Source organism: Emys orbicularis, chromosome 21 (genome assembly GCF_028017835.1).
Source record: "Emys orbicularis isolate rEmyOrb1 chromosome 21, rEmyOrb1.hap1, whole genome shotgun sequence".
NCBI classification, from domain to species: domain Eukaryota; kingdom Metazoa; phylum Chordata; order Testudines; family Emydidae; genus Emys; species Emys orbicularis.
The window spans coordinates 4,872,317-4,924,505 of NC_088703.1; the positions used below are offsets into that span (position 1 = coordinate 4,872,317).

The window sequence follows — 52,189 nt, forward strand, 5'->3', positions numbered from 1 at the left end:
GGTTCTCCAGCCTTCTGGGACCTTAAAGTACTGATGGCTAAAGTTCTACAAGGCTCTCCTTTCTTGCCAAACTCACGCCTGTCAAGCAGCCGCAAATAGCTAGAGCCTTTCTCTGTTCCCTGGTCTGTTGTCTTCTCTGAGCTACCTTGTTCCTCTGATGACAAATGTTGACGACAAATGTTGACCTCTTCTCTGCTCAGGTTCCCCTGGGAGATGAGGTGGAAGGGATGAACATCCTGGGTTTGGTGGTTTTTGCCATCGTCTTTGGGATCGCTCTGCGGAAGCTTGGGCCCGAGGGGGAGAACCTGATAAAGTTCTTCAACTCCTTCAATGAAGCCACCATGGTGCTGGTCGCCTGGATCATGTGGTATGAAAGGGCAGCTAGTTGCACCCATTGGGGGAGAAGGGGGTTGATTCGGTGAGGGGTGGGCAGTGACTGGTAACTTGGCGATAAGACTGTCTCCTGTAGTGCGTCGCCCTGGGTAGATAGCCAGAGCTGTGGGGGGTGGGTGCAAAGGCCTGTGGGGATAATTATGGGGCTAGATGAGCTGGTGATTTGGAATCTACCAAGCTGCTCAGATAGAGTTGTGTGGTGATTCTGTGCTGTAATGGAGACCATTCCACTTGGCTCGGTGCTAATTCTTTAACATGGAAACGATTCCACTTGGCTCAGTGCTAATTCATTAACATCCTCACTCTGGAAGAGCTGGGCTCCCTCACCAGTACGTACAGTTAGTGCCTTGCTCTCAGGCCCTCCGAGACCTGGATGTGAGCCTGACTACAGAAAGGGAGAGGTCAAGTGATTCATCCAGGGTGGCAGAGTCATCTGCAGAGCCACAAATAGAACCTGGCCCTGCTCTGCTGATCTTGGGTCAGACGCATGCCGGGGGCGTAATATTATACCGCAGATGCTCTTGGACGCGGTTGTTGGCACTTTCTTTCCTGGTGTGCCAATATGCCAGGTGCAGCGGTGACTACGCATTGGTGCTTACACCCAGTTCTGCCTCCTTTTAGCGGCTGGACATTCCTGTTCTTCCTCTGCTGTTGGGAGATGGGTAAATGACTTGCTGTATTGGAAACGCCATGGTGTAGTGTGAGATGGGAGTGGAAAGATCATGGGAGTTTTTTCCCTAGCTGAATGCATTAGTGGATTGTGGGGTTCTTTGCTTCTGGAAGGGTCTGGTGCGCGCATCTCTGGACCGGAAAGGGCAATAAATAGAATCCTCTCTCTGGGCTTGAGGAGTGGACAGCAAGGATCAGCAAAAGTCCTCCTGGCTATGGCTGGACTGCTTATCCACCTCTTCTGGGATCCTGCTCCGCTGAGTCCTCTTGTTGTATTTGGACTTTCAGAAAGCCTTTGACAAGGTCCCTCAACAAAGGTTCTTGAGCAATGTAAGCTGTCATGGGATAAGAGGGAAGGGCCTCTCGTGGATCAGTAAGTGGTTAAAAGACAGAAAACAAAGGGTAGGAATAAATGGTCAGTTGTCACAGTGGAGGAAGGGTAAATACCGGAGTCCCCCAGGGGTTGGTACTGGGACCAACCTTCATAAATGATCTGGAAAAAGGGATGATCAGTGAGGTGGCGAAATTTGCAGATGATACAAAATTCCTCAAGACACTTACGTCCATAGCAGACTGCAAAGAGGTACAAAAGGATCTCACAAAACTGGGTGACTGGGCATCAAAATGGCAGATGAACTTTAGTGTTGATAAATGCAAAGTAAAGCGCGTTGGAAAACATAATCCCAACTATACATACAAAATGATAGGGGTCTAAATTAGCTGTCACCACTCAAGAAAGAGATCTTGGAGTCATTGTGGATAGTTCTCTGAAAACATCTGCTCAATATGCAGCTACAGTCAAAATGTTGGGAAAGGGATAGATAATCAGACAGAAAATATCATAATGCCACTATATAAATCCACACCTTGACTGTTGCATGCAGTTCTGGTCGCCCCATCTCAAAAAAGATATATTAGACTTAGAAAAGGTACAGAGATGGGCAACAAAAATGATTGGGGGAGTGGAACAGCTTCCATACGAGGAGAGATTAAAAAGCTTGACTGAGGCTGAGAAATGACTAAGGGGAGAAATGATAGAGGTCTGAAAAATCATGAATGGTGTGGAGAAAGTGGATAAGGATGTATTATTTACCTCTTCACGTGACACAAGAACCAGGCAGTCACCCAATAATATTAATAGGCAGCAGGTTTAAAACAAACAAAAGGAAGTACCTCTTCACCCAATGCATAGTCAACCTGTGGAACTCCTTGCCAGGGGATGCTGTGAAGGCCAAAAGTATAACTGGGTTCAAAAAAGAATGAGAGAAGTTCCTGGAGGATAGGTCCATCGATGCCTACTAGCCAATATGGTCACGGGCACAGCCCTGTGTTCTGGGTGTCCCTAAACCTCTGACTGCCAGAAGCTGAGACTGGATAATGGGATGGATCACTTGATAATTGCACTGTTCTGTTCATTCCCTCCGAAGCATTTGGTGTTGGCCACTGTCAGAAGACAGGATACTAGGCTATGTGGACTCTTGGTCTGACCCAGTATGGCCATTCTGATGTAACCTCCTCTCCACTCCCGAGCAGCATGTGCTGGGCAGACTTGTTTCAGGAGATGTGGATTCCTCCTGACCTATGAGAGGTAGCATGAACTAAGAAAGGGATTCAGCCCAGATTTCGGTGGAAGGTAGGAGCTTGAATATCTTTGAGGATCTGAGCCTGGGAGCCAGGACTCCTGGGTTCTCATCCTGGCTTGGCCACTGCACGCAGATCTGGGGCAAGACACTTAACCTGGCTTTTCCCATCTACAAAATGAGGATAATTGCCAACCTGGCTGGGGGGGAGGGGTCTCCCTGTCTTCACTGGTCTCTCCTGCCCTTAGGTATGCTCCCCTTGGTATCATGTTCCTGGTGGCTGGCAAGATTGTGGAGATGGAGGACGTGGTGGTCCTCTTCACCAGCCTGGGCAAGTACATCTGCTGCGGTGTCTTAGGGCACTTCATCCACGGCTTCATCCTCCTCCCAGTTATCTACTTCATCTTCACACGCAAGAACCCCTACAGGTTCCTCTGGGGCATCTTCACAGCGCTGGCCACTGCCTTCGGCACCTCCTCCAGGTATTGTAATGCTAGCTGTGGGCACAGGAGCTATGGGGCTTGAGTAAACCTCTCGTAGGGAGGCTTCCAGCAGATCAGGGAGGCCCTGGCTCTGTACTTGGTCCTGCTAGTGAAGGCAGGGGGCTGGACTCGATGACTTTTCAAGGTCCCTTCCAGTTCTAGGAGATAGGATATCTCCATTAATTTATTTAATTTATATTTTTTATTTATTTAAGTGAGGTGCATTCATTCTCCAGTGAAGCACCTGGCTTTGGCTGCTGCACAGCAGAACATCTAGACCAAGGAGGTAACAAACTTGGTGGGGGCTGTTTCCCATTTGTAGTGTAGCCTATGGGTGCCCTTCTCCCACAGGGAAGGGTGCCTATGGATCTATTAGGAAGTTCTGCATTGGCTGCCCACCCTTATGTACACACCCGGCTCAAGGCCTAGCTGGGCTGGTGCATGAGTACTCAGCGTACGCGCTCTGATCTCTCCACAGCTCTGCCACGCTGCCGCTGATGATGAAGTGCGTTGAGGAGAACAACGGCGTCTCCAAGCACATCAGCCGCTTCATCCTGCCCATCGGGGCCACGGTCAACATGGACGGGGCCGCCCTCTTCCAGTGCGTGGCGGCCGTCTTCATCGCCCAGCTGAACAACATCCCGCTCAACTTCATCCAGGTCATCACCATCCTGTGAGCGGAGCAGCCCGCACCCTGCTCTGGCGCTAAAACACTGAGCCACAGAATCTGCCCCACCCCACTCCGAGAGCTGGGCTGGTTATTAGCCCTGGCTTACACAGGGGCGAGTGGGGTCCTGAGGCACAGGGAGGTGATGGGACTTGCCAAGCGGTGGCGGGGCTTGGACTAGAACCCAGGAGTCCTATCTCCATACGAGACCATGCTTCTGTCCAGAGGCGAGAGTCCTTGACTCCCAGGTTCTTCATCTAACTGCTAGGCCCCGTTGTCTGGCCCCACCCAGCTGTTCCTCTTCCTCTTGCGGCTTTCTGCAGGAAACTGGGAATCTCCCTGCCTGCCTCACATAGGAAAAATGGAGTCATGAGCTTGCTGCCAAGACCAGGGGAGATCCTGCTGTGAGCCAGCGTCACATGAAAGTTGCTTCTGTTTTATAACTGAGCACAGTGAATGAGTAGCTGAGCCCTGGCACTAACCAGTGCGAGTTACAAGGGTTAGCAGCCAAGAGGCTGAATGTCCTGCCTCTGCAGAACTCCCAGGTCTTGGAAATCCAGGGGTTTGAGGGGCCCAGCTCCGCCGCCTCTCCCCCTCCCCTCCCCCCAGCACCCCGTGCTCTTAAAAGGCGGCCTTCACGCCTGGGTTGTGTCTGCGTTTCCCCAGTGCAGACACTGCTGGGGCGATGTTTGGGATACGGTCGCTGTCTGAGCTAAGGCACAGACGAGCTGTTGTCGTAGGAGCTTTCACTTCACCCAGCTGCTCTGCCCCAGCCCCGAACCCCCCTCCAAGCGTGGGCACTGAGTCAGACTGGGATATGCCGTTGCCTCTGAGTGCGGGGCGCTCAGCTATGCTGATCCAACCGGTACACATCACACAAGGTGACCCAGAGGGTCAGTGATCAGAGTGTCCCGTGATTGTCCCGTGGCTCATTAGAGCCGGATGCTTCCTCCTTAGTCGAGAGATGCTGCCCACGCTCCTCCCCAGCAGTGGGTGGAAGGGGAAGAGCTCACTCTTTGCTGGCTGGCGTGGGGCCTGTCACTGGCTGGTTGTGCTGCTGGGAGGTCCCTTCTCTGAGCGGTGTTGACACACATCCGTTGGCCACGTACTCCTTAACTCAAGGATCACGTGGTTAGGGCACTACCCAAGGACTTGGGATACCTGGGTTCAAGTCTCAGCTCCACCACAGACTGTGTGACCTTGCCTCAGTTTCCCCATCTGCACAATGGGAATAAGAGCCCTGCCCCACCGGGTGGGGGGGTTGTGAGGATAAGTGAGTTCCATTGTGAAGTGCTTTGAGATCCACCAGTGAAAAGTGCTATGTAAGAGCACCCCTGCTGCACTGGTGACGTGTCTGATCTCTCTCTCTCTCTCTGTCCTGCAGGATCACAGCTACAGCCTCCAGCGTGGGGACAGCGGGGATCCCTGCCGGTGGCATCCTCACCTTCGCCATCATCCTGGAAGCCGTTGGGCTGCCGACCAACGACATCTCCCTCATCCTGGCTGTGGACTGGCTTGTGTAAGGGCAGGACAGGGGGGCAAAGACACTGACATGGGCTGTACGGGGTAGAACAGACAGATCCGTCTGATGGGCTCGGCGGGTGCAGCTGCCTGGAATGGGCCGTCTGGCTGGGTCCGTGGGAATCCGCTTCCCGGGGGCCCCCTACATTTCTGCAGCCTCAGCAGAGCACGTTAAACCAGCTGAGAGCAGTCTCGCACGGGGAGAGCCCTGGGCAAAGTGACACAAGGCTGCACTCCCCATAGGCTGTCTCCGCTTGGACGGGGCTGTTCCTTTGGCTGGCCTGCAGCTCAGCTTCTGCAAGGCTGCGGTTGCTGCATTCGCCTGCCGCGCAGCCGCCCCTGCTTCCAAAGGGGAAGGGACGGTACCACGTAGACAAGCCCCGCGGCACAGTGCAGTGCCGCTTTGCCAGTGGGCAGCTGAAGCAAGGGGGTGCGTGGGTTAGTCTCCCACGAGTAGCTCGGTGCTACTTCCCCATGTCTGAACACTCTGGGCCTAGCAGCTAAAAAGCCTGATTGAGTGGGACCAGCTCGGAGCAAATCCCTGGCTCTGAATGGGACGTGCCCTGGGGCACAAGGGTGTATCCTGCGGGGTGCAGCTTTCCTCCTGCTCTAGAAATCCTCTGGCGGCATCTGCCACAGTTGTGCCAAGTCAGCATCCAGCCCAACCAGAGGTCAAGAGCTGCGTGACGGGCTCTGGGTTGCTGGGCAGGGGCTTTGTGGCAGCGCTGGGCTGCCGTCTCCCGGTGGCACTGAAGCCCCTGCCCCTGGTTCAGAGCTGGGGAGCAGTGTCTGACTCCCTGCTGTCGCCTGTCTGCTCACCCACCAATCCTCCTATGTTTGTTCAGGGACCGCACCTGCACCGTCCTCAACGTGGAAGGAGACGCCTTTGGAGCCGGCCTCCTGCAGGTGTACACAGAGAGGACAATGGGGAAGGCTGAAGCCGAGGAGCTGGTGGAGATCAAGACTGAGGACTTGGGCCCCAGCAAGGTTCCGGGCGAGGAGGAAGGCTCCCCACTGATCAAGAGAGACGGGCCCGTCCCGCTGGCTGCCGTTGGCTCCTGCGAGAAGGAGTCTGTGATGTAATCAGTGCCTGGAGCGTGGTCCTGGTCGGAGACTTTTCCTTTTTTAGGGTTCCTTTTTAAAGATGTGTCAATCAGGGCAGAAACGGCCACTTCTGGTTTTCTTAAACCTTGAACCTCCTGGGCCGAGGCAATCTCTGTGAGGGGGCTGATTAGCTCGAGACAATTCTGACAGCTCTCTAGAGTGACCCCCTGACACCCACCAATCTGACTCGTGTTGAGGGAGCTGGAATCTAGGCTGGGCTCCCAGCCCCACCTCTTATTCCTTTTCTATGTCAATCCCATTCTCCTGACGCTGGCTGCAGCCTGTGCTGGCTCAGGGGCCTCTTGAATCACTCCTTGCCTCTGACCTTCTGAGGTCTGCCCTCCCACCCCTGCCCTCTTCCTGTTAATTTTCTGGACCAAGCAAGCACCAGAACTGACCTCCTTGCGCTTTAAATGTGCTTAAGCATCTGGCGTTTCTTGAACTACTGGTAACGCCACTTTCCGTTGTGCACTCAGCTGCTCGAGTGGAGGCCGGCTGGCTCGTGGGCCCCTCCTGACCTCTGACCTCTCCTTGCCTGAAAGACTTGATACTCTAGCTCAGCTAGAGCTCCGGCTGGGGGTCCCTGGAAGAGACCCCCCCGCATTCTCTCCATGTGGCTACAACTCGGTTGTGAAACAGCTTGTGCCTTTGTCTGTGTGGCTGTGGTCCAGTCCTGTCTGTCACGCCGGTCCCGGAGGAGCCGGCGCTGACGTTGGTGTGGAGTCATGCGTCTGTGTCCCACGGTCTCTTGGTGTCCCGAGAAACTGGTTGCTCCAGCCAGGCTGACGTAATTTATTTTGCTATTTAAACGATACGAGTGAGTTGGTCTCTCCAGACAAGAGGGGAGGGAGCCCTTAGACAGCACCAATGGACTGGAGGCTGCACGTGGCATCTACCATGAAAAGGGGATGGGACAGATCCTGGACTGATGGGGAAGCCTGTACGTCAACACCCCAGCTAGGCATTGCCTTGATTATTTGGCTTGCCCTGCCTCTTGGGCTGGACACCCCAGCCAAGGGTTACAGCTCAGTGCTGATGTGTCAACCCTCTGGCTCTTCAGCATAACCTCGGACAGGCTGCGGTTCCTCTGGCCTCATTCACTCCTTAGCCTTGTAGACCCAAATCCTGCAGGGCTGTTCCGATGCCAGCTGGAACCTGTGCCACGACCAGCCGGGGGGGGCTCTGATCTGGGGCTGTTCTTGGGGGCGAATGGCTTGTTCTGTTCCGTTCCCCAGCAAGCCGTTCTGGGAGCTGTCAGGCCCTGGTAGCGCTTAAGCTATTGACCTCAGCCACAGCCTCAGTCCGGTGGGTTGGTCCGTTTGAATCTCTGCTGTATTTTCCCCAGAGACTTTGGGGTGAGGAATCACGAGGGGGGGATGGGTTTGCTCTTGGCATCAAGGTCCGACCCCGTTTTAAACAGATGGGGGGCAGGCTGGGAGAAGATACCAGGCCCCTCGGTAGATCTGACAGGGGAGGGTGTTTGCAATACTGGCTGGATCTTGGATGTGATTGCCCGCTCTGCTGGCTCCATGTGCTGTTACTGACCCAGTGTCTCTGGCTGATTCCCCCCTAGGCCAGGGGATGAGCGTTTCTGTTACTCAAGCTGGCTCTTTAACGCTGGTTTTACTTGGGCTTTTGGAGGCCCTTCGTTTGCCCTCTCAGGACTCAGGCTGAGTTGAGGGTTCAGTAGGGGGTGTTGGGAGAACCGAGCCGCTCGCTGGTGAGAACAAGCCCTGGCTGATCCCCGTGTGAACTCCCTTTGCTGGGGGGGGAGGGGGGGGGTATTTTTAATGCTGCTCTCGCTGCTGGGGACATTGGCACGAAACATGCGCTTCAGGGCATTTAGTGTTCCTCTGGCAGCCGTCTCCATGGCAACCAACCAGTGGCAGGCAGGATCATTACTCCAGGTGAGGGAAGAAACCGGAGCCGCGGGTGAGCCGGCTCTAGAGGCACAAGCTGTACTGCCGGTAGCGCGGCTGTCTTTGGGCTGTAGCATGGGCCTCTTGACCTCTGCCATAGCTTCATGGTGACTTTCAGCCAGTCTCCTTCCCTCAGGGGAGGCAGATAACCTGGGTTTTAGCCCAGCCACCTACAAAACCCTCTGGCCCAGTTTGCTCTAAGGTTGGGCCAGCTAGCACAGCTGGGGGTATCTGCTGCTAGTCCTCCAAGGCCTGCCCATAATTCCCCCCCGAAGGATAGACCCATTCTGCCGTTGCCTTGGAAATAATTCTAGGGCATCCCAGCTCCAAGAACCAGCGGCTATGCCCCCAGATCCAGGGTCAGATCCAGCCCGCAGTAACACAGGTAGGGCTTTGCAGGGGCATGCTCCCACCTGGGCTGGCCTGCGCCAGCTGCCTCTCACAGCGTGACCTGGGCAGAGACTCCAGCCCCTTTGTTCCAGAAGGGGGTGAGAAAAGGCCCAATATGGGGGATAACTGAATCCTGGGGGTGGTGATTTGAGGGGCATCCCCCACTGGGGTCTGAGCCTTGCTTAGGCCCCATAGCTGCTACGATGATATAGCACTCCTCAGGCTTGGGTCCCGCCCCGGTCAGTACTGACCCTGGATTTCAGTGGATCTTTGCCATCCCAGTCCCGGGGAGATGGAAGCACAATTTGAAGCAAGAGTAACTGTAGTGGCAGCTCCGTGATTCTCAGGCAGACTCTGCTGGGGGGACTGCAGGTCTCCTCATCACCTGTTGGGCTTGAAAGCTATCCCTGGAGACAAGAATTTCCATCTCCAGACGGTACCTGCGTGTAGGAGCAGCGGAGTGTGGTTTACACTGGCCACAGATCCGTGCCTGTGGGTGCAGGAAGGTTGGGTACAGGTCTATCTGAATCTGCTTCAGCCTTTTGGAAGCATGAACAAATCCCTAGACCGGTCTTTGGGCTGAGATCTCCCCACTGTCCCTGAGACGGATGGGGACGGGGATGCAGGGGCAAGTCCAAAGTACACAATGCCAAAGGAATTGCTGGTAGGAGCCCTGCAGGGGCAGTGCTGCTCTCAAGGGCGCTCGGTGTGGGTGGTGGCAGTCTGTCCTCAATGCTGCAATGACTGTAACTCTAAAATGTGTCTATAGTCTTGACTGTGTAAACAATAAAACAAGACTGTCCACGGGTGTGTTTGTGCTTTGTATGCTGTGACCCTCCTAGCGTGGCCTCAGAACAGGCGGGCTCTGCTGCTGTGGCTGGTCTGCGGGGCCCCAATAGGGCCTGTGCCAGGGCCCCCTTACTTTAGGCTGGCAGTGGAGGTGAGGGGGAGCAGTGAGCTAACCCTCAGATGATGGGCATCATAGGCAGTATGTGGGGGAGGGGAGGTCAATAAAGACAGAGTAAAGAACCAGGTCCTAGCACGCGGAAAAAGCAGGGAACGCTGGTTCATGCAGTCCCTGGGCTATTGGATATGGGACCAGCTGCCGATTGTGCCACGGCTGGGCTTCGCTTCCCATCTGCGGTGAGTCAGGTTGGCCCAGCCATACGGTTCCCGCCTGCTTTCCTGCCCGAGGCTGCCTCCCCTGGAGCCAGCCCCTGAGCCTTTGCTCTCCCCCCATCCTAGGGAAATTCAATGCTGCACGATCACCCAGTGCGAGCAAGTCTCCGAAAGCCGGCACCCGCCTTGGCTTGCAGCCTCCGGGGAATCTGCCTCCACTCACTTGCATGGGCTTTGGCACAGCAGAGCATGAGAATCATTAAACTGCTGGCTGCACACTGGATGACTGCAGGTGAAAGTTGGCGAGCAGGTGACAGCAGGAGGGACGGCGCTGCCCTTGTGTACTGCTTAGAGATGAATAAAGATTGTTTTCTTTCTCTTTTTTCCACACTACTGCTTCCAATTGACTGTTGTCCTTTAAATACCGGCCCGATCCAGTCTTGTTCTGTTAGGGTTGGAAGAGGAGCGCCTCTAGCCCAGGGGTCGGCAATCTTTCAGAAGGGGTGTGCCGAGTCTTCATTTATTCACTCTAATTTAACGTTTCATGTGCCAGTAATACATTTTAATGTTTTTAGAAGGTCTCTTTCTAGAAGTCTATAACAGAACTAAACTATTGTATGTAAAGTAAATAAGGTTTTTAAAATGTTTAAGAAGCATCATTTAAAATTAAATTAAAATGCAGAGCCCCCCGGACCGGTGGCCAGGACCCGGGCAGTGAGAGTGCCACTGAAAATCAGCTTGCGTGCCACAGGTTGCCTACCCCTGCTCTAGGATGACTGCTGTGAACTAGGCCTTTTCCAACATGGTGTCCCTTCCCAGTGTCTGTCTTACACCTCCTGGTTCTCCAGTTGTCCACAGCATCATCTATGGTAGCCAAGACAGGACCTGACTTTCTACTGGTAACCTCCCAAGCTACCCTACATAGCCCAAGCTGTTCTTCCACTGTGGGCCAAATTTAAAGGATTGATCTATACTCCCTTTATTGTTGTTAATCATGTTTATTATAGGGGATGGCATTGTGCCAGGGGCTGTACAAGTGGTAGCAGTCGGCCCTTCCATGTGGACAATTGAATAAGACCGGACAGAGCCAGGCTGGGGCAAGGGTGGAGCGTGAACAATGTGATGGCATCAAAGGGCAGGTTCGTGCCATGATTTTATTTGGGTGGGTTTAGGAAGGGAGGGGGGAGCAGAGAGGAAGAGGGTGGGAGGAAAGTCCAGTCCGCTGCAGTCCCCTGCTGCTCCCGGCTGGAGTCTCTAGCTAGTTCCTTTCTGCAGTTTTTCCCCAAAGCCTCATGGCAGGGGCTCTGAGAAGCACCAGTTCCCCAGAGAGAAGGGGTAGGTCTCCCCTGTATGGTTCTGGGTCTATGGGCGGTGACCCAGCTACACTGGGCCAGTCGAAAGGGGGTTTGCAGAACAGCAGAAGGTTGTATGGGGCTCTGCATCGGCTTAACGTGTAGGCGACTTAATTTGCCCATTGTCTTGCCCCACTGCTTCCTCCCCACACAGAGAGCTTGAGCCGGGCTTCCCTGTAACCCTGCCCCTGCTCAGGCCAGGGGGGCAGCCCCCAATGCTCAGACTGGATACGGATGTCCCATCTGCGTCCAGCAATGGCATGTGAAGAGGATGGTCGGTGCTGCCCTCTGCTGGCAAGAACTGGGCTACACTGCATGGGTTGGGCGGTAAACAAGCCAGGCCCAGGTCTCCTGCGGAAGGGCTACACAGCTTGATTCTCGATGGTAATAGCTAGTCCTGGGATGAGGCTGCATTCACTGGAACCGAGCTCGTCCCTCGACTCCTGCTTTGGCCCCTCAGTGCAACTCTTCATCTTCCTCCTAATCAACCCTGCCTGTCTGTGCGGGAGGCATTCCCGCTTCTCCTTTTCTGTGGTGGATTGGCTTACTTCCTCTGCAACAGGCAGAGGGTCCAGCTTCCCTTCCCCCCAGCTGCCCTACAGCTAGTGGACATATTTTTACTGTCGCTGGGACCTTCTGCCCTATTCTCCCTCCAGCATCTCCCTGATGGCTATATGGATTTGTTTTTACCACTCTCACACTGTTTGGGAGACAATATTCTTGTGACAGGATCCCTGGGGTGCAGCCTGGCACTGTGGGACCACTGTGCCACCTTAACTCTCCAGCCTGGGCTGTCTCTCACAATGTTTTGCTAGTGACAAGCAGCAAACCCCTCCGGGCGCTGTGATCACTCCGCACAACCGCCTGTGGAGCCCCCCACCCGGATAGATGGCATGAATGCTCCCAGAGCCACTCACGAATCACAAAGAGAAAGGCACCAGCCAATCCCCCCAGCTTCCAGCTTTGTGCCTCAGGAATAGACTGTCTTGCACTGCTCAAGACAAACAGTGCAAGTTTATTTATTAGTTCGCCACTTGCCCACTTCATCAATGGAAAGGGGATATACACTGCATCTGGGAGTGCAACAAAACCAAGGGCTCATAGGCGAGAACTGATGATAGGGTGAAGGAAACATGCTAAAATGCAGGGGATCTGTGCAGATGTGGGCACTTGCAGGCACCTGACTCCCCTCAATTTCCTGCGAGTTAGGGACCTAAATACCTTTGAGGAGCTGGGCCTAGCCATTTCTTCAAAAGCCACCAGTCCATGCCATGAGCCTCCATTTATTTATTATCAGAGGGGTAGCCGTGTTAGTCTGGATCTGTAAATCTATAAGGTGCCACAGGGCTCTTTGTCGCATTTATTTATTCTCATTCTAGATTTCTAACTAGGGCTCCATCATTACAACCTTTACAGCAAGGAATGGCGCGAGAGAACTGCCCTGGCGTATCTCGGGGATGTTTTCCGACAGATCCCAGGGGCAGCTGTCAGTTGGGGAGAGTTTTAAACACAGCATTGCTGAGTCTGGGGGGTATCGTGGAGCTCCAAAGCGATATCGGATCGCAAAGATCAAACCAGTTCCCATTTGGGCCCAGATCCTCAACAGTTCAGATTCCCCAGGCCAGAAGGGACTATTGGGATCACCTCGCCTGACCTGCTGGATAGCACAGGCCAGAGAACTGCCCCAAAATAATTCCTAGAGTGGCGCTTTTAGAAAAAACATCCCGTCTGGATTTAAAAACTGTAGGTGACGGAAAATCCACCATGTCCCTTGATAAGCGTAATTACTCACTGTTAAAAATGTACGCTCTTTCCAGTCTGAATCCGTCTAGCTTCAGCTTCCAGCCCTTGAGTTGTGGTAGGCGTTTCCCTGCTAGATTGAAGGGCCCGTCATTAACTATTTGTTTCCCATGTAGGCTGAGATCAAGCCTCCCCCTAACCTTCTCTTTATGTAGCCTGTAGGTGTTTGCTAGGTAAGGCAGGAGTACAAGTTAAAGCAATAACGCAGTGAGACGGGCCTCCAAGACAATAGCTTAGCTAAACTAAGCAAGGCATATGGCCCCCAAAACGTTAGCATGAACAGCTAACCTTAGGAGGGACCCTGGCTCAGAAGATCTCGCAGGACAGAACACTATGGTGACTAAACTGCTCTCAGGTAGTCACGAGATGCTAGTTTCTATCAGCTTGGGGGGATATTTTAAGTTAGGAACATCAGCAGATGGCTGACCACAAGGGTGCCGTGGTAACTAATTGACATATATGCTAATAAGCGTGAGGTAAACAGGCTAGTAGTCTATGGGAGAAGGGGCCCCCAATCACATTAGGAAATACAAACGAGGAAAAGGGGAGAAGCCCCTCCTGAACATTAGGCATAGTGGCGTCTGTGTAACACCATTTAAAAGTTGTATCCTGGCCTGAGTGCCTTGGGAGATGGAACTCCTGGGAGGTGCCAGGGTTACGACCACTGGTGATGGTGACGAGGAGGATAATAACTAACACTTCAGGTTGTTCAGCAAGGGATGGTGTGAGTATATAGATGCTCAAATGCACTTTTCTGTATTATCTCGATCTACCTTGCTGGCTTGGCATGTTGCAATTTTACCAGTCGTGTTAATAAAACGAGTGCGAGTATTGCAACCAAGCACACCCGGGTTCCCAACTGACCTTTCATTTTAATAATATTGGGCCTGAGCTGGAGACAAGAACCTACCAAACCTCAGAGTGTTAATGGGGAATTCTTAAGTAATTAATATAATTAATAAACAATCAATAGGTCAGGCAACAGTTAAGCTAAATAGTTTGGGCTCTTGGAGTCTGTCACTGTAAGGCAGGTTTTCTAATCTCTTAATCGTTCTCGTGGTTCTTCTCTGAACCCTCTCCAGTTTATCAACACCCTTCCTGAATTGTGGGTACCAGAACCGGACACAGGATCCATCAGCGGTCACACCTGTGCCAAATACAGAGGGGAAATAAATAACCTCTCCGCTCCTACTCAAGATTCCCCTGTTGATGCATCCAAGGATTGCATTAGCCCTATTGGCCAAAGCATTGCTCTGGGAGCTCATGTTCAACTGATTGTCTGCCCCCCTGCCCAAAATCTTTTTCAGAGTCACTGTTTCCCAGGCTAGAGTCCCCCATCCTGGGAGTACGGCCTGCATTCTTTGTTCCCAGATGTACACATTTACATTTAGCCATATCAAAATGCCTACTGTCTGCTTGCACCCAGCTTACCAAGTGATCCAGTTTGCTCTCTCTCAGTGACCTGTTCTCTTCATTGTTTACCACTCCAATTTTTGTGTCATCTGCAAACTTTATCAGCAACGTATGTTTTCTTTCAGGTCACTAATAAAAACGTTAAATAATGTAGGGCCAATGATCCCTGTGGGACCTCCCAGAAATACAACTGTGCAAGGCTGATTCCCGGCTTCCAGTTACATGTTGACACCTATCCGTGAGCCAGCTTTTAATTCATTGAAAATGTGCCAAGTTAATTTTATAGCTTTCTAGTTTTTTAATCAAAATGTCATGAGGTACGAAGGCAAACGCCTCACAAGAAGTCTGTTACATCAACACTGTTATCTTTATCAACCAAACTTGTGATCGCATCAAAAAAAGGTATCAAGTTAGGTTGACAGGGTCTATTTTCCATAAACCCATGTTGATTGGCATTAATCATATTACCTTCCCACGTCAGCCACTCTATTTTGCCTGGGATTGATATCAGACTGACAGGTCTATAATTATCTGGGTCATCCCATTTACCTCTTTAAAATATTGGTACAATATTAGCTTTCTTCCAGTCTTCTGGAACTTCCCCAGTGCTCCAAGACTTAGTGAAAGATATTATCATTGAACAGTATTTAGATTCCTAACTTCTACTGAAATTAATGAGTTAGGTGCTTAAATATTTTGAGGATCTGGATTCAAGGAGGTCGAGATATGGTGGCTTAAACTCTGACATTGTTCACAGCCCCATATGCGATCAAAACAAAGGCTGAACCAGATGGCAGGAGATGCCAAGAAAATCAAATGGGGAAATCACCTTGAGTGTTAATGATTATTTAAAATAACCCCCTTGGTGGACTTTGTCCTGAACTCTGCAAACCAAGGGACTAGGTCTACAGTCCTTCCTGAGGCAGAACTTCCATTGACTTCAAGGCCGTGTGGGTATGAGGAATGGGGCCAGAGTCAAATTAATCTGCTCCCCTCACTACATTTCTAACTGTGATCCTTTAGGGCAAAGACTCCTGTGGTTCCTTTTCAGGAGCAGAAGATATTGTTATAGGTAGAGGATCTAGATGTTTCGACTGCATTTCTACTGCATCGTCTGCGCTAATCAGTGTTGCCGACTCTTGTGTCTTGTAGCATTTAGATACAGTAACTCCTCACTTAAAGTCGTCCTGGTTAACGTTGTTTCGTTGTTATGTTGCTGCTCAATTAGGGAACAGGCTTGTTTAAAGTTGCGCAAAGCTCCCTTATAACATCATTTGGCAGCTGCCTGCTTTGTCCACTGCTTGCAGGATTCTCTGGAAGAGCAGCCCCCCCTTGTGGGGATTAGAACCAGGGGAAGCTGGCAGCCCCCCCCCCATCAGCTCCCCTAAATTCCCTGTAAGGTATGTGACTCAGGTGCTGCTCCTGCCCTGCCCTCTGCCTTGGAGCTGCTCCCGGGAGCTTCCTGCTTGCTGGGGGGAGAGCGTGGGGGGGGGGGGGCGGAAGAGGGGTGCTGACATCAGGATGTCCCCCTGCTCCTGCCCCCCTCCCGCTCCGTACCCCCTCTCCACAAAACGGAGGAAGGGGACAGGGCTCAGGGACAGAAAGGAGGGAGCTTGCTGGAAGCTGTTGCTTCCTGTCCGATCTGCTTAAAAGGGCAACGTGCTTGTAGTGGAGTCAGCATACTTAAAGGGGCAATGCACGTCTATCGCTCTCACTCATGCACGCACCTGTGCAGCCGTGCATGCGCTGTCAGGAAGAGGGAGTGGTGCGCTCCAGCTGGATAGCGTGGGCTCAACATGTTCAGTTTTTGCAGGGAAGTGTTTGCAGCTACTGCCCTGCATCTATTGTGTTTCCTCCCTCCTCTGCCTCAGTCCATGCTGCCCTGTAGTGCGTGAGGCTACATTAACAACAGCGGATTAACCCTTGAGGGCTCAGCCAAGTGCTAGTTCATCATTTAGCAGCAAGGCATTCCCTGGGAAATAGCCCACCCTCTTACTCCACCACCTCAACCAAGTTTCACCATCATTCATTGCTGTGTACAATATTCAACTGTTTGTTTAAAATTGATACTGTAGGTGTATAGAATGTCTTTTGTCTGGTGAAAAAAATGTCCCTGGGACCTAACCCCCCCCCATTTACATTAATTCTTATGGGGAAACTGGATTCGCTTAACATCGTTTCGCATAAAGTCGCATTTTTCAGGAACAGAACTACAACAATAAGTGAGGAGTTACTGTACTGAAGCCACAGCTCCAGGAACTGTGACTGGGTGAAAATCTCAGGTTTCACTGAAAAATAAAAAAGTGTCTATCCCTCATGCTTGCACAGAAAAGCTTGAAAACCTGATCCAAGGGCCCCCTAAAGGCTTAATAACCAGAAAACAGAGTAAAGGAACCCAACGTTTACTAGTCTTTAAAATCTCACGAGTCTGCCGCCAATCTCATGATTTTTAAGCACGTGGGGCTGGCGATACTGGCTGCTGGACCAGATTTTCCGTAAGTGTATTCAAATTATATTACGAACTTTGCCTTTCAGCTGAAGATCCCCAGCTTTACACACACAAAGCAAGCCTCACGCTTCCCCCCGGGAGAGGGAGGGAAGTATCATTAGCTCCATTCTACAGATGAGAGGAAGGACGCTGTCCTACGCGTCACACAGGGAGTTAGAGGATAGAACGCGGGTCTCCTGGCTCACATTTGGATGGTTCCCTCGACCAAGGGGCAACTGCCTGGGATTTTCTTGTTATTAAATTCTCGCATTTCTGTTACTCCTGATGCCTTCCATGAGTAAAGCAAAGGGTTAATAAACTCCATTTCCTTTACGTTGAGGAGGCAGTTTAGTTACGTTTCTACACTTTGTTCCGCTTGGGACAACAAAATGTGGCTGGTTATTTTCACTTCTTGTTTAGAGGCAGTTTTGGTTCCTCGTTCTCCCACACTAATCCCGCGCTGCCCTGTTTGGGTTCCCAGAGCTATAACAGGAAGGCTTAAACTAAACCGAAACATCCCCCTGAATCTTTAAATGAGAATATTTCAACTCCTGGCTGTAACGATTGTCACCTTCTCCTTAAAAAACTGAGCCGGGGCTCAGCCAGGGCATGGGCAGCTAGGCCTAATGGGTGGAGCCGAAGTCAGACGCCAGCAACCAGCACCGAGGATCAGAGCTGGAGTCAAATGCCAGGATAGGGAATGGGCTGCAGCAGGGCTGGGGTGAGGCTAGAAACCAGGTAGGAGCAAAGTCTGTCCTAGCAGCCGGCTGGGGATTTGCCTTTCACAGACAACTTCCTGGTGTTCCCTCTAGGCTTAAGTAGCGTGCCTGGACCTATCAGGGACTCTGGGAGCACTGTCAGTCAGACTCTGTGGGCAGCACGTCCTGTGGTGCTTGGGCCCACAAGGCCCACAGCCTGTGGAGTTTGGGAGACGCGCTGAGACAGCATCTCCATGAGGTCTCCCCTGGGTTGCTTTGTTAATTGTCCAGTCTTTGTGTTCAAAGTGTCTGACCTCCAAACGGCCACAAGCCCTTCGGACAATCCCCCCAGCCCCAAAGGGGAGCGTAAACTCTCCTGGCTTTAGTGGGCCGTACCAGCAGCAGTGGGCAGACAGCTCCCTTAGCAGCAGCATGGTCCATACTTTCTGTTGGCATCAGTGATATGTTCAAGAGAGAGGGATCCCTGCTCCCTGGGCCTCAGAGTCTAATGCTCTCTTGGGCCCCAATGCGGAGGCAGAAGCCAGAATCCTTGCTTATTTCCCCTTATCCAGCTTCTTCCGGGCTGGGTTTGGATACTCCGGATTCTCGATCACACCTGCGCCGAACTTTAGCTCCAAAAAGCTCCGGTAGTTGTTGGGCGCCAGAACCGTGAAGCCAGCAAACGGCAGGGGTAACAGGGGCTTGAGGAAGTGCTCCGGGAACTCCACGTCCTGCCGGTGGTCCATCCACGTGTCCTTGGTCATCAGCCCGTTCTTGGAGTAGAAGGGCCAGAGGTCAACATGCAGGTGGTTGTGCTCGCTGTACTGCACACGGTAGAAGTCGCCCTCGATGGCCTTCTCCCAAACAAAGCCCTTCTCGTCCACGATGGAGCCAGACTCTACGTTCCTGAGGAGGTCGCAGTTGGGAATATCCTCCAGGTATATCCCTAGATCCACGTCATAATCCCATGGGATGATGTCCTGATGTCGGGCAGCTCCTAGTAGCGTCCCACCTTCCAGCCAGTACCGCACCCCGGAGGTCTCCAAGATGTTGATGACGTACTTTGCCGTCTCCCTCAGGGCCTGTAGACAGCAAGGCGGGGTCCAGCGGTTCTGGTAGAGATATTCCGGCGTATCATCATGGACGGTGCCGAAGCAACGCGGCGTCTCTTTGCTGCACCCAAACCATTGCTGCTTCCCATCCTCCAGGAGAACCCGCTTGATGCCGAAGTCTCGGAAGAGCTGCAGCCGACTGGCTTTGGCGCGGTTCTCTGCCTTCCATTGGTTGTGCGAGGAGCTGAGCAGAGGCTGGTGGGCTGAGGAGAAGGAGACGTCAAGGATTCGGACCGTCCAGCCCCGCAGCGATGTCTGGATGAAGAGGGAGGTCAGCAGGGGCTTGGCCAAGGGAGTGGAAAGGTTGAAGAGATCCTTTGTGCGTAGCAGAATCACGGCATCTCCCTTCAGAGCTGTGCAGAGCCTGGTGGAAGGCGCTACGCTGTATTCGGCAGTCCACTTTCTAAGGCTGACCTTTAGGTTCAAGCACTGGAGGGGAGTGAGGGACTGCACGGGCGCTGCCACCATTTGAACTCTGCCCTGGTTGGCTTTGAACTCTTCTAACATGCGATCCAGCTGCCTTGTGGAATCAACCTTGACCCCATCAGGCACCAGGGCCACATACTCCGTCTTCACGTACATATCAGGCCTGGACACATGGGCAGGCTGGTCAGGGGCTGGCTTGAGGATCACGAGCTGGACGTTGGGAGCATCCGGTAATACAAGCGGAGGGTACGGCAAGGTATCCGCTGCCACCATGACTGGTTGCTCCGGCTTCTGTTTCAGGAAGGACTGCACCACATCAGGGACGTAGTTCTCAAAGTCCTCGAACTCCCTGATGATGACGGTCACCCCGGGCCTCTGGGGGACAGGCAGCAGCCGGGAGCTAGGCTGGACGTGGTCTCTGTGTCTGTGCAACATCCGCTGCTGCAGCCTCGAGACGTAGTACAGTATCAGCAGATTGATGACAATGGCGAGCGCTAGGACCCCCTGACAGAACGTGATGCGCATCTTGCGAGGCAGCTGGGTCTGTTCACCTGGGGAACGATGTTACGTGGCTGTGGTCTCCGCACGAGGCAGCCAGCGATATTTGATTCCCCTGGAGGCTCTGGGCTCATCCATCCCAACACAGCTTACTTGCTGGTCACTCTGGAAAGAAATGCACATGGAGTGAGTGCCAGGGATGTTTGTGGCTAGGGAAAGCCTGCGTCCACTGCTCAGGGGCTGTCTCCCCAATCCTATAATTGGAGCGGGGGATACTAGACAGATATACTAGATGGAACAAAGGGTTTAAAATAAATGGTCCGATTAAAGACAGATGCTCCCCCCAGCTGACTGCCACAAGAAACACAGTCCCTGATTCTTCAGGTTCACCGAGGGGCATCTCTAAATTAAATCTCTCCACTGTCCCTCCCTGAGACAGCATGGTCTAGTGGGTAGAGAAGGGGCCAGGAACGCAGGACTCCTGTATTCTGTTCCCATCTCCGCCACTGAACCACTGTGCATCCTTAGACAAGTGACTGCCGCTCAGTGCCCATTTCCCCAGTCAGTAGCAGAACCTGTAGGACTCCTGCCTCCCAGTCCCTCCCTCGATTCCAGTCTGAGCCTCCCTCAGTCTGTGTTTATTGGCTGGTTATCAGCACAGCTCAACCAGCGAGCAAAGCCAGCCAGTCAGTGCAGGTTGGAACTGGCTGACCGAACTGCCACTCCCAAAGGAGCTGCAGCCAGCGGAAAGGACAGATCTCAGTATTGTAGTCATGTCTGAACTTGGATTGCTCCTCAGGCACCTGGGGTTTCCGTCTTGCTGGGAAAACAGGAGCAAGGAGGCCATCCAAAAGTTCTGAATTAGTGCGCACAGCTTCTCAACCTGCATTAACTGCTAAAGTTCCCAGAACAACAGATGCGCCATGACAAGGGGGCTGCTTTATTTAATCTTGTTTGGATCAAGCTTGCTCATTTCCCCAGAGGGATCAAGGCCTCCGTTTTAAGCACTAATTTCTCTGCAAATCCACCTTCCCCTGGTGGGAAAGGGGTGGGGAACACAGAGCACGGCACCCTGCACAACAAAAGCCCAGTTATCAGGAAAAGAAAACCCAACTGCCCTCCTAACGTGGGGGCACTGTTACAGGCAGGCCTGCTGAAAGCAATCTGGGGCCCCACCTCCTCCCGTTTCACTTTATTTACACAGATGTTTGGGGGGGGGGTCCCCATGTGCTTGAGTCCCTGCTACAATTGTCCACCCTTTCCCTCCCTCTCTCGTCTGCCCTGGTAATACCACTTTGCACTGTAAGGAGCCAGTCTGTCAGTAACACACCCTGTATCCCAGGAGAACTCTGTTAATGCAACTATAGCCCCATACCCTGTACCTTTAATCACCAGGATCTCCGTCCCAGGTCGCATGAGACGACCCCAAGCCCCAGATCTGAACTTTCCCAAAGTTTGGAGGTGTCTCATTCGGGGGGGGTTCTGATCTGAGCTCAAGTCTAATCTAACCCGATGCTCTCAGCAAATGGCTTGTGGCAGCTGCTCGTCTCCGATCCCACTGTACAAGATACAGCGTCAAGCAGTTAAAGCTCTGAATGCGACCCACTGCGACAGACAGAGCCTGGGGTGGAAACATCAAAATCCCTGTTTTTGTGGCACTTTTGAGGAAGCAGTGTTCTGTGCTCCCTGTGCTGACTGAGCTGCAGCATCCAAGTAATCAACATCGTCCCCCAGAGCTGTGCACGTTCCTAGGGATAACCATGCTCAAACAAGGAAGCCAAGCAGGCAGATTTGCTTTGTTGCCTTGGGGAGTTTAAGAGCCCACAATGCGCTCACTTTCCTTTAGTTAAAGCTACTCTCCTCCCAGTAGGTCAACGAGCTCCTGGAGCAGCCACACGGTTTGAAGTGGAGCAAGCCCTGCTGTGCTTCCTCAACGCTGCTCCCACCTCAAGATGCAGGAACTTAGGAACCAAACCTAGAAAGAGGCAAATGTCACGCAGCGATTCGATCAGGGGAGCTGGAAGTCAGTGTTGGCTTAGTGGTCAGAGCAGGGTGTCCTCCTGCATCCCATTCCCACCTCTGCCACTGATTCACTGTGTGACCTTAGACGCAACACCTGAGCTGTCTGCACCTATCTCCCTAGCTATACAATGCAGGTATCTTTATCTCCCCCCTTCTTTTGGGAGATTCAGCTAGGAGAGGTCTACACTAGCAACGTTGCCAGTATAGTAATGTGGGTTGGGGGGTGATTTTTTGGATGACATTTCTATGCTGGCAAAAGCCCTTGGGTAGACGGAGTTATGCTGGTATCGCTTATTTCACTCGGGGAACTGACATAAATCTATGTCAGCAAAAGCACTTTTTTGCCAGCATAAAATGCGTCTGCACTAGATCCATGGATTAAAAGGCCAGAAGGGACCATTGTGATCATCTAGTCTGACCTCTAGCTATGCCAGCAAACCTTTTCCAGTGTAGATTTGACCTTAGCAGGAGCGGCGCCAGGGTTTTTGGCGCCCTAGGCGGGGGTCCTTCCGTGCTCCTGATCGTTGTCGGCAATTCTGCGGCGGGGGGTCCTTCCGCACTCCCGGTCTTCGGGGCACTTCGGCGGCGGGTCCTGGAGCGAGTGAAGGACCTGCCGCAGAATTGCCGCCGAAGACCCGGAGCGCGGAAGGACCCCCCGCCACCAAATTGCCGCCCCCCCAAATCCTGGTGCCCTAAGCGACCGCCTAGGTCGCCTAAATGGAAGCGCCGGCCCTGGGCCTTAGTTAAAGTGCGTAAAGCACTCGGAGCTCCTCAAGCAGAAGGTGCTGGAAAAGAGCAAACTATTATTAATTAGTACTAAACCAGACTCCTTTCTGCCTTGGACTGCAGCGGCCTAGCCACCGTGATCTAAGCTGTTAAAAACTGTACGTTACAGACTAGAATTCAAAGAGGAGGCAGCAGTGTCACTTGAAAGATGAACTGCCCTCAGAATTAAAAACATCTCTGGCTTTGTCTACACTACACAGCTTTTAGCGAAAAGTGGAGCAGTGTAAACGCTGCGGTACTTTTGCAGACAAATACTTCCACCCCCTATGAGCATGGTTCACATTGTTGACAGGACAGCCCTCCTGCTGACAACGAGCCGTTTACACTGCCACTTGCCCTGGAAAAACTTTTGTCTTTGGAGGTGGGGATGTTTAAGCACCTGCGAATGACAAAAGTTTTGTCATTCAATTGGCAGTGTAGACAAAGCCTAAGATTCCCCAAGGAGGCTGAAGTTGAGTTTTCTCAGCATGCAAAGGAAGCCTGGTCTCAGGGAAGCTTTTCCACTAGCGGGCTCCTTGCATTGTTAAGCCAGGGCTCTGTAGCTGTTTTGTTGCTTGCAATCTTGTCAGCATGGGTTTAGTTTTTTTAATCACTTGTTTATAAGCACCACAGACCTTAGTCTCCTCCCCTGCTGCTTTGCGGGATTGAAAGGGATCCTGTGTCAAGCAGCATTTAAGAAGATGGGTTTAGATAAGCTTGAAGTTGTTAAAAAGCCATTGTATTAATCTCTGCTCCATTCCCAATGTGTGTATGTGGGGGGAATCTATGTAAAATTGGAAAGGACAAAGGCACTTACCCTGTTCTAGCACCTTCAATGCATGGTTCTTAAAAGACGTTAATGAACTAAACTCCGCAATCTGCCTGGGAGAGAGGCATTGTTATCTCCACTGAAACTGCGGCACACAGATGGAAACTGATTTGCCCAGTGTGAGTCAGTAGCAGAGTTGGGAATGGTGGAACCCAGGAGTCCTGACTCCCTCCTACAGACGCCAGAACACCAGTGACACCCCTAAAAACATCCTACCCCACAATGGTCCATTAACAGACAGGGTGAGAGTGAGAGGCTAGACAGAGTCCAGATGAAATGTGGTGGGAGGCATATTTACCTGCCTTCTCTTCCAGGGACATCTGAGAAAGGGGACCCTGAAAGGAGAAATCAAATAGGTCAGATGAATTAAGACCTAGAAAGTATTTCACCAGCCCTGATATTTTTTTTAATGCTGTTTCCTTTCAGACAGAGGAATAAGGAAGTGGAACAGAAACAGAAAGTTGGGCCGGAACAGAACCTCAGACCCAACCCTTCCTACCTTCTGGAGCCAAACTTTATATGGATAATAAGAATGTTCATAGTTATGTTAGATAGGTTAAAAGGGGATATAATGTAATATATTACTTATATATATTATATGTATAATCTCATATATATAAAAAGGATATAAACCCCATTGCTTCTGGGCAGACACAAACCTTTCACTGGGGGGGGGGGGGGGAGGGAGAAATTTCTCCTCTATGGTTAGGCTATTCCTCAAGTGTCTACTAAAGGGTTTGTTTTGCCCTTTCCTCTAAAGCAGGTGGTTCTGCCCACTCTTGGAAACAAGGTACTGGAAAAGAGGGATCCAATCCTCAAAGTTTCCAGAAGAAATCAGCTGGAATTTTATTAGTATATAGCATTAAACGCTGGCCTGTGTGAAATGAGCTGGGGGGCTCAGTCCAACTCCTAGTGGGCATATGTCCACATTAAAAAAAAAATCAACAATCCCCCATCCCTATTGGCACTAATTGGCTGCCAGGTGGGAAGCCGCAGCAAAGACCAAGGAATGAGCGAGCCCCCTCTTACCTCTAAACTGTGTCCCTCCAGGGAAGGGAGAAGGCACCCAGTGTAGTGCGTTTTGAGGGAGTTGGTTCTCTAGTTGCCTTTGATGTACTTGTGGGGATGTCTCCGGGGTTGTCAATCTGGCCCCTTTCACCAGCACTAGAAGTGAAAAAGAGCATAAAATGATTGACCGGAAAATAACCTTCGTTGTAGCAAAGTACTCGATCAGGCAAAGTTTGTAGCTAAGTGTGACATCAGCGAGCACTCCAGAATGTGTGTTTCTGGCTCTGGTCTCCTGTCCCTGCTCCTTGTCAAAATATTTCTGCTGTCCCCTGCTCAGTCATACAAGAGGAGTCAAGCAAAACCATTAGACTCTATGACTGCCGTTACAAACAGCTCCCCGACAGTTATGACCACAATCTCTCCGCCTGCCTAGGTTCCACCAGGAGACAAAAGCCCCAGGCAAGAGTTCCACACATATCACAATGCACAACACCATAAAACATAGGGGGATTCAATCAACAACCACTGATCATAGGCTTTGTAGCCCTAGCTTCTGAGTCGGTGTTCTGTTCCTTCCAGCAACACTCCTGAGGCCTTGGATTTCAATGGTCTTGAACAGTCTGTCTCTATCTTAACCCAAAATGGCCACCTTTATAGGCTGTCAACAAGATGCCTGAGGTTTTCCACTCACCTACATCTTCCTCCTCCTAGTTTCTGGCTTTTGAGAACAAGAAAAAAGTTGACATCACATTATATATATTTAAATCAGGGAAATGACTGATGCCTGAATGTAAGTGAATTTGTGTAAGAGTGGGGCACAAGGATGTCTGGACAGAGTCCCATCTCTCTGCTTCCTCTACATCTGTTCCACCCCAATTTCACAGCGCTTCTGGACTTGGTTCCTTTGCCACAGCCAAAGATCTCAAGATTTCTGGAGGCAGCCCTGTGAGTCCTCCTAGGTAAGACAGGTAAAGCACACTGATAAACCTGAATACCAACCAGTGGTGGATTTGGGGTAAGGCAGGCAATTGCCCTAGATAAGGAGGTAGAGGGGGAAAGGAGATGGTGAGCACCCTGAATAGCTGAAAGGAAGGGACAGTGACTGCTCTGAATAGGGGCCGGTATGGAGCTAAGGTGACGGACCAAATGTTCCAAGAAGGGATCTGCCCTGGGGGCAGAGAGAACAGTACTTTGGGGAGGGGACTGATCTGGGCAGGAGGTGGCCTGTCAATGGGGTAGCCTGTGCAGTCCTAGGTGGAGGTGAGACTGTGCTTGCAGTGGTGAGGAGCCTGTTGGCATGGGGACCTCTACCTGTTTGCTATGGGTGGATGAGAGGCCTGTCCTGCGGGAGCCTGATCGAGACCCCCATTGAAACGGGAACCTCTCCCTGTCTGCTCGGGATAGGGGTGAGAAGAGACCCTATTCCAGGGGGAACTTGGTTGGGGTCCCCAGTGTAATGAGAATCCCCCTCAGCCTGTTCTGAGTGGGGGGTGAAGCAAGTCTGGTGGGGGGGGGGGTGAGGTCTGGTAGGGAAGCGTTGCCATGGGAACCCCTCCCTGGATGGACCTCTCCTTGGATGCTTTGGGTGTCTGGATGTGTGTGGGGGGGGAGAGCAGGTGGGGGGGGGGGTTGCCCTGGGAACTGCTCCCTCCTTGCTCTGGGTGGGATAAAGCAGGCCTTTTAGGGAGGGGGTGTTACCATGGGAATCCTTCTCCTTGCTGGGGGAACAGTAGGAAGGTGAAGCAGGCCTACCCTGGGGGGCCTGTTGCCATGGGAACCCCCCCCCCCGATCAGGGGGAATCAGGCCTACCTGGAGGGGCCTGTTGCCATGGGAACCGCCGCTGCTCAGGGGGAAGCAGCCTGAACTGGGGGCCCCGTTGCCATGGGAACCCCCCTGCTGGGGGGGAAAAGCAGCAGGCCTACCTGGAGGGGCCCGTTGCCATGAGAACCCTCCCCCTCCCGCTCAGGGGAAGTAGCAGGCCTACCTGGAGGGGCCCGTTGCCATGGGAACCCCTCCCTGCCCCCGTCCCGCGGCGCGGGCCCCATTTCCTGGCGGCTCACTATCTGGCAGGAAGTGCCCCCCCGCACGGCTCCCTATGTGGCAGCCGCCGGGATCCATGATGGAGGCTGAGCGGGTGCTGGTGCGGGCCCAGCAGGCCCCGGGCCCGGCGGGGGCAGAGCCGCCACCCCCCCCGCCGCAGGCCCCGGGCCGAGCGGCCGCGGGGGCCGGGCCCGGCGAGCTCAGCCTGCCGGGCATCCTGCACTACATCCAGCACGAGTGGGCCCGCTTCGAGGCCGAGAAGAGCCGCTGGGAGGCCGAGCGGGCCGAGCTGCAGGTGCCGGGGGCGGCGGGGGGCCGGGCCGGGGCGCTGGGGGACGCGGGCGGTTACCGGGGCCACCGCTGCCTCCGCCGCTGCCGCCATCTTGGAGGGAAATGGCCGACGGGACCCCCCGGGGGGGGGTCAGACCCCCCCAGCACCGGGACCCCCCGTGGGGGGATGGGGGAATGTCAGGGTCCCCCCAGGACCGGGAACCCCCGTGGGCGGGGGAGTGGTAACCCCCCCAGGACTGGGGACCCTTTCGTGGGGGTGGGGCGGGGGAGTGTCAGGGCCCCCCAGGACCGGGACCCCCCCGGGGGGGGGATGGGGGAATGTCAGGGTCCCCCCAGGACCGGGATCCTTCGTGGGGGGGCGGGGGGAGTGTCAGGGCCCCCCAGGATCGGGGGCTTAGACCTGAGGAGAGACCAGGTCGTTGAAGGGAAAAGTTGGGACCCCTTATTTGCAACTAGGGGTGGTGGCTGTTGCTGTCCCAGAAGGCCTGAGGAGGCTTGGGGTGAGTGTGTGGGGTGTCGCCTCCCCATAGCACCAGGGGAAGGAGCGAATGAGTTGGGGCAAATGCAGCTGTCACCCTCCAATAGGGAGTTGGGGTGATCATGGGGGAGGAACATGGCTGTCGATCCCTCCATAGTGACCAGTGAAGGAGTTGGGGGTGAATGTTGGGACAGGGGCCAGGAAATGTCTGCTGCTGCCCAAGAGGGATTGAAGAGGGAGTTGAGGTGACGAGGGGGGAAATGTAGCCATCGTCCTCCAATAGGGACTAGGGAAGGAATTGGGGTGAGGGCATGGGGGAGGACATGCATCTGTCAACCCCGTAGCAACTAGGGAAGGAGTTGTTGGGGCACAGCCAACATTCAGTCCAGTAGGGAGTGGGGGGGGAAGAGAGAATTGAGGTGGGACACCTAATAGAGGCGGTGGAGGGGGTCACTTCCCTGAATAGCCTCCAGGGGTCTGGTCAAGAGGAGCAGCTCCCCGGTTATTGGTGTTTGGAGCAAAGGGAATGACACTTTCTTGAGATACTGTTTAAGGAGCAGGGGACTGTGATCTCCCTCAATAGGGCATGAAGACCAGCAGGGCTGTTCTCCCTGAGTAGCTCTAGGGATGGAATTGGGATGGGAGGAAATGGGAACCTCTCCAAACAACAATGCTGACAGCGCCCAGGGATGGACATTTCCCTGAGTAGTGACTAGGGCTGTTAAGTGCATTAACTTCTCCGAATAGCCACAGCCAGCGGATCTGCGGTTAGTAATTGAGTTGAATTCACTTCCACAGGGTTGGAGGGATGAATTGGTTGGGATGGAAATAGGTGCTGAAGATGTTAAGGGAATGCCCTGTCCCAAACCGCAGCTCAGGTACAGAGAATTCTCCTTCCCAAATACCAGTGGAGAAGGGCGGTGAGCGAGGACCTTTCAGATCCTTGGCAAAGGGTGTCTGAATGAATGGTGTGACTCATCAGCGCCTGGGTGAGCGAGTTACTATCCCCATGAACGTTGATGGGTTTGTAGATCACAGGAGAGAGGCAAACAAAACTGGCCAGATCTCATCGACTTCGCTTTATTCCTCTGCTCGCACATGGAGAACAGGTGGAAGAGGTGAAGAGCAATAGCTTATCATGTGCCAGGCCAGAAGGCCTTGATGCCAGCCTCTGGCACGTCTGCTGGATGCTGCAGGCTGTAAGGCATCCCTAGAAAGTGTCTCAGATTTCCGGATCCTCATAGCTGGTGTGGACATGAGGCATAAACTGCTTTTTGGGGTGCGTGCTTGTATATATGATGGCTTATAGCTTGTCTGTGTAGCAAGGGGAATTGAAGTGGGCCAAGCAGCAGGGTTTGATGTGAGCAGGGGGGTGAAAGGCAACGGATGGGACAGAGTTGTAGGTATCCAGGCAAGGGAATATGCAGGGATTGAGAGACCGAATCTGGCTGGAGAGTTTAATGAGATTGGGATGCTAGGGGAGCAGTGAGATGGCTTTAGTCTGCAGGGTGAGGCTGAGGAGAGTTGTGTAGGAGGGGTTATGAGTGGAAAAGGAAAAAGAGAATTGCTTATAAAATCGAGGGCGTGTCCCGGGGCACAGGTGGGAGGGTAGCAGATTGGAGACCTTGGTGTGAGGGAAGAGAATCATGTGAGTCAGTAGCAGCAGTAGGGAGAAAGAGAAACTGATCAAGAAGAGGAAGCTGCAAGGGGAAGATGAGATGGGGCTTTCAGAAGAGAATTAGGATGCAGTCTTGGCTGTGACTCTGATGCCAGCTCCATAGCCCAAACAATGAGACTCTCAAGGAGGAGGTACCCTGGGGGTAGGCTGCCATGTGCTCAACACTTCTATAGTGCTGTCTATCCCCCTTTGTAAACATTAACTCATTAAGCCTTGTAACTTCCCCATGAGACGGTTTCAATATTCTCGGATTGGGAAACTGAGGCACAGAGATGGGAAGTGACTTGACTCCTCTGTATTTGTGGGCGCTGTCAGAGCCATGATTAGAAATTGGGATTTTCTGGCTCCTAGTCCTGTGCGGAGACCACTTGACAATATCTCATTCTCAAGTGAGAAGAGGCCAGGGGAGCATTGCTTGGTCTCAGTAATTCCATGGATATCAGTGTCAGGGATGAGGAGGGACTTGCTATTGAGAGAGCTGATGTTGACATTTACCCAAGAGAGTGGTTAGTGGCTGAAGAATGATGGAAAGAGGATTGGGATACTTCTCTTAGAGGTAACAAGGGCATGTGTTGGAGAGAATGCTTTGGGATCATCTTTGGGAGATATTAGCTGGCTGTGCCTGGTTTAATATGCTTATACTCTAACTTCCCTGCAGCTGCTTAGATTTTGGATTCATCCAGCCAGCTCTGACCTCAGCCTTTCCTGTTTGGAAGAGAGAGAGAGAGAATTATCATGAGGGCTAGGAAGCAAGCAATGCATTCTGAAGCCAGCCAGTGATACTGGAGTTAACCAACCGCAGCAAATGTGCATTGCTACTGAAGGGAGCGGGGATGTGGCTGAAAAGCCAAGTGGAGGAGAGCAACCCCACCACAAATCCTCTTGCCCACCCACATTTCATAACTGTGGGTAGGGAGCGCTGTGGCAGAGGAGCACGTGAAAGCACAATCAGAGCTCAGCCTCTGTGTCTGTAAGCATCATGGGAGCATCCTTGTGGCAACTGGGACTCTAGGGGAGAAGGAAGGAGCCAGGAAGAGCATGATGAGGAGCAGTGGAAGAGGGAACGTGAAAACAGCTGCAAGGATGGTCCAACGTCTAGAGCCCTACCCAGGGCTGTGGGAGACCTCGGTTCAATTCCTGCTCCACCCCAAACATCCTGTATGAACCTAGGCACATCACTTTGCTTCTCTGTGTTTCAGTTCCACATCTGTAAAATGGGCCTAATAGCTCTGCCCTACCTCACAGGTAAAGATTGTGTGGCACTCAGATAGTATGGTGATGCGGGCCAGATAAATATTCAAGATAGCGTGGCAATTCACATGAAAAGTCCCTCAAACAATATTCACTGCATCACTTCAGCTTGTGCCTCACTTACGCATCCTTAAGGAGACAGATTTAGCTAGTGATCATTTATTGCTCGGTGGGTTTCACCTGCGTTCTCATGCGCCAGTGCAGCTGGTGCATGAATTGGCCACTCGGTGTATGTGGCAGCATTTGCAAAGCAACCTTTGCATAATAGAGCTTCTGGATTGTTGCCCAAGGAAGGTTGCAACTTCCGGCCTTCCTGCAGACCTCATTTGCTAACTGTAGCACAGGCCTATCCATGCTTCAGTGCAACTTTCTATTGCCCCACTAAAGGCACCCATTTTAATGCTCTACGTTTACGTTGGCCCTGCTGCTCCTAGGAAAGGACATATTACAGCACATAAACCCATGGCTTCGGCAGTGTAAGAGGTGGGCATGGCTTCTGATTGACATTCTGATTCAAAGGTTGCATACTAAAAGTCCTTCCATAAAGTCCCATTGCTTTAGGCCTGTCTAGTGGTCCACATTCCTGGTGGAAATTCCAAGGTGTGTGTTGTCAGAGAGAGCAGTTTGTGTTACTGCTGTACTTTTATCTCCACTCAAACCTTTCATAGCAGACACGCAAAATGGGACATACAGGTGAACAGGGCTAAAGGGCTGTTTGGGATCTTAATTGAAAGGCCTGTTTGGAAATTATCAGTTGATTGATTTTAGATTTAGCTTGGAATTCTACAGGACTAGGTAAAACTCTAGTGTTCTTCACATTTTCCCTTCAAATACTTTCTCGGTCTTAACTCCATTTTACCAACTTTTTTTTTTCCTTAACCAGGGAACTTCCTTCGTTTTAATCTGACAAGTGAAGTACTGATCCCCTTCCTATTTGGAATTATTCATTCTACACCAGGCACTCAAAGTACACTGTAGCCTTGGTTACCTGCATGTTATTTAGCATACCTTGATGTCATCATTGTTAGAACTGCACTGCTGTTTCTTCAAAGCTTCAGCCTTTAAAAAAATGGTTCAAGCTGGCCAGTGTGCCTGCGGACTCCAAGAAGTCTTTGTAGGAATCTGAATATTTTGCCTCCATGAAATCTTTCAATCTAGTAAGATCTGTGAAGTATTTTAAGCAGTCCCTGAAGGTCACAGGCTCCTTGGGAGTGATTGCATTAACCTGCGGGATGGTTTGTGGGGTCGAGTGTGATGGGCCAAGAATCTTTGTCTCGATCCAGCAAACTCTGTGACTTTTATGCTTCCCCAGAGCTCACATAGGGTTAAGCAGGCCAAGAAGTTATAGCGTTAGGTTAGGTTCCCTAGGAGTTGCTGTGGGAAGTGGAAGCTCTTTAGGAATGAGTTTACGGGCACACACTGGAAGGTGTTCCTTGACCCAGTCTCTGAGCAGTGGTTAGCACAGTCCTTTTCCATCTGCAAAGTGCTCTTTCCCCACCCCCCACCTCTGGTGAGGTTGGTCGGTATCATTATCCACACTGTACAGATTGGGAAACTGAGGCACCAAAATGGGAAGGGCCTTGCTGAAGTCCCTGTGAGTCGGTGGCAGAGCCAGGACAAGGACTTCAGATTCCTCAACTCCTAGTCCTGTGTTCGTTCCATTCGACCAGAGTTTATCAGCCTTTGCAAGTTGGCAATCCCTTATTTGAAGTTAAAATTTTTTGCCACTCCTTTCCGCTTACTATAAAAGTTAGATTAAAAATATATATTGGTACTGAGGCTAAGTAATTGATTTGTGTGTGTGTTTCAAGAGCTTGACAGAGAACACATGTCCTTGAAGGGTCAGAGGATGTGGGAAGTGGGGTAGCGAGATCTTCTTTGCTTTAGATTGTAATAAAAATTTCAACGCCTCACGATCCTTCCCACTTCCCCCTCCCGGGGGTTATGACCCAATGTTTGAGAAACACTGAACTAGATGGTGGTACTCTAAGGTAGGTTATGTTTGCAAAGGGAATTCTAGTCTTGATCCTTGCACGGTGATCTGGTATGCGAAGGCAGGCTGAGTTGGGCTAGATCAGTTCTTGTAGCCAGAGAGGGCTCCAGGTTCATTTGAGCAGGTACATGGCCAGCAGGAGAGAGGGGTTGTGGAGGAGATGGGACTGATCCCTACATAGATGGCAACAGTGCTCCTTTGGGGTTCGACTCTGCTACCCTAGAGCGTTGGGCACAAGTAGCTGACGTTAGAAGCTCAGAAAGCTGGTCATGTGCCATGTGTTAAATGATTGGAAATGAATCTGTAACAGGTGCTTAGCATCACTGTTTGCTGGGACAGGGTTTGACTGACGGGAGCATGTCGGACCGGAAATCTGGCTAATGAGCAGAAAATCTGTGTTAATAGACTGGTGGTTGGGGGTGGGGGGTTTAAGAAGGTGTCAGCTGGCGGATGGTGGAGCCAGCTCGCAATCTCGCCTTAGGAGCTGGCAGGCAGTTTGGCATATGGTGCAGATTCCCGCGGCTTAAGCCAACAGACGGTCCTTAAGTGATGGAAACGTTTTGTGATTGGGTTAAATTGCCTGTAGAAGGGTGAGAAAATACACACACGAGCTCAGTCCAGAGTGGAACAGTCTCTCAAATGCAACAGAGCATGAGGAGTGGAGTGAGCTCCTCGCGGCCGCTGCCCAGCAGCGGGCAGGTCTGCAATTAGCTGGATTGCTGCTGTGTGAAAGAGCTAGAGGAGGGAGGTGTTGTGGATGCCTTGCAGTGCCTTGGGCTGAGTCGGCCCCGGCATTAGCTGCCTGATGCCACTGAAGTCAGAGATGCACCTGCAGGAAAATTGGCCTGTTGTTTTTATCAGAGTTTTGGCAATGACATCAGAGGGGAAGGATAGTTTTGTGATTAGGGCAAGAGAGCTGAAAGTCAGGACTCCTGGGTTCTGTTCCTGCCTTTGGGAGAGGGGAGTGGGGTTGAGCAGCGGGGCTGGGAGTCAGGATGTCTGGGTTCTATGCCCACCTCTGGGTGGGGTCGGGTGGGTTAGAGAAGTGAGGCTGAGAGTCAGGATTCCTGGATTCTACTCCCACTTCAGCATTTAGGCAACTCCAACTAGTATAGAACGCCCCGGCATGTCTCCTCAGTAACACAGCTGCTGGAGCACATCAAACCTGTCCTCTGCTCTCTATACTGGCTTCTTAGAGCATATTGAATCAGGTTCAAGGTCTTGGTCCTTATCTTCAAAACGCCACATGGCCTGGGCCCAACATATCAAAAAGATCATCTAAGGCTCCTGGAAAGACTGTGGTCGACAGCTCTGCTTGTCTGGTCCAATGGACTCTCAACAATAAGAGTAAAGCTAGTCCATGCGGGAGACCGAGCAGTCTCCAGGGGTGGTCTGAGACTGTAGATCAAACTCCTCCAGGAACTAAGGACTATCGTAACCCTCACCACCTTCCACTCCAACTGCAAGGAACATTTCTTTGACCTGCCTTCTATAAAAACACAGCAACAAGTACCTGTATATTAAAAGAAAACAGAAACCCCTATCAAAACCAGACAGTCCACTGCACGGCGCTTCTCCCTCTGGGGAGAGGAGGAGAGACCAGCACATGACCGATGTGTAGTCACGGTGCGCTGCTGGAAGGCACTCAGATACTACGGTGATAAGCGTGGTTAAAATCTTCTATGGAATAGACCAGAGTGGGAGCTAGTGGTTAGAGCGGCGGCGGGGGAGCTGGGAATGAGGACTCTTGTTTTCAATTTGAGACTCTGCTCCTGCTTTTCTATCTATGGGATTCTGGGCAGGTCACCGCGCCTCTTGGTAAATCTGTAAAATGGAGAATAATGGCTCCGACTCTCCCCAGGGAGCTGTGAGGCATCCTGTGTTACAGGGGGTGATTTGCTTTCAGATCCTCGAATGAAAGTGGCTGAATAAATTAGTGCCTACGCCCTGCACTGATTGGGAACGTTAGCGCCGTACACAAGCGACTGGGCTGGTATAACTGGCACTGTTTTTTGGGTTCTGCTGGAATAAGTAAAAAAATAATCATCCTTTACCCATTTCTAGCACTTCCTGTATGGGGATCTCCAAGCACGTTAGGGCAGGCAGGGGGTGAGGGCAGCATAGGTGTGAGCCAACAACCTGCGCTCCAAGCCCTTATGGGACCTGACTGACCTTGGGCTTGGTTCTTGTTCCTACAGGCCCAAGTGGCATTTCTGCAGGGAGAGAGGAAGGGCCAAGAGAACCTCAAGACAGACCTCGTGCGCAGGATAAAGATGTTGGAGTATGCCTTAAAGCAAGAGAGGTAAGAGATGCGGCCGCTAGAGGAGATAGGAACACCCAGGAGGGCTGTGGCTTTGGGAGTGGGCTGGCCTGCTTGTCACTCCCCATGTTGCGGGGGATCCTTGGAAACTTCCCCTCCCACGCAGACTCCCCCGGCTTCGTTTTCTCCAGCAGCAGAACAGGTGCGGGGCCCTTCACTCTCGGAGGGGGTCCTGTAGTTTGTTAGGTCACCAGGGTTAGACCATGAAAGTCTCAGCCATCAGTTGTGATCCCTTGAAATCTACTGCTACTGCCGTCTCATGAGTCCAGCCGCAAGGGTTCCCATCCTCCTGCCACCCTCCCCCCGCTCATATATACACACGGCAGCACACTGGGGTGTTACTCGCTCTTGGGTAGAGCCTAGGGAATCATGAAGGGGCCAGACTACGGTCAGTGTCGGACTCTGGTCTGGAAGGATGCGTCAGTCTAGTGGTTAGACTAGATGAGAGCAGAGAAGCACGTGTTATGACTCCTGGGTTCAATTCCAAGCTCCAAGGGGAAGGATTGCCAGGTGGTTAGAGCAGGGGTGCATGGAGAGTCAGGACTCCCGAGTCCTGGTCTCCATTCTGAGGAGTGGTTGGAGCAGACTCACTGTATGACCATAGGCACGTTGTGTCACACATCTGTTCCTCAGTTTCCCCCTCTATAATATGGGAATCGTGCGTTGTCTCAGTTGCTTTAGGTTCACCTCAAACTTCACTTTTCCACATTCGTTCAAGGTCAAAATACCACAAGCTGAAGTTTGGAACCGAACCGAACCAAGGGGAGAAGAGAGTGGAACTGTCAGAACCAGGTATTGTACCATGCGAGTGCTCTCATACCCACAGTGTCCTATATGTTCTGCCCAGTCCCCTGCTCATGGATACAGACACGATTTCTGTGATTGCGTATAGCTGGGATGTGGGATACTATGGGCTCGTGACCTCTGGGTTGGATTCTTTCCATGGGGTTAGCCTAGCACTGACAGGTGAGGGCTTGGGTTTGAGGCTGCTCCAGGGCTGTGGGTGGCTTACTGAAAAGCTGGTGCTGAAGCCAGAATGGGATCCCCATGGCGGAGGTGCGTCACTGACACCCTTTCTTTACTGTCCTCTCAGTTTCCAATGGCCCAGCGGAAACAACTTCACTGGAAAGCAACCCACTGGTGTGGAAAGAAGGGCGTCAGCTGCTCCGGCAGTGAGTATGAAGAGCCTCCTGGGAGGGGCCGAGGCTCAGGAGCTGAGCCCCCAGGGGAAAGTGGGCGAATGGGGAGCTGTGTGATGGGACAGGGGAAGGAGGAGTTGGATGAGCCCCTAGGATGATTCTCCAGGCGAGATTTACTTGGATTGTAGCTCTTAAAAGAATTTACCACAGGAGCATGAATCCCAGTGCCCTGGCCTGTTCCATACTGGACAATTCCACTCTGCCTCTCTGAATTTCCTCTGTTTGTTTCAGTTGGGTATGACAGCATTGGTATGTGCTGTTAAACACTTGCTGTGCTGCATCCCAGAGGCAGTTGCATTTCTGGGGGAGGCGGGAGGCGATTTTCCTTTGAATATTGTCAATACCGGTCCATGCCTTTTGGAATATGCCTGCGCTCTGCACCCTTTGCAAAGCCCTGACCGTCGGGGCCCCATGGACTTAATCTCAAGCTATTCCAGGTGAGGTTGGTAAAAGAGGTGTGCCCTGGCCCCCACGCCCCCGCTGTCGAAGCAGCAAATGGGAATATTCTCATCTTTGCCCTAGCTGGTGTTACGTGACATTTCTATTGCTCTAGCCCCTAGGGTCTGTCTACACTGCAGTTCGGAGGTGTGAATGCGGCAGGTGTAGACATACCCGAGCTAGCTCGAGTAACAGCAGCAGTGAAGCCGCCCCAGGATGGGCAGTGGCCACGCGAGTGTGTACCCAGGCGGGCAGGGCTAGCTCATGCAGCCGCCCATGCTATTGTTACTTGAGAGAGCATTGCTCTAGGCATGTCCACGTAGCCTTAGAGGCCAGACCTGGCGAGGTGCCGTTGAATTAGAGCCTGTGCAAACGTACAGAAAATAGCTCATAGGCTAAAGGAGCTGGGTTGTCACAATCAGCTCTTAGAACAGCGTTGGCAGGTGCTGATCCACGAGGAGCAATTCCTATAGAACCAAACTTAAACCCTGCCGATCGCCTCTGTTTTATCCACTAACAGACTAGTTACCCTTCTTCTAAGAACTCTTTGTAACCAAGATCCCATGTGCTATGGGGCACAATGCTCCACAGTTCTGCAGCAGGCATCCTAGGACTAAGCTACCCAGTCTCAATCTCTTCCCCTGCCCCCCCCAGTCTTCATCCCCTTCACTGTCTCAACTCTGGTCAGTACAGAATCCACTGGGGCTAGTAATATTCAGCTTAATTGAGTTTACTCTGGACTTTCTGTGGTGCTGCAGATATTTGCATTGATAACATGCAGCTGCTTTGTAGAATATAACAGGGGGCACCAGGGGAGGCTTAAGGTGCCACGGAGGGGTTGCATCATCTTTCCCTCCCCCTTTTGCACAGGTGTCTTTAAATTTGGGGAGGAGTATGTTGAATACCCTTATACCCCTCCCCAGCAATTAGCCCCATGAAACTCATCCAACTCCAGTGGAGATGCATAACATCATTAGCAATGAAACAGTCGGCATTGACGTTTGACATGTCGTCAGTATGTTCCAGAGTTAACGTTCCACTGAGATGAAAGGGACAGTTCACAGCCCTCTAAGCTATTCTTTCTGGCTATTGATAATCCTTTTCTGGTGCCACTCAGGTTACAGTTTTATTTATTTTGGTCTCTGAAATACACAAGGATGCAAAAATGCCCTGCCCAGACTTTGAGCTCCTTGGTGCTTCTGACAAAGCATAGAACTTAAATACTACATGTCCTCATCAACTCTGAAGGCTTTTGGGTGCTGCCTTTGCAGCTGCCAGGGCATGGGGCACAATTACGCAGCAAGCTGAAAATACCCTGCAGTAAAGCATGGGGGGAGGACCCCTCTTTCTATGACCTCACCTGGACTAAACCATAGCTCTAGAGCAAGCGCCTCAACAGTCGAAGCTTCTTTGGGGCATTGGTGCAGGGTGGATCTGTCCTGACAGTGCAGCAAACGCTCCCTTTGCAGGTGAGGAATTTGTCATTGCTCCATATGTAGCTTGGGTGGTAAGTTCAGGCACTAGTGTCCCAGTCCTCCGGCCATCAGCTCAGTAGCATTATCCCCACGTGTACCGGGTGGGAACCGAGACGCTGAGAGCGCAAGTGACTTGCCCGAGGTCACCCAGCAAGCCTGTGGCCGTGCTAAGGGGATAGAACCCAGTTCTCCTGACTCCCAGCCCTGTGCCTTATCCACAGGCCCACCCTTCCTCTCTGCAGCTACGTTCCCTTTAATGTGGCATCTGCCCTCTGGCTGGGAGAGCCACCCCCCTCTGAGGCTCAAATGCTGCTGGCAGCGTGGAGGGCTGTCACGCTGCACCCTCCTCCAGAGAGGGACTCTGGGGATCTGCCTAGGCCTCCCCCATTTCCCCCTAAGTCTGTGCTGCTTGCTTGGCATCACGGACAAAGTGAGGGAGAGCACAGGACTGCGAGGGGGAAGTTCTCGGGTCTGCTTTGCTGACCTGGAGCAGTCCCTTTCCCATGCCGGCTCTGGAGAGATTGCTGACCCGCAGTGTCTCTAAAGTGCTTGGAGATCCGCAGACGGAGAGTGTTACAATGTCCTGCCCTGCGCCCTCGCTCTCAGCTCGCCTTTCTCCCTCCCCTCAGGTACCTGGAAGAAGTGGGCTACACAGACACCATCCTGGACATGCGCTCCAAGCGAGTGCGCTCCCTGCTGGGCCGCTGCTCCGTGGAGCTGAACGGCACCGTGGAGCCCAGCGACTTGGGGCTGGGCCCCGCTTCGGGCCCCACTGGGCTGAACGGGGGCGAGTCGTTGCTTGTCAAACAGATCGAGGAACAGATTAAAAGGTGAGCGGGCAGCCTTCTGTCCTGTCCATACATCTTGCTTCCCTCCTGTAGGGGGCATCGCTGTTCTATGCCTCCTCTTGAGTTCTATCCGGGGCTGCGTGCTTCTCTTCGCTGGGTGTTGTCTCACAGGCTGTTGCATGGATGGAGTTTGGCTGCTAGGGGCAGGGGTGCTCTGCTAGATGCATGGATGGGGATCTGGCTGGCAGGGGAAGGGGGTTCCAGCCTGGAGTGTCTCATGGAGCAGGGTAGGTCTCTGCTGGATGAGGGGGGTTCTGGCTGGTGGGGGGAACCGGGGCGGGGGGGGGGGGGGTGTCTCTGCTGGATGCATTCAACCCAGAGTCTGGCTGGTAGGGGAGATGGGTGATGCACTGCGTGGAGGGGGATACATCCGCTGCAGGGAGGGGTCTTGGCCCTGATTCTGCTTGGTAGAAAGGGGGCGTGCTGCCTAGATGGTGCTTTGCCTGGAGTCGGCCTGGTATGGGGGAGCTGCCCCCACCGAGGGGTTTTGCTGCTTGGTGTCTCATCCCCAATGGGATGTGCATCTGTTCGCTGCAGAAGTGTTGATATCCAGCTGCAGGGTGCCATGGGAGGGACATCTGGGCCGTGGAGATCTTCTAGCATAGGAACCGGAGCAGGATCCTCAGTGGCTGGTCCTAGCTGCTTCAGAGGAAGGTGTGACAGGAGACACCTATGGCATTACCTGCCCATTGAGGCAGTTAGAACTCAGCTAGTGCCCTGAACCAGGGAGGTTTCTATCCCTTCTCCCCGACTTCCACAATGCAGCTGCTCTCCTTTCCCTCTGCCCAGTGGGCCATGCTGGGTTGGGGGGCCGCAGTGCAGCCTCGCTCTCTAACACTGGCCTGGTATCGACTCTGCCTCTGGCAGGAACGCTGGGAAGGAGACAAAGGACCGGATCAGCAGCTCGGTGATGGAGAAAATCCCCTTCCTCCAGAACTGCGAGGACGAGGACAGTGATGAAGAGGAAGATCTGGAAGGCCTTCCTCTCGAGACCCAGCGGCAGCACAAGAAACAACGAGTAAAGGCAGGTCTTACGAGGAGAGGAGAATGTCCCATTTCAGACATTAACATGTCCTGGGCCACTCTAACAAGCACTCCCAATAGGTTTCTGATGGCAGGGGCTGGGCATCCGAACTCCTGGGTTCTCTGAGAGGAGAGTGTAGTGGATTGGTTAGAACAAGGATTCACTGGGAGTCAGGACTCCTGGGTTCTGTTCCTGGCTTTACCACTGTCTCACTGCGTGGCCATGGGCCAGTCCTGTCCATGTGCCTCTGTTTTCCCCAGCTGTATAACCAGGTTAATACACATTCGCCTTTGTAAAGTGCTTGATAAGCCTCTGCAGAAGAGTGCTATAAATAATGATCGGATGCTCCTGTGTTTGCCTTGGCAGCCAGATAGGAAGTTGTCCCCTACTGTGGGTGGTGGGAGCTGAACGTGAAAGCTTCCAGCAGTGATAATTCTTGGCCTTCCTCTAGCATTTTCATCCAAGGATCTCAAAGTTCTTTAATTAATCCTCACACTCTATCCTGCGGGGTGCACCATCATTTTGCCCATTTTACAGATGGGGGATGTGAGGCACAGAGCAGAGAAGTGACGTGCCCAGTCACATGGTGAGCAATGACAGAGCTAGGGATAGAACCCAGGAGTCCTGATTCCCAGCAGCCTTCCCTGCTCTAACCACTAGACACACTCTCCTCCCAGAGGTGGGGATAGAACCTAGGACTCCTGGTTGCCCCTCTGCTCTAACCATTGCCCCATACACCCTCTTTTTCTTGGTTCCCCTTCCCTTGCTGATGGGGGAGTGGTGGTTTCTTCTGCAGGATTCCCTTGTCCCCTTTCTACCCATCAAGTATCTCTGGCTTCTAATGAGATCCGTGCTGCAGCAGCAGCTGTGTGGCAGAGATTGCAGAGGGGCGGTCTGACCCCCGCTGCCGTAACACAGCAATGCCTGAAATGACTTCACCTTCCCAACTCCAGCCTGCCCCAGGGTGAGGGACCTGCCGCCCCAGCGCTCAGTCTGGGGGCATGGTAATGGGACAGCCAGAGAAGCCCTACGCCGTGTTAATGTCGGTGCACACACGTGTCCTAACACGCATGCCCAGAGTCCTGCGCTGTGCTCGTACATACGAGCGGCTATTGGCCTTGTATAGAACAGCTAACCCTTTAGTGACTGCAGCCCTATATGCACACTGCTCCCCCTAAGCACTCCGCCTGGAGAAAGGCAGCATCCTTCCCATGTGTGCAGATGTGCCTGGCCCTAACTAACCAGTAGTGATGGCTTTCCTTGGCCACGGTCTCTGATCTTCCTCCCCCAGCCCTCCTGTGTTGAACAGAATCTGGATATATCAGTCCTGTGGGCTGGTGTCTCTGCGTTGTGACCACAGGCTGCGGGGAGCAGGCTAAGCTTGGAGCCCTCCCTGCCCTAGGCTAACTCTCTCCAGTCTGTGTTGCCAGCTTGCCACAAAGCCCCTGATGCCTGAGGTGGAGGATGAGGAGGATGATGAAGACTCTGAGGATGCCTTGAACGAGTTTGACTTCTTGGGCTCTGGGGAGAACGGCGAGGGCTCCGGGGACGCCCGGCGCACCGGGGACGGGAACGAGCTCGGTAATGGGAGTGTGTGGATAGGATCCTAGAGCTCCCAGCAGCCATCCCCACATGCCTGGGCCCTCCAGCCTGGTTCTGTGTGTCCATGCGATGGGGCTTCCCCCCTTCTCCTGCCCCCTTCTCCGCATGTCCCTGGGGGAGATCTTTTCCCAGCTCCTTACAGCCCACGTTAACCCTCCGTTGCTGCAACTTACGTCCATGTGTCATCCAAACGAATTCCCCACCCACCTTTGTGGTGACGTCCTTCATGTATATGCAGCCAGCGACTTGTTCCCCCCCCCCCCCCCCCCACAGCTTCCTCGTAGCTTAGCCAGGCTCTGCGCAGAGCACGTGGCTGCTGGGAGCCAGGATGCCTGGGTTCTGTCTCTGGCTATGGGAAAGGACTGGGATATAATGGCTGGCCCAGGGGGGCTGGGACTCGGGTTCTATCCCCATCTCCGGGAGGGGAGTGGGGGTCTAGTGATTAGAGCAGGGGGGCTAGGAGTCAGGGAGAAGAATACCTTTACCCTCAGCCGCCTCCTGGATCATTTCTGTTTGTCAAACTCCCGCCGGTTCGTTCATATCCTCCCGGAACATGGTGCCTAGTACTGCACGTAAATCCCAAGAGCCCCGTAAAGAGGAGCTGCCGCCTCCTTGTACACACTCCCACTCCCCAGGATCTGTTGTGCGCTTTACTGCTGGGTCACACTGCAAACTCCTGTTTAACTTCCCAAACCGGGGAAGGTTTCTAGCAAGGTGAGAGAGCCACTGACTCCCCATCTCTGCTGCAGGGATGTGGGGTTCCCTGCCCCCTTCCTCCCCCAGCTGTGCTCTGAGCTTTCAGAGGGGAAACGCAGACTTCCTGACGAGCACATTACTAGCAGCAGCCGCTGTTCCCATGTCCGGTCGGGATGATCCTACTTTCCCCTCGGGGCCGCCCTCAACCAGCCTTCAGCAGGAAAGCACCGAGCAGCTGCACTTCCTCTGTAGGCTTGGATGGCATGAAACGTTCCCCCTCCTCCGTTCCCACATACACACGTACAGTAATCCATTCCCCCCCCACCCCCACCACTGTTTCCAGCCTGGCTCCTGGCAGCTCCAGTTCCCGGCAGTGAAGCTGGTCCTAGCCCCTGGACCTGAACTCCATATGACGTGAGCGCCCTCTAGAGCTGCTGTAACCTTGTGTTCTCAGGAATTGAACGCTCCATATTTCCTCCCGGCTGCAATGGGCCGTGCAGTGTCCCAGCCTGGAAGGAAAGCTTTCCTTTTAAAGGGGCATCATTAGTTTCACACCATGAGTCGAAGGCAGTTTTGGGCAGCAACGCTGGCTGCCATGAGCATGTCACACCTGTCCTTTGCCCTCTACACTGGCAACCTGTAGAAATTGAATCTAGTTCATGGTCTCGGTCCTTATCTTCAAGGCACTCCATGGCCTGGGCCCAGCCTATCTAAAAGAGGCTCCAGGGTGGGGAGCTTGGTCGATGACGCTGTTCCTCCAGCACCATGGAACTTTGTTACCATCAGGGTAAAGCCTGTTTGCACAGGAGACAGATCGTCCTCGGGGGCCCGTCCCAGACTGCGGAACAAACTTCCTCAGGAGCTAAGGACTATCCGAAATCTGCCCACCCTTTGCTCCCAGTGCCAGGAGAACTGCTCCAACCAGGCTCCTCTAACAGAAACACAGAGCGGCATGGACATTTTAATAAACAAGAACAAAACTTTACCAAAACAACCCGCCCACCCACACAATCCCCACCCCTCGTGGGATAGAACGAACCACAGGGGAGAGGTGGTTATTATGTCAGTTACTGCGTGACTGAAAGGTGCCCTGATGTTACAGGGATGAGGGCGTGGTAAGAACTCCTGTAGAACAGAATAGGTCCCAGGCCTGTTCCTTTGGTTCTTTTCCTCTTCGTAGATTCCCAGGCCAGAAGGGACCATTGTGAGCATCTAGTCTGACCCCCTGCATACTAGGCCATAGGGCTTCACTGAATGAATTCCTCTTCTTGCATTTTTCTCTTTCCCCTGTGGCTGGATGGAAGACTTCCACCAAGAACAGGGGAAGCAGTGAAACTGACAAATGCTGAGGGCATACCCATGCTCAGTATATTTTAGGGGTCTGGTCCCAAAGAAGCTACCTGTCTCTTACCACGCTGCCAGGGCCTGGATTTTAACCTTCCTCCCTCATCTTCCCTTCCTCTGCAGAGAGCCGGAGAGTTAAGCTTCAAGGCATGCTTGCCGATCTCCGGGATGTTGACGGGCTCCCTCCTAAACCATCTATTCCATCTGCCATCTCCAGTCATCCCAGGTCTCACGAAGGTAACAGCTAGTCCCTTTGTTCCCCTCCTGTTTTGGACTGTGGAGTGGGGATTGTGTTATGGAGGGGAGAAGTTGGGGGGTCTGTTACGCTCAGGCTGTCATGTTCCTCTGATCTTCTTTGGACCTCTTCAGCCAATCCCCAGTTACAGAGGCCCTACAGACTACCTCCCACCTAGGGGTGCCCCCAACATACCCTTCTCAAGCTTGGAATACTGCCGCCTTTCCTCCAGTTGTAAACCCGCTTCCACCTGGCGCCTCTCCAGTTAGCCCTGAGCTTTGCCCCTTCTCCCCTTGCAGCAGGGTCGCTTGGCTTCTCCTCGGACGTGTTTATCATGGACACCATCGGCGGAGGGGAAGTAAGTCTGGGGGACCTGGCAGACCTGACCGTCACCAACGACAACGAGCTCAGTTGTGACGTGAGTAGCCGGCGTCATCTCCTCGCCCCAGCTTTCCGAGCTGGCCTGTAGCCCAGGCCCCGTGAGTGTTAGTCAGTGCCGCCTGTGGTGCCAGGCATCTGTGGCACAGCGCCGCTCCGTGCACCCAGTACATCCCATTCCAGTGGGCTCTAATACCCAGCTGTCCTTTGCACTGGGATGAGTCTAATGAGCCCCACAGGCTGGGGATCTTTCTGCCTCCTGGGGTCCCTGGGCAGAGCAGTGTCCAGGATTATCTCCTCCCATTCACCCCCTGGTTGGCGTTAGCAGTCATTTCTCTCCGCAGACCTAGCTGCCGTCACCCCCAGCTTGGACTATGTTGTAATGCCCTCTGCAGGAAGTAACCCGAGGATCTCAGCTGGTGCAGAAGCCAGCTGCCTGCGTGCTGGGGGGAGTTCCATGCAGGGACCCCTGTGCTCTGGGAGCTGTGCTAGCTACTAGCTTATCTGGGTGTGGAACAGATGGACAGACCACATGAGTGGGTCCTGTCTGACACAGATGCCCTCTTGCTCCATGTGCACCAGGCAGACAGTTGGGATCAGGCAGGGTGTGTCTACTAGCAGTCCCCAGATGGGAACTCTAGTGGGAGCTAGGGGCGGGGCCTTCTCAGAGTCGGTCTGGGACATACGGCACGAACTTGGATTCCTATGGGACCACCAGAACACCCTCCTGCATAGCCAGTGAACATACCAGTATGACCAGTCTCTACTGGGTTGCTAGTTTCCCTTTCAAATATGCAGCCATTTTCCAGTGCAGGAAGGAGTACGAGGCCAGTTTGGGTTTCTTTCCTGCCTCTTTTAGCTCTTCTGACAAGAGTTTTGTTCTAATCCACTCGTGCTCTGTCCTGAGCATTCCCAGCGCCAGACCTGAGCGCATGGCTCCCAGGGCCAGACAGGAGGTAGACTCAACCCTGCTGCAGTGCAGGGGGGTGGACTAGAGGACCTCTTGGGATCCCTTCCAGCCCTGCAGCGCCAGGATTCCATAAAAAGCCACGTTGCTGTTGGCATCAGCAAAAGTGTGTAACTGAACCTGTTGGGGTTGAGAGGGAGCGATGGCTCAGCGGTTATGACTCTTGCCTGGGACTTGGGAGACGGATTCAAGTCCCTACTTTGCCTCACGATGCCTCTGACCTTGAGTGAGTCACTGCCTCAGTTTTCCCCATCAGTGAAATTATTATTTATTAGGTGTATTACGTTAGCGCCTAGGAGCCCTCGTCATGGCCCAGGGCCACATTGTGCTAGGTGCTGTGCGAACAGAGGCATAATAATAATACCCCTGCTCTGCCCTGCCTCACAAGGGTGTTGAGAGGATAAATATTGTGAGGTGCTCTGATACCACAGTGATGGAGGCCATATAAGGACCTAATGTAGTTAAGACAGGTGTGGTACTGAGCCAGCAAGCAGGCAAATGCTTGGGATAATCACCCACAAGCAGAACGTAAGAACGGCCATACTGGGTCAGACCAAAGGTGCATCTAGCCCAGTGTCCTGTCTTCTGATAGTGGCCAATGCCAGGTGCCCGGGAGGGAATGAACAGAACAGGTGATCATCATGTGATCCATCCCCTGTCACCGATTCCCAGCTTCTGGCAAACAGAGGCTAGGGACACCATCCCTGCCCATCCTGGCTAATAGCCATTGATGGATCTATCCTCCAGGAACTTATCTAGTTCTTTTTTTGAACACTGTTATAGTCTTGGCCTTCACAACATCCTCTGGCAAGGAGTTCCACGGGTTGACTGTGTGTTGTGTGGAAAAATACTTCCTTTTGTTTGTTTTAAACCTGCTGCCTATTAATTTCATTTGGTGACCCCTAGTTCTTGTGTTATGAGAAGGAGTAAATAACACTTGCTTATTTACTTTCTCCGCACCAGTCATGATTTTATAGACCTCTGTCATATCCCCCCTTAATTGTCTCTTTTCCAAGCTGAAAAGTCCCAGTCTTCTTAATCTCTCCTCATATGGCAGCTGTTCCATTACCTAATCATTTTTGTTGCCCTTTTCTGAATCTTTTCCAGTCCCAATATATCTTTTTTGAGATGGGGCGACCACATCTGCACGCAGTATTCAAGATGTGGGTGTACCGTGGATTTATATAGAGGCAATATGATATTTTCTGTCCTATTATCGATCCCTTTCTTAATGATTCCCAACATTCTGTTCGCTTTTTTGACTGCCGCTGCACACTGAGTGGATGTTTTCAGAGAACTGCAGAGGATGTGCAGAGGTAGTCTGGCTGCTGGCCCCTGTCGGGAGCGCTAATTGGAAATGGACAGAAGTGGCTTGGCCCAGCTCAGAGGAGGAGGAGAGCATAGCTGTGATCACACGGCCTTGTTTTGTGTTTCCAGCTGTCGGATGGCAAGGACGCCTTTAAGAAGACTTGGAATCCCAAGTTCACCCTCCGGAGTCACTACGATGGGATTCGGGCCCTGGTTTTCCACCACACGGAGTCCGCGCTGGTCACCGCCTCTGAGGACGGCACGCTGAAGCTGTGGAACCTCCAGAAGACGGTTGCTGCCAAAAAGTGAGCCCCGCCTGTAGCTTGGGGAGCATGCCAGGCTCAGCTGGGCCAGCAGGAGGCGCTGCATGGGGGAGGGGTGGGGAGGGTTTGCCAGGCAGATGTGTTAACCACACCCTGTAAAAACCAAATCTGGGGAAGGGAAAACACAAATACATCCACGTGTCTAAGGCATCTGCCAGCCAGCAGCCCCTAAAGGTTCCCCCCTGGCATCCCACATCATGCTGCATGTGGGGCTGGTTATTTTGGAATGGGGAGATGGGGAAGGGGAGCATTGCCAGCTGTTAGCCTGATTTGTTCAGTTTGATGTGGGCACAGAAGGGTTAAAATCACAGCAAAATCACCTCCCCTTCTCCCCTGATGCTGAGGGAAGGTCACACATTGAACCCTGGGCCTTTCCACTGGGGGGGTCCTGCGGTGTCCCTGAGCCAGGCCTGCTGGGCGGTAGAGTATAAAGCATCCAGCCCTGCCAGCAGTGAGTAGGACCCGGGTGTCCCCCCCTAACCTCTGCCCTTTCCTCTCCTGCCGCAGGAACGCCGCACTGGACGTGGAGCCGGTCTACGCTTTCCGGGCGCACAGGTAGGTCCTGGGGTATGAGGCTGGTGCCTGGTACTGCTGCCCAAAGGGGCATCTCTCCACCCGTGTATTGATCCCAGGGTCCAGAATCCATGAATGACTCTGGCTGGAGCATCTCCCTAATGTACTCCGTGGGCCCAGAGAGCCAAGCCCATGACCCTAGAGCAGGGATAGGCAACCTATGGCACGCGAACTGATTTTCAGTGGCACTCACACTGCCTGGGTCCTGGCCACCGGTCCGGGGAGCTCTGCATTTTAATTTAATTTTAAATGAAGCTTCTTAAACATTTTAAAAACGTTATTGACTTTACATTCCACAATAGTTTAGTTCTATATTATAGACTTCTAGAAAGAGACCTTCTAAAAACGTTCAAATGTGTGACCGGCACGCGAAACCTTCAATCAGAATGAATGAATGAAGTCTCGGCACACCCCTTCTGAAAGGTTGCCGACCCCTGCCCTAGAGTCTGGATCCTTGGCCCCAGTGCAGCCTTTGGGATCAGACGGTGGAACCCTGGTGATTTAATGAAGGGGTGAGGGTTAAACCCACAGGAGATTGGGGCGAGAGGGTCAGGGCTAATCCTGAACCCCCAGCCTACCCACGAGTGCAGCTCCTGTGTCCTGCAAGTTCATTAAACGACTCCGTCAGTCCACGAGGGACGAGCGGCTCAGTCCAGGCCGGTGCTGTCTGAAGTGCCAACCGAGCAGCGTCATACCAGAGACTTTGCCACTAGAGGGTGTTCTGACTCCACAAACACCTTCCTGAAGCCCAGTGCTCAGAGGGGCTCCACGCAGCGGGGAGCTCCTTTCCCCTAGTGGGTGGCAGTGGTTGCCTCATCCTGTGTGGTTTGCACCCACGCTAGCTCCTTGGGAGAGTCTCTGTGAGTGTGAGGCAGAGAGGGGAAGCCCCATCCTACAGTTTTGGAATTCCCCCTCCCCCATTCTTTCTTTGCCCCATTTCCTTCACCCTCCCCTTCATCTCTGTGGCCATCCCGTTTCTGCAGGGGTCCAGTGCTCTCCGTTGCCATGGGCTGTAACAGTGAATATTGCTACAGTGGCGGAACGGACACCAAGATCCGCTTCTGGAGGATCCCGGATTTGAGCATGGATCCATACGACCGTTACGGTGGGTGCAGGCATCTGTCTGTCCGTCCTCTCCCCTGGCAGTCCCTATGCACTGATCAGACCCCAGAGTATCCAACCTGTCTCCTGACAGCTGGGAGGAGGGCAGAATGAGGCCCAAATGGGAGATTTTTTGTGATTTTCAGGGTGGTTTTGTCTCCTTGGGGTTGCTGGGAGTTTTCCAGGCAGCAGTGCTGGGGAGTGGGCGTGCCGGTGCTCAACAGAGGCCTGTGGTGGAACCTCTTCATGTGCTGACGGGCTGTACCTGATGTATAGAAAACTCAACAGGGTGCAGTGGCTCTCGATTTTACCTGTGGAGACTACAGCTCCCAGCATGCACTGCGGCCTGGCCACTCCAGTGGAGGTGGAGCACTGTATGCTGGGAACTCTCAGCGAGAGGAGGGCCCTGGGGCAAACTAGGGTGAGGCTCCCCAGCTGGGAGCCAGGATCCAGCATGACTCCTCCTTGACCCCGGCTTTGTTTCTGGCCCAGATCCAGGAGTCCTCAGCAACGTCCTGGAAGGCCACATGGATGCGATCTGGGGCCTGGCATTCAGCCCTTCCAAGAACCGCCTGGCTTCGTGTTCAGCAGATGGGACAGTCAGAATATGGGACCCTAGCGAGAACCCATCCTGCCTCAGCACCTACAACACGGAGCGTGGTGAGCGAACCCTACCCCGGGATAGCAGATCCTGGCTGGGAAATGGGGGCCTCTTTGAGAGGATGTTCCCCACCAGATTAAGGCTTTGGGGGGTTACGAACGGGATGGGGAGCTCCCTCTTCTTGGGTCAGTCTTGACCCCAGTGCCCTAGCACAGTGCTAGGGAATGCTGTGCTACAGTAGGTGGAAGGATGGCCCATTGGTTAGGGCACTAGCCTAGGACTTGGAAGACCTAGCTTCAAGTCCTTGCTCTGCCACAGACTGCCTGTGTGATCTTGGGCAAGTCACTTAGTCTCTCTGTGCCTTGGTTTCCCCATCTGGGTAATGGGGATTATAGGCCTGCCCTGCCTCATGGGCATTGGGAGGATAAATCCGTTAAAGATTGTGAGGCGCTCATATACGACAGAGATGTGGGGGGGCACATATGTACCTTAGATAGGTGCCATCTAAAACGAGGGCCCTTCTCTCTTGTGGGCATTGAAGATCCCTTGGTAACTTCCCAAAAAGTCACAATGCTGCCTGATGCCCTGGTCAAATCCCAACTCAGGGAATGCTGTTCCGCCTATGTAACAGACCTCTAGTTTCAATTGGATACAGGGCACTTCTTCACTTCCTGTCGTAAATTATGTGCTGTTGCTGTGTGCACGTGACATGCTCCAACTCAGAGATGGCTGCATTTTTGGAGTGGATGGGTTGAAACCTGTGTGTTAGTGCGGTTGGAATGCTTTGCTCTGTCAGGCGCTGCAGCAGGTGTGGTCTTGGCGCTGAAGCGTTGGTCCCGTAAGGCGGCCTTCATTGTTCTCCCTGTGTCCCCACCCCTCCCGCAGAGTACGGAATCCCTACCTCTGTCGTGTTCGCCAGCACGGACCCTGCCCATGTTGTGGCCGCCTTCCGAACGGGCAACACGGTGCTGTACGACTTGGAGACCTCCCAGCCCATCCTGACGCTGGAATCCAGAGCTGCCACTGGTGAGCCGGGGCGACTCCTGCATTCTAGTCCCAGCTGTGGGAGGGGAGTGGGGTCTAGTGGTTAGAGCACGGGGGGGGGGGGGGGGGAGGTTGGGAGTCAGGACTCCTGGGTTCTTCGCAGCTCTTACTGATTTGCTGTGTGATGGTAGGCAAGTCACTGCCTCTCCCCGATTCCCTTCCTCCCCGCCGTGAAGTGTCCATTTCCCAGGCAGCGGTGAGGACCAGCACTTCAGTTTGTGCTTTGAGAGCCTTGACTGGATGGTGCTTCTCCAGCAGGGGGTGGTAAAGGGATCTGCACAGGAGGGGTCAGGCCAGTTTAGCCGCTCTGGGAAGAGGGAGATGATTGTTTAGTCCTAGGCTGGCAGCTGCTCTGGTGGGGGGGGGGGGGGGGGGGGGGGGAGCATGGATGGTTCGGTGGTAACCTGCTCCCTCTCCCATGTTCTGACCCAGGATTCAGTCAAATCAATCACGTGGTGAGCCACCCGACACAGCCCGTCACCATCACGGCGCACGACGACCGAGGGATCCGCTTCTTGGACAACCGGACAGGTAGGGCACCCATCTGGTGGCAGCTGGGACGGGCCTGCTGCCCCCTCCTCAGCCCCACCCCCCTGGCAGGAAGGCGGCCAGCCCAAGCTCCTGGGGTGGAGAAGGGCCTTGCCGTTTCCCAGAGCTCCACCTCATGGGGCCATTGCCCCACAGCCTTGAGGCTCTTGAGGGAGGGTCTGACATCACTGTGCTTCGGGGTCCTGCCTTGGGTGTCCCCCGTCTGCTGGGGGTGGGAAGAGAGGCAGGTGGCGGTTATGGGGCCCTTTTCCATTGAAATCCGTGCATGCAGGGCCCAGCCCCTGCCGTGCGGCCTGCTGTCTACCCAGGGCACATGTGCGAGCCTCCCCATGCGCCCTTCGCAGGGAGACTCACCCATGATGTGATGAGATCGGTCCCCAGCTAACACATGGCCCGTGTCCCTCCCAAGGACCAGTCTGCCCTCCAGCTCCCCTCGCCTGCCTTGAACAGACTGTGTCTACAGATCTGATGGCTCCCAGCCCTCTCCCGCTCACCCGCTGGGGATGTCAGTGTCTTCCCCTTCCCCAGGAGGGTCCAATCCACTCTCGCCAGCCTGGTGGCCCCTCTGTGCCCTCCCCTAAGTGTGCTGCTCCAAGACACCCCCCCCCCCCCAGTAGAGGGAGCCGCCTTTTCCATGCCCATGTGGGGAATCCAGCGCTGTAAGCTACCCCACCCCGTGGGCTGTGGGGAGAACACCTAGTGGTTGGAGCAGGCCCCAGGCATGAGGGGGAGCTGCCCTATTAAACCTTTCTCCTCTCCTTGCCTAGGGAAAGCCATCCACTCCATGGTCGCTCACTTGGATGCTGTCACCTGCCTCGCCGTGGACCCCAACGGGGTCTTCCTCATGTCTGGAAGTAAGTGTCTCTCTGCCCCACCCTGCTCCCCAGCTGCATGCATCATGCCTGCTTTCCGCTTTGAGAGTCATCTGCGGGGGTGGGGGGGATGGGCAGTGATCCGGGGGGTTCAAATCCAATGGGGACCAAAAATCTTTCCCGCCCGTGTGGCCCCAGCGTGAAATGAGTTTGCTGGATCTCAGCTGCTTCCAAGCGGGGCACCCGCCATCGCCGCTGGCATGAATAGACCTGCCCTCTTGGCTGCGTCAGAGGGGCCGAGGACCGAATGGGTCATGGGGGCTGGGCTCTCCTCTCCCACCCCTAGCGGGAGGTGTCCCTCCAGTGCAGGGAGCAATGCGGGTGCCCTTGGCCTGGCACTGCCCATGCTGGGCGTGTTCAGTGGGAAGTGGATCCAGAATCCAGCACTAAGTACAGTAAACGAGCGACCCAGAGTGTCGGGAGGGGGAGGTCTGGACTTTGCTGGCTGGACTTTGAGGGAAGAGCAGGGAAATGGGAACCAGGACTCCTGGGTTCTATCCCCAGCTCTGGGAGGGAAGTGGGGTCTAGTGGTTAGAGCACAGGGGCTGGGAGCCAGGACTCCTGGGTTCTGTTCCCGACTCCGTGGGCGAGTGTCTTCTCCCCTCGACCCCGGGTGACCCTTCTCCGCTGGCTCTCCCAGGCCACGACTGCTCCCTGCGCCTCTGGAACCTGGACAACAAGACGTGCGTGCAGGAGATCACGGCCCACCGCAAGAAACACGAGGAGGCCATCCATGCTGTGGCCTTCCACCCTAGCAAGGCCCTGATCGCCAGTGCCGGGGCCGACGCCCTGGCCAAGGTCTTTGTATGAGCGGCGGAGGATCCTACAGGTGAGCTGGGGCTACGGGACAGGGCGGCGCCGGAGCAGGAGGCCTGAGGCCCCCCCTGGCCCCGCCCCCTCACCTGCCACCGGCCTGCTCCTCTTGTGTCTCCCAACAGGTAGGTCCCCGGGACTCTCCAGAGGTGCTAACCCCGTCTGGCGATGAGCGTTTCCCCCCCACCTCCCCACAGCTCAGGACCTGCTGCCAAGGGGCGGCTCTTCTCACCCAGTGGAGTGATGCAGACGTGTGTGGCTGGGGAGGGTGGGCAGGGGAGGATGGCAACCCCGTGACCGCCCCTTCCCATGCCCTCAGGGCCCAGCAGCCAGATTCTGGAATGTTTTCTGCTTGTTTCAAGGTCGCCTGGTTTTATTTCCCAGCCAGCGAGCGGAAAGTGTTCAGGGCCAGGCACGGCTAATGGCAGGGAGGGGCAGGGCCCAGCTGTTCCATGACGTTGGGCACTTGTCCCCTTCCCAGCACCAGGGCAG

The 52,189-nt window shown here is 53.5% G+C and overlaps 3 protein-coding genes across 3 annotated transcripts; 2 read left to right on the forward strand and 1 right to left on the reverse strand.

Annotated features, from left to right (window-relative positions):
• Positions 1-203: 203 nt before the first annotated feature.
• On the forward strand, positions 204-6,407 carry LOC135893142 (neutral amino acid transporter B(0)-like). The gene is made up of 5 exons (XM_065420934.1): positions 204-367; positions 2,891-3,124; positions 3,603-3,797; positions 5,176-5,310; positions 6,158-6,407. Exons 1-5 carry the CDS (start codon positions 228-230, stop codon positions 6,393-6,395), a joined length of 942 nt encoding a protein of 313 aa, XP_065277006.1. The 5' UTR covers positions 204-227; the 3' UTR covers positions 6,396-6,407.
• An 11,742-nt stretch (positions 6,408-18,149) lies between these two features.
• On the reverse strand, positions 18,150-19,658 carry FKRP (fukutin related protein). Its single transcript, XM_065421052.1, has one exon. It carries the CDS (start codon positions 19,656-19,658, stop codon positions 18,150-18,152), a length of 1,509 nt encoding a protein of 502 aa, XP_065277124.1.
• A 14,556-nt stretch (positions 19,659-34,214) lies between these two features.
• STRN4 (striatin 4) lies at positions 34,215-51,694 on the forward strand. The gene is made up of 16 exons (XM_065420817.1): positions 34,215-34,289; positions 35,026-35,099; positions 35,401-35,479; positions 38,049-38,249; positions 39,135-39,291; positions 40,722-40,872; positions 43,057-43,170; positions 43,471-43,586; positions 45,951-46,126; positions 46,652-46,699; positions 47,701-47,822; positions 48,311-48,478; positions 49,305-49,445; positions 49,896-49,994; positions 50,780-50,866; positions 51,525-51,694. The coding sequence occupies exons 1-16, from the start codon at positions 34,261-34,263 to the stop codon at positions 51,692-51,694; spliced, it is 1,932 nt and encodes a 643-aa protein (XP_065276889.1). The 5' UTR covers positions 34,215-34,260.
• Positions 51,695-52,189: the final 495 nt, after the last annotated feature.

Coding starts and splice junctions, on each gene's coding strand:
- LOC135893142 (XM_065420934.1), top strand. CDS start 228: ATGAACATCCTGGGTTTGGTGGTTTTTGCCATCGTCTTTGGGATCGCT. Junction 368..2,890: donor CTGGTCGCCTGGATCATGTG/GTATGAAAGGGC, acceptor TCCTGCCCTTAG/GTATGCTCCCCTTGGTATCA. Junction 5,311..6,157: donor CTGGCTGTGGACTGGCTTGT/GTAAGGGCAGGA, acceptor ATGTTTGTTCAG/GGACCGCACCTGCACCGTCC.
- FKRP (XM_065421052.1), bottom strand. CDS start 19,658: ATGCGCATCACGTTCTGTCAGGGGGTCCTAGCGCTCGCCATTGTCATC.
- STRN4 (XM_065420817.1), top strand. CDS start 34,261: ATGTTGGAGTATGCCTTAAAGCAAGAGAG. Junction 34,290..35,025: donor TATGCCTTAAAGCAAGAGAG/GTAAGAGATGCG, acceptor CATTCGTTCAAG/GTCAAAATACCACAAGCTGA. Junction 50,867..51,524: donor GGTCTTCCTCATGTCTGGAA/GTAAGTGTCTCT, acceptor TGGCTCTCCCAG/GCCACGACTGCTCCCTGCGC.